The 72089-nt window shown below is 44.3% G+C and overlaps 2 protein-coding genes across 2 annotated transcripts; one reads left to right on the top strand and one right to left on the bottom strand.

The window, feature by feature from the left end:
* Positions 1-9997: 9997 nt before the first annotated feature.
* On the top strand, positions 9998-17574 carry LOC126530036 (uncharacterized). Its single transcript, XM_050177498.3, has 3 exons — positions 9998-10288; positions 12208-12382; positions 16961-17574. Exons 1-3 carry the CDS (start codon positions 10173-10175, stop codon positions 17390-17392), a joined length of 723 nt encoding a protein of 240 aa, XP_050033455.3. The 5' UTR covers positions 9998-10172; the 3' UTR covers positions 17393-17574.
* Positions 17575-41624: 24050 nt separating this feature from the next.
* Positions 41625-49202, bottom strand: LOC126530037 (uncharacterized). The gene is made up of 3 exons (XM_050177499.3): positions 48913-49202; positions 46807-46981; positions 41625-42238 (listed from the first exon to the last, which is right to left on the bottom strand). Exons 1-3 carry the CDS (start codon positions 49026-49028, stop codon positions 41807-41809), a joined length of 723 nt encoding a protein of 240 aa, XP_050033456.3. The 5' UTR covers positions 49029-49202; the 3' UTR covers positions 41625-41806.
* Between the last annotated feature and the right edge of the window lie 22887 nt (positions 49203-72089).

The following is a 72089-nucleotide window of genomic DNA, read 5'->3' as shown; positions in this document are numbered from 1 at the left end:
CGAGCCACAACCACGCAGGCCCTCCTTGTCGTTCATAAGCGTTACTGAGCTATTTCAATTTGTCAATGTAAAATGCGTCAGGAAAATCGTAAAGCGTGACCTGAAAACAGCCTTCAGGTGTGATAGCGTCGGTTTGTAATTTGAATTTATCAGAAAACACAATTCTGTTATGCGTAAACTCCAAGAGAAACCCTTTTTCCAGCGTTTCTACCATTCCTAGAGTGGCGTGGCCCGCTCGGTTCCAGACGGAGTGCGCCGCCGCGCATCCGCAAGAAAGCTGCAGTTGCCGGGAAGCGTTACAAACAGTTAGGGATCTTTCAATGCTATCACGTTCCACTCTTAAACGTAAAGCTTAAACGTCATCCAATTTTTTTTCAAAAGCAGGCTTAGTCTAAGCAACTGGCAATTTGTTCTTGCATACTTACATTTGCTTTAATTTTTTGCTTACTTATAACATATATATAAACATAATGCCAACTGGACTGGGTATATATTGATGGCCGTGTGTAATGCCTCCTATTTCTCGAACGTGATGTGGAACTCTTTCTTTAGATATAGGGGTGTTGGGCACATTTTGTTGTCTGCAATTCATCTTTTTATTGCGATAGCAATAATGAGGACACTGCAGGCGAATTTCAACCGTCGCATCAGCGTTGCCTTGAGGGTTCCCTATAAAGTCCAGTTACAATAATACCAAATCGCACCCTGCGCTATGTGTGCTGTACGTGCAAGTGAAGGCGTGCCTGTATGAGCAGAAAGGTATGGTTACTTCTCAGTATGGTTTTTTGAAAAATAAATCTTCTGAGCAAGCATTACTCGCCGTTAAAGAAAAGATCATTGACAACATTGAATCCAGAGCATACACTCTCGGTCTGTTCTTAGACCTCCGGAAAGCTTTTGACTGCGTACAGCATGAAATTCTTTTGAGTAAGCTGAACAGTTACGGTATACGCGGAATAGCTCTAAACCTGCTGAAAAGTTACTTAAATAACAGAATACAATACGTTAAATGGAATACTTTTGTTTCGGACCGTTTGCGCATTACCCAAGGGGTTCCACAGGGGTCTATATTAGGTCCACTTTTGTTTTTATTGTATATAAATGACATCTGTAACATACCTGATTCTCCAGATTTGGTTATGTATGCTGACAATACAAATATTTTTTTCACATCACGTACTCTGCCGGAATTAGAAACTATCGTGAACGCTTATTTGGTAAAATTATATACTTGGATGCAGGCGAATAAGTTTAGCTTAAACTTGTCAAAAACGAGGTACATAATTTTCAGACCCATTAATGCCTCTGTTCATTACACACTTAGCCTAATATACGCCAACACAAAACTGCAACAGGTAACAACTCAGAAATTTCTTGGTGTCTGGTTTAATGAGCACTTATCATGGAACACACATATTTCAAAACTTATTACGAACCTTAGTAAAACTGTAGGTTGTCTTTACCGGATCAGCGATCTCTTGCCAGTTTCCCTAAAGGTGTCCATATACTATGCACTATTTTTTTCCAAATTGTCCTATTGTGCACTGGTCTGGGGCACTACAACAATAAGTAATTTACAGAAGTTATTGCTTTTACAAAAGAAGGCATTGCGGGCTATTGAGGCTTACCATGGTAGGCCCGAAAACCTACCAACATTACCACTCTATCATAAGGATAATTTACTTAAAGCAAACCATGTTTACATATATCGCCTGTTACAGTACATCCATCGTAATCGTTTGTATTCCATTGTTCCAAACCGCCCTCCTTCTAAATATCCCCTTCGGCAACACAGAAACTTGGTCCCTAAAACGAGGACAAATTACGGCAAACAAAAGCTCGATTACCAAATTACAGTTGTTCTCAATAACCCATCTTTAAGCGTCATGTTTGATCTCTCTAAGAACAAATTTAAAAAAGACATAAAAAAGTTACTAATTAGCACTGACTCAATATGATTTCAGTTTCTTACTTAGCGAAGCATCTCTTGTTTTCGTACCAAGTTGTTTATGTGAGGGTTTTCTTTATCGACCTCATGCCATGTTTATACACTGCCTTTGATTTATGGTGCACTGTCTTTGTATTAAAAGTAATATTTTTCACGGTAATATTGTCGTTTCATGAAATGTAGTTTGTTCTCTATCATACTATGATGCAATGTATTTGATGCAATGTTGTTTTGATGCAATGTATTTTTCACTATCATACTATGTTAATATTTATTTCTTTGTTGCTCACTGCTGTATCGGCTGTTTTGGGGAACTGTGACCTCGTCAGGCTTTACCGCCTTTTGTCGCAGTTCCCTCTTTCATCTTTGAAGGAAAATAAACTTCAACTTCAACTACTTGAGTCGCGCAGTGTCCTTACTCACCCAGCGTTGTTTGCCTAAAGAGGGTAGTAATCCAAGTGGGTGGTGGTGGTGGTGGAAAGCATTTATTAAACAAGAAACAGAGGTGCGGACTCATGCAGGAGCCCTATATATTGGTGGAGTCTTTAGTACGGGCCCCACTGGTCGAAGCCGCCAGTCTGGCCCTCTTGACCAAGGCCTTTTGGGCCTGAAGGTCTGAGCAGCCAAGCAGGGCCGTCTCTAAGTCCTCTCGGGTAGGGTTGGGGGGGGGAAGGAGGGGAGAGCTGAATTTTGCTGGCAGGCCACCTCTCCATAGCGTTGGCACCTGCCAGTGATCGCCGGATCAAAATGTTTTATTACTGCCCGGCAGAGCGTTGTGTTAGTCTATATAAGCGAAGTAGGCCGCGTTCGTTCGCTTTCCCCAGTCCCTTAGCCAGGGCTGGGTGCCGGCGATGGCTATCCTTATATGAGGTAGCAATGTGTTCGAAACTCAAAAGACTTCGGCGTTCTTGTTCCAGGGCCTCAGAGGCCAAAGGGGCACCCGGTAAGTGAGTGCACGGGCTGCCGCATCAGCAGCTACATTCCCTCGAAGGCCCCCATGGTCAGAACTCCAAATTATACAGCGGGGGTGTGATCAACATCCCTGCAGCATTTTTGCAGTATTCATTCCGCCAGTAGGGTGAACCCAGCGAGCCACGTGGTTAAGGCACGCCCCACGCCAATCCGAAATGATATATTGAGAATTAGTCCGAGGCACCTAGGGGATCGCTACCTCCTCTGCTTCTGTTTTACCTGGTGCACAAAATGTGGGACGATCTACCTGTGTTCCCTGATGTATGACTGCTGCCGTATACCATCACCAATGGTTTGGCCCAACGACATCTACGTAGTAAACTGCATGTATGTTGCCATAGTAAAGCTTACACCCCCGCTTGGCGGCATCCACTACGGTCTTCTCTATCAATCTTATTTGGAAGAGGTCGAACTCTGATGGTGCGTCTCCGTAGTTCTGGCACTTTGAATCTTTCTTTTATATGGAAATCGTGTTGGATGCGTAGTCGAGCCAGGAGTAGTTGACCCGATTGTGTTTGGGCTAACTTTGTCTATTCATTTGTTAGATTGGCTTCTTTTAGCTTCTGGAAGGTGATGACCATTGCAAGGTCGAGAAGTCGCCCGTTAGAAGTTTATACCGGGAGATCGAGAGCCTTTTCCATCATTTTGCAGAGGATAACCTCTACCCCGCTTTCATCGCGCTTCCGCAAGTGGAAGTAGGGTACTGAATACAGGATGCCGCTAGTTATGAAAGCGTGAGAAAGCCGCACCGCGTCCTAGCTTCGTAACCCTGCTATCAGGTGTAGGTGAGCGGGCCTCCATAAGCGAAACCGTGGCTGCGCTTGGCGTGGCTCGCGTCCTGTCTTAGAGATAATCTGCGTTGGCTTGAAATGCATCGCGAGCCGAGATGGCTGGTCGGTTCATATACGTTGTCTTGCCGTGCGCCCCCTAGTTTTGGAAGTCACGTACGCTCCCCTCTACACGCACTCTATCATGCTGGCGTCGTGACTGCGAGTTTCCGGGGTTATATAGTGGGCGCTTTTCATGTTTGCCTCTGCGCGCGTGTGAGCACACTTGCCAATTATTAGAGTAAGCGAATGTTTGCTCCACATTTCTGCATCCGATAAATCTACAAACCTTACTTCGTGTAGTTTTCTGATACATTGCTATCGATATCTATGTTTGGCCTTTTGCGCAAACCTGCAACTTTCTTGCTCGCCTTCATGGGCATCCATACAGAAAATGCTTCAGCAGTATTGTAGCCTATTGCATGGCCTAAATTTAGAGACTTTTATTCTTTATCTAAGTGGAAAATAAACGAAGCAGAATATTTTAAGCCTGAAAGCTCTCCTCTTTCTTTCGCCTCTCACCTGCCTAAAGCACACGTCATTGTAAAAGAGAGGCATAAAAATAATACAAGATGTTGGTTTACTACAACGAAGGCGAAAATCTTTATAGAAAACGGAACAAAATTCGAGCATGACGTTCGTTTAAGCAGAGAAAGCTATTGAGCTCTGTCGTGCTAATAATTATTGTGTTAATGTACTTTCTGAGATAGCTGTTTGTTACAATTATGTTGTAGCTCCTGCGCGTATTTCGTAGCGTGATTTATAAACAAAAATGGCCCATCAACTCGATTCAGCGCCGCGAATACACAATGCTAGACAACTTCCAAAGAAATTTTGAACAGTGAAGCACGAGATCCGCAAAATGATTGGTACCTCGTTGTGTTAACAGAGATTGAAAAGAATATGTAAATATGAAATAAGCCGTAAATAGCAAATCCAGCTTTTCGGTACATCGGGGTTTATTTGGTGTGAGTGCCACCACGTGGCGTATTTACCTGCGGTGTTCTTCAATGTCTTTACTACGTCACTATATACATATATATATATATATATATATATATATATATATATATATATATATATCCTATCACGGCGGCAAACGGCCCTGGAAAAACACACACACACCATTTACTCAGTAGCATATATCAGCCTATATTGTTAGATTGCAATATGGACTGGATCTGCCCACGAATAATGCTACACACATACCTGATGCGGGAAGGGAGAGAGCGAACGTTTAATGAGCGTTTCAAGGAAGAAAAACGCTTTCTTCACCAAATACGGCTGGTCTCCTCAGTCCAGGTAGCTCTTTGCCTTTGCTGCTTCCCTGGCCTGGTTCACCAGCTTGCGTTTGTCCTCCAAGTCCGGAGCCCCTAGCATGGCTTCCCGTGACTCTTGGCGGTCTTCTGTGCTTTTGTCTTCGGTTATGCTAGATTGAGCTTCTTGATTGTTGGGTTCTGCAAGGTGAGTACACCCCATCACCATGTGACCAATGGTTTCCGGCACACCGCACCACTGGCCAACGTATCAGAATTGGGTTGGATGCATCCTATGCATTCTAATGCTGTGCACATATCTGTATGTTTGGAGACGCCGCAGAGCAACTGTCTCTTCTCTGGTTAAACTGGGGTGTGGTCTTTCTTTCGAATTTTCTTTTGAATTTGTAACACTGCGGCATATCCGTATATTTCTTGGAAATATCCTCGGTCATCGTCGCCTTCGGATCCGCTCTGGCACGAAAACCTGGCTTGCATATCTCGCGCTGCCGCTTTTACCACTGCGCGTGCCGCCATTAACTTGTGACAAGACCACCGGACTACGTTGTTCTCGGGAACTTGCGTGAAGTTTAGATATTTCCAGCAGGATTTTCAGAGCTATGGTGGATATCATGCATTTATTGTACGTTGGGACACGCTAGTTAGTCGCTTAGCATTACGGCATTTTCGGGTCACGTGTACATGGCCAGTGGTATTGTCACCTCTTCGGCCCTGTCCGAATTTCTTGCGACTATCACGACAGCGGCCTTTATCTCGCCTTGTGTATTACTTGCGGTTATTGCGAAAGCAGGTGTCCCTGGATACTTTGCCGCATCCGCCCATCTTGTGTAAGGGTGGTCTTGAACAAGTGCTCTTGCTCTTGCCCCTCTTCCTTGCTTATAAAATTTTGTATGCACATTAACAGTGGTAATTCAATAAGAAACAGCTTGTTCTGAAAAGATTCTTTTCTGATCATTATAAACCGGCACGTTACTAGCGGAAATCACCGAGTTAACAAAGACCTTCATTGAAGGGTGACACACACCTACCGGCGGCACACGCCAAGCGAGCCAACTTGGAAGCAAAGAGGTTCGTGATGAGCAGCATAGACCTAGTGGCACATGCTGTGCGCTCCAAATCAGCATTAAACAGACTCATTGAATAACGGTAATGCCCATACCACATACTCAAGGCGGCAACAGCAGTAAGTCATGTCGATGTGAAAGAGATTCGCCGAAGTGTGGCACAATGGTACACAGTGCCACATACCTAGAGACTTAAGTTGGTCTAACAGTTGGTTTCGAACACTGTTCCTTCAGCGCAGTAGCCCGACATGTTAATTATTCGGCCACGGCCTACTATGAGACCCAGGTTTATGCGAAAACGGTTAGTTAGATAGATATATGGATAGATAGATAGACAGGTGGAATGATAGATAAGTAGACAGACAGAACACAGACAGACAGACAGACAGACAGACAGACAGACAGACAGACAGACAGACAGACAGACAGACAGACAGACAGACAGACAGACAGACAGACAGACAGACAGACAGACAGACAGACAGACAGACAGACAGACAGACAGGCAGGCAGGCAGGCAGGCAGGCAGATAGATAGATAGATAGATAGATAGATAGATAGATAGATAGATAGATAGATAGATAGATAGATAGATAGATAGATAGATAGATAGATAGATAGATAGATAGATAGATAGATAGATAGATAGATAGATAGATAGATAGATAGATAGATAGATAGATAGATCATTAGCCCACTGAAAGTGCGCGAAGTACTCTAAGGATGATAATCGCATTAAAGGTGAAGAAGGCGGCCTCAGCTATTGCTTGATCTGGACTTCTACTCCCCACTGTTGACAAGGACCTGTCATACCCCACTCATACAAGACGCGTTTTGGTGGTTGTGACAAGGTGTGTGGATAGAGTGCTTCAACGCTGATTGCAGTAATGTCGACATTCATCGTGAGATGAGCGCTGTCAGATCTTTTTCCGCAGCAGCTGGTCACTGAATCAGGCATGACGCCGGTACTTTGCTGGTACTCACGATGAACACTGCGTAAATCCACACATGACGCGAACGCATAAGAATGAATACTATCCAAGACACAACAACGGGAAGTTTGATAAATCATACAGAAACAAACGAGCAGGGGAAATTCAATGCACTTGACCTAACGAGCACGAGCGGTATTCACCTAATGACATAATGCAAAGTGTACGAAAACAGGTAAAAATAAAAGAAACTACTGCGTGTGAACCCAAAGAGCACAGAATTCGCCCAGCCACGAATATGTTTCTCTCGCGTAAGCTACATAGGGTATGCTAGCTAACGTTAGCCAAATTGTTGTTTGTGTAATATCTTATTATTCTTTTTCATAATTAGCCCAGTAATTGGTACACAAAGATATTTTGGTAGTGGACGATTACAGCCCACCATATAGGGCTGGTAACCGTTTATTGTACCAGTTTATTTTGGAATATATATTTACTTGGCTAACGCTAGCTGGTGCGCACGGTATGATGCGCTAAGTGGTGCACATATTCCCCAGGAGAAGCAACAAAACCAAGCATAGACACATAAAAACAACTATAGCAGGTACCGCGTAACCGGCAAAACTAGAGATTCCGGGTAACCGCTGGATAACATTGGCTTTTTCCGAAAGAGATCTCGCATCAACTCTCAAGTGTTGGTCTCTCATACGCAAACTCTCCGTGCACGAAAGGGTACTGCTTACTTGTTCGTTGCATTCTTGATGTTTTGGTTTCGCCGCTCTTGCACAATCAACCGTTCACGTTATGAATAGAAACACATTTTCCTCGACGCGGACTTCCTCGTTTGGGCGTTCAGATTAATGGCGCTAGTTTTTCACGAAGCATAGATATAGTCAAGCATTGATTTTGACTTTCGTTTTCTACATTTGCTCTGACAAAATAAAGAAAGAAGAAATTGTTAGTTTTATTCCACTCCACGTTGGTTTTCTCTACATAAGGTACCGGTATGCATGACGTGCGATACCAGTGAATGGTACAACACCTTCATATACAAGTCCACATATATATCGGCCGAGCCACTCAGCGACCCAGCAGGCAGCAATGCCAAACCCCGGGGTTAGGCAAAGAAAGCTTCGCTTTAATAAAAATATTTGCCATTTACATTCCCTCATTATGTACTAACGCAAATAGAGCGTGTAAAAAAACCATTGGGAATAAAACCAGGATAACGTTCTTCCTGAGATGGTCCCGCAGTGCCCTACTCTTGATAGTAGCAGGCATTGAGTGTACGCACCTGTATGTACGAAGCTGACAAAGCTTTATCGTTGTACATGTAAGGGCCACTTACCAAGCGGTAGTTGTGAAAGGAAAGTTGATGGAAATAGAAAACCGCGCAATTAGACTGCTTCCAGCACACCACTTGCCTCATCTGCGAATTTCCCTTAAATACGCAGAATTTCACTGGCGTGACCTGGCGTTTTCTATTCTCGAGGCTGTTGTGGTAATGAACAGTGCATCCATACTGTGCACGTGGCTTGCGCGATGACGACACTTCGTTTGTCGTCGTCGAAACGCAACCATCAATATCACACCTTTAACAGCAAACACGGGCGAGCGGTCGTACCGACGAGGCAGGTCTTGGCCATTGACCTTCGAATCTGCCTTCTATGGGCGCGAACGGCCTGGTGTCCAACCAGGAACTCGCGCTGGACTCGTTTAGTGCACAACTAAGTGTCGAACACATGCGTGTGCCAAAACATCCCTCGATGCTGGCAATGACAGCCTTGCTAAATAACTCAGTTTAAAACAAAGCCAACAAAAGAACGTTGTATTACAAAAATACACATATAGCTGCATCAACATACATGATGTTATTAAGGTAACAGAGTCACAGGTAGTCGGAATCAAGTTTGGTTTAAAAATGATTTTTTTTTTTACAATAGCAAGGAGGTTAAATATTTCATATTCGTGTTTAAGCGATTCAAAATTGATACAGAGAGAAAAAGGTGAGGTGGATTTTCCTGAATGACTACGCATACTAGGAACGAGAGACTACTTTGCTTGTGGAGGGAGCGGAATTAGCATTAGAGAGAAATGTAGCAATATATACCGATATGCTACTTGTGCATGCATAAGGAATTTTTCGTATCCTTAACATAAACACACCCGCTGCTATGATACCTCAGGCTCTCTATTTCTTTTTGCATAGGCCACACACATATATTCCTGCAACATCTCAAATCATATCGGACATGAAAAGCAAATAAATTAACCTACAAACACGAGCAGAAGAAATTTGATAACGTAGCCGTCGCCACCATGCTGTCACCACTCGTGTGTGCAAAAGCCGTACAACGTTCGCCGCTTGGAACTTTATAGTTCCACGTAGTTCTTCAATCAAGAATTGTGCTATCAAAAAACTGCTTACTCAGCTTGATAGGATGTGCATTACGGTGATGCGTTTTGGAAATAGAAGTTACGTACTTGGTTAGTTGTTTAAGCCGGCTCGCGGAGGCTCGAAATGTTTGTATCCTGAGCAACGAGAATATTTGCTTCCCGAACTATCTGAACGTGCCTGCATTCACATGCGCAAATATTATGAAAAACAGGCCCGAGTTAGTAACAAACATGATACGCAAACAGGCTGAATGCGAGCAGCTTAACAAAAATGTAAACCTACAGAAGCACGCACACACACCTGCATTTGGTTGAGTGCGACCTGTTCTTCCGTGTTGCATCCGCAGACTCTTACAACCCTGACCTTTGAACCCATTTTCAGAATTCTATCTCCGCCTTATCGGGGCAACGTTTCTCGTAAATATTCGCGGCAATGTCCAAGGGCGCAATTCATTATCTACCACAGCTATCACGGGCTATTGTAGTAGGAACACTTGCGCCCTCCCGAGAAATGCTGAAGAGAAACAACGATTTCAGCACGTGTTCCATAGCATATATTGAGCATCGGTATCACCTGTGACATAGAGCCTTCGAGTTTATCTACTGTGACTTTAGCACAGGGAAAGCCTTAAATGCCTTCTTCTTGCAGCGCATTTCTAAGCAGTGGATCTATATTGCTCCTGATTGCAGCCTCCGAGCCCACCGACTTGTCGCACAATGCCTTTTATTAGGTCTCTGGCGCAACGGTTGGGTTCATGACCGATGTCTCTCTCGCGTCGCAGAATAAAACGCGCCCAATACTGAAGCTCCAGCTGCATAAAAGCAGGAGCTTTTCCTCAACGGATAGCAGTCGCAGCGATATCGCACTCAGGTGAGTGTAAATAATTTTGCTTACTAATCTTGATGGGAACTGACACACGGCGTGCGCTGCAATGGTGCATGCGGTGCACAGGTTTTTCTCAACCCGCAAGCGCCTTCCCAGTAATCCGCTGAAGATATGTGCGATGTAGTATATTATGTAGTGGTTCGATGTAGTAGTTCTCTAACGTGCAGCTAAAGATAAGGTGATGAAGCGAGTAGGCCCTTACAGCGTACTAGAACTACTTCTCAGTGCAAAATGGTGCTGTAAATAACAGTATGCGTTCAGTACTATTTTCCAGTTTTTCCCACGTGCCTGCAACTGGCTTATGTCATCTCGCTAAACCCGGGGATCACATCCCAGATGTGGCGGCCGCATTTCGGTAGAAGCGAAATGCAAGAACTTTCGTATACCATGCATCGGGTGCACGTGAAAGAACTTGAGGTGGTCAAAATAATTCAAGGGTCCCACTCCCTAGGGCATGGCGTGCCTCATAGAGATTTTCTCGCGTCAAACCCGGCAATTTATTATTTATTTCAAATATCAATAAATGCATGTTCATGAAAATTGAATGGAACAAATATAGTGCAGACATGAATAAAAAAAAAGCACAACTATATTCAATGGAACTCATCTTGCTTAGAAGCGCTTTGTCATCCCCTTCAGACGTCTGCAACTCGCTGCATTGGTGAATGCCTCAAGATCATTGCCTAGATAATCGCCCCTCGCACGTAACGCAACACTCTTAAGCTAAATTACAACCTTTAGGTCATATCTTGCTACATAAAATTAATCGTCATCTGTCTTGTCCGCATCTCATTTCTTAAACACTGAGAGCCCTGTACTTCCAAGTCATGAATGGCATGCGTGTTATAAGCACGACCGAACATTCTCGACAGGAAAGTAGCGCGCGCAGCGTTCTCAAGAAAGGAAACGCAAGCAAGCAAATGACAATTATTGTTGTGTGGCAAGATACGACATAAAGGTTGTACATTCGTACATATGTTTAAGAGTGTATATTCATATACTTAATAAAGATGTCCAGTGGCTGGGCTCGCCAACATTTCTGTTCGCAAAAACTGGTCGTCATCAACTGGCTACCTTCATTGTTGTGCCCGACGTTTCGTTTGGATGACGCCTGCTTAGCGTGCCCGTTACAGCATACAAAATTCCTCGTGAGTGGTAACCCCAATTTTTTTCAGGCGATATTCTAGTATTCGTTAAGAACGTTGCTCTTTTCATCTGCATTTTTTCACATTCTTAACAGCTTGTTTATTCCTCTTGATTCCTTTGCCCACCGTCGAGATGCGTACACTTCAATTTTAGGATATTTCTACGGTGCGAAATTTGACATTAAAAGGTACCTGCTGCTGTCGCATTCAAGTGAAGTAAGAGCGTCTCTCGTTTTTGTGGTTCGGTTAAAATTAATTAGTTCTGAAAGTTTTAGATACGTTATTCAATTACACCAGAGGAATGCACTTCTACCGACGGCGGCAGCTGTCATGTTATAGCTGCTCTCACTTAACGCGCGGCACCTTAACTCTAACGTAACGAGTGGTGTGCCTGTAATTCGCTCGAGCAAGTTTTGCTCTGAACTATAATGCCAAAGGAAGGATTCGGGAAGGGGAGGGAGGATATGTAACGCGTCCATCCCGTTCAGGATGTCACCATTATGTAATACAAAGAGCTCATGTTCGCATCTGAAGTGCGAAAACAAGCAGCTTTGAAATATTTGCTGTGCTTATCCAGCAATGCCTAGCATGAGAATGCTGGCTTACAATGAACGTAAAATAAACAATCCAGCATCGTCGGAAGGTAGTCACTCAGGGACTATTACCAGACTGTTTATATTCAGCTCAAAATAATTTGCCCTTCGCCGATTGTAAGACCCTAACCTAAACATGTATTTTTTTCCTTGCGCTTCTAAACAGCATGGTGGCACAGCGTGGTGTCGTGCTGTCCTCGGTAGCGCTGGTGGCCCTGTCCGTGGTATCGCTGGGCAGTGCAAGGGCGCTCTCGGGGTGCCCGCCCGCGGACGACAAGGACTCCGATGCCACTTTTATCGCCAACCCGCTGGACTGCTCCTCTTACTTCGTGTGCCAACAGGTATACGGCGGGTGCTCGGGGCAGACAATAATCTGCGTTTATAACACAGCATTTCCCTCGCTAGGTTGCGGTGAGCAGAGTTCTTTAATTCTCATATGCCTAAATTTTGGAAAAGCAGCTGTGCTGCACCGATACTGTCAGAGAACAGCAGTACTAACGGGCCTGTTGCTGGTGCTAGAAGCACTCACATGAAACTGGGTTAATAATAATAATAATAATAATAATAATAATAATAATAATAATAATAATAATAATAATAATAATATTAATAATAATAATAATAATAATATATTTTCATAGTACACATTTTCCCAAGGGAAGCACGATCATACGTAGCCATCCTCCATCGCAGAAGTTATATTCAGGTGCATAATTCCTCAATTCACCAACCGCTGTTCTACGCACTCTGAAACATCTGTACATGAGCCTTCTTGCGTACATTGCCCCCCGCCTCCACCGAACGTGGCAGGTTCAGCTAGCCTTGAATCAGATCTGAATCAGCACCTAGTGTTTATAAAATTTCCAACTCAACAAATTGACAAATAAATGGGAAATACAGTGTTGAGCAAAAGGAAATCACAAAATAGAGCGACTCTAGTAAAGAAATCACAAAAATGAATTCCGAGTCGAGAGTGCGAATATCCACGGCTCTAGCTACAATTCCACTCGACTGAAGTCCGCTTTTCATCCTGGGTCTGTTCTCTGGTTCTCTGTCCTCTTTTGTTTTTTGCTTTTCATAAATGGCATTGCTGAGAACATCTTTATGGAAATCCGGCTTTTCGCAGATGGAGTGCGTACTATATGAAGAAATTTCTTAGGGACGAGATAAGACATTATTGAACAATACATTGACCAAAATATAAAAGTGGTGCTACACGTGGCAAATGTCTCTGAATAATCGAAAGACTGTGGCGATGACAGTAACCCGACAAAAGAACCCTGAATTTGACGTACAACCTAGCCGGTCAATCCTTGAGTGTCGTACATAGCTATAAGTACTTAGGAGCAATTATCGCGCCTGATCTGCGATAGAATGAACATGTAGTGTATGTTGAAAATCCGCCGTGGTTGCTCAGTGGCTACCGTGTTGAGCTACTAAGCACGTGATCACGGGACTGAATCCCAGCAACGGTGGCCGCATTTTAATGGGAGCGAAATGTGACAACAGCCGGGTACTTAGATTTAGGTGCACGTTAAAGAGCCCCAGGTGGTCCACATTTCCGGAGTCTCCCACTAAGGCGTGCCTCAAAATCAGATCCTACTTTTGGCACGTAAAACCCCAGAATTTATTTTTAGCCTATGCTGAAAAAAGGGCATTGAAACAATTGGGCTTTCTTAAAATAGAATTGTGCAATTCTACGCTTGATATACAACTTATAGCATACAAAGCATTTCATAATCATCATCATCAGCCTGGTTACGCCCACTGCAGGGCAAAGGCCTCTCCCATACTCCTCCAACTGCCCCGGTCATGTACTAATTGTCGCCATGTTGACCCTCCAGACTTCCTGATCTCATCTGCTCACCTAACTTTCGGTCGCCCCCTGCTACGCTTCCCTTCCCTCGGAATCCCGTCCGTAACCCTTAATGACCATCGGTTATCTTCCCTCCTCATTACATGTCCTGCCCATGCCCATTTCTTTTTCTTGATTTCAACTAAGATGTCATTTACGCGTGTTTGTTCCCTCACCCAATCTGCTCACCCAAAGCATTTATCCGACCAATATTAGGATATACGGCATCTGTATGGGACTCTGGAGAGACTCTAACACTGCGTGATTGTAAAGTGTCCAAGCAGGTTTATTTTAGTTAGTTAGTTAGTTTGGGTTTAGTGGCACAAAGGCAACTAAGGCCATGCTGCGCCAGTCACAAGACAAAATCAAACGGAACGTTAGGGCAGGTAAACCTCCATTACATTATAGTTGGTGTAAATAACCGGTTTTTTCTAAAAAGTCGAAGAGGTTAGGAATTGGCACTAGGGGGTCATCTGCTAGTAATAGGGCAGGGTGTAATGGAATGTGCAATTTATACAGGCTGTGTAAAAACCTCCGTCTCAGTGTATTCATGTGTGGACATGTTATTAAGATGTGCATGACTGTAAGAGCTTCATTACATTTTTCGCAAGTTGGCGGGTTTTCTTTTCGAAGAAGGAAATTGTGCGTCAGATGTGTGTGTCCAATTCGAAGTCGACACAAGATCACTTCGTAGAATCGTTGCTGGTGACTGCATGATTTCCACTCGCCAATTACAGGTTTAATTAGATGAAGCTTGTTGCTTATACAAGTGTCCCAATCGCGTTGACATTTTGACGTCAAGGCCTTCCGAATCGCATTGACGCTGTCTTTATATGGAAGTGCTGTATTTTGAATGTTTTTGTACGCTGCCATTGATGGGCATCTATCCGCCGCTTCGTTACCCAATATTCCAACATGGCTTGGTACCCAGCAAAACTTAATTGATCTGCCATATTTGTTTGACGTTAATGCATTCAAAATATCGCTTAACAAGGGTTCACTTTGGGATTTCATGTGTAGAGCCTTCAGTACGCTTAATTAATCTGTGTATATGACAGTGTTTTCAAGTTTGTCAGCAATGATCTTTTGAACTACCGTCCATATCGCGTACACTTCGGCTGTGTAGACAGAGGCATGCTGAGGTAATCGAATACTTGTTTCCCAATTTTATGTTACGGCCCCTACACCCGCGTGTTTGTCCGTTTTAGAACCATCAGTACAAAATTCTATGTAGTTTATATACTTGTCTTGAAGAGAGCGGAATTCTTGTATAATGTGTTCATGTGGTGTGTCTCTTTTCTTTAGATGTGTTAGTGTCCAATCACATAACGCTATGAAATCACACCACGGGGGTAAACGTTCTGGCTTTCTGGCAACCTGGAGGACTTCCCGAGGGATGTCATGATCCCGACAGTATTCCTCGTATTTTTTCAATCACTACATTTGGCGCTTTTGCAAACTGCCCAGCTAGAGCAACTCAAAACGCCGCGGTATCACGAGAGGCTAAAATTTCTCTAGCAATCACACCACGACATGTTAGAAATCGAACAAAGAATGCTCATCAAACGTGTAGCATGCCGTATTATACGTTCTTACGACCCCGAAAAAATGGCCGAGGGCTCATGCAAAACAAAAACATTTAAAAACACATTCCTCCCTCGCACTACCTCCGACTTTAGTGTACTTCCTGCAGATGGGGTGACGAGTCCAACGATTGATGTATTTTTTAAAGCACTTTGAAATCTTGATCTGTGGAATATCTGCTAGTACTTTTTTCACATGGAATCTAGTAAGATCTATAACTAGACATTTTGGTGTTCTTCCAAATATGCTTGCGTTACTTCATTTGATCATTCCTGTAGTTATACTTATTTTCTTCATACCTGCAGTTTTTTATTTCAACTACATACTTTAATCAATATTACTACAGGAATTAGCGTTTTTCGTGGTTTGCGTTGTAAAAGTAACACTCAAATTTGTAATTAACGTTTTTCAAATATTCTATTTTAAAAATTTTTTTCTACTCTTTCTTGTAGTTGACATGTATAATCCTCACAGACTACGTGACCGCTAATTGTGTATTGATATGCTTGTATTGGATTTTCACGCATGTTATGTTACGGAACTCTGCTCATGTAGCGCCTATTGTGATACACTACTGTGAATTGCATTTAATAATCACTCCAAATTAAGGAAGGACTGAATTACTGGCTGGTGGAACATAAATCAAGAACATCAGCTCAGGATGTTCGCTATTAAGAAAACACTGCTTCTAAATAAAGTGAAAGCATTTGAAAAGTTTATCGTACATGCGCACTTTCTGCTAGTTAAGTAAATCAATTTCCTTTGTCTTTGTTTCCTAAGCCACAGTTTCTGTTCATGCCGATTATCAAGCAGTGTCATTATAAATTTTTACTGTTAGCGCAACTTTCGCACGCACAAAGCCATTTCGTTTCTACGCCTGTGTCTAAGCTCCATAATAGGATTATGCCCTAGTTTGGACAGTCGGCTAAAATCGCAACAGTTTGCGTTTTCTACCACGCGTTTCTTCAAATCATTAGTCGCGTTATGTGAAGACTTTCGCCATGTTCATTATTGTTCCATGACACGCGTTCGCGAGAATTTCTAAAGTTAAATTACCAGTTAAAATACTTGCACGTATGTGATGTGTGACATGTTGTAGTAAGGTCGTCTCTGTGGCATGTGTGACATCCACATATTAATTAGGCTTAATCTTCATTTCTTTTCAGCCCATAAGCTTTCCCTTACAAACACTTAATGGCCTGAGCTTGAAACACTTCACGACGCTTCGAGTTAGCCAGCACGAGTGCCTTACATTACACCAAAAACGCTCCTGTGAACACTCGTTCATGCTGTTGGGACCTGCAACTAGCTTTCGTGGGAGTGCATCTTAAAGCACTGTTCCTAAACCATTCCGTATTTCGAATCTGGTATCGCGTGTTTCTGTCGGAGCGCATCTCATTGTATCGCCTCAGACGGCACCACTTCCACGCCAAAATAACACTGTCTTCGTAAAATGTCCTATTTTCCCGCTTACCCCCAGGGACTTCCCGTGCTTATGCCATGTCCGGCAGGCCTGCTATTCAACGACGCTCTCAACGTTTGCGACCACGCTTATAATGTAAGCTGCGTGCCGCTCTACCCAACATTCACCACAAAGGCTCCACCACCAGCCGAAGCCACCACTAAAAAGATTGAGGTTGAGGAGAAGGTAGTCAAGGAGAAGGTCCCTCCACCAGCCGAAGACGATGCCCCCGCTACCAGCAAGAGCGATGGGACCAAAGTCGAAGAAGAAGCGCCCGCCTCCGTTGATGCTGGGACCGTCACGCAGGCAGCCGTTGTCAGCACCAAAGTCAACGATGACGTGAACTCGGTAGGAAAGCCCGTTGAAGGCACCAGGGCCGAGGCACCTGAGCAGAGGGATGCGGGCAACGTGGCTGGCGGAAACGACGATGTCAACCACGCCGTGTTGTGAACCTATCGGAGGAACTTCAGAGACTTTGGCTCTTGGTGGAAACATGCGTGGGACTCAGGAGGAAGGATTCGTTGGAATAATCAATTCTGCAGACTCATTCATTCAGGATTACACGCGATCACAGCACGTCTTCCAAATTACAGACTGACAGCACCGTGAAGAAATAAAGAAAGTGAATTGAATTTCAGCTTTCTGTTTTCGCGTCCACAGATTGGCTGTTTACACCTGGTTGTCTAAGAAGGTTCGCGGCAAGGTGACTCAAATAAATAGGCGCGCACCTTCACACAAAAAAGCATTTAAAATAGCTAGTGTGCAGCACAACGTAACTGGCGCGATGGCTGGCAGGGGTGACATGTAGAAGGTGAACTTTATGCGTAGGAACGCCAATAAGGGCTCCCGGACTTGCTTGTTACTGCATGCGCGACGAATTTTAAACCATAATACAAATTTAAAGAATAGCAATAAAATTTCGGAAATGTTCAATATATTCTTTCCGAACACCTCGCATTTTTGCTGTCGGCCCTGCTTTCCAGAACTGTTGAAGAAAATCATTTTGAGCACTTTAAATTTGTTTTATTGTACTTCGTTAATAGCTGCATGTTCGAATCAGATAGTGCCCGCTGATTTTAGGCAACGCTTGTAGAATGGCGGTCTGCAGCCAAAATGTAGCGCTGTGTGGATGGTCGATAATCTCGCTGACAGTGATGTCTCCCAAAGAGAGTGGCGTAGCGTAGCCGGTTTATACCGGGAACTAGGAACACCACACTCAAGAGTGACCTGGCTGCAACATGTCACAGCCTGGTCTTTCTTGGTAGCCAATGCAATGGTTCCACAATATCAGTCTTAAAACAAGCAGAACGCACTCTGTCTAAATTTTGAGAAAGCGTTTAATAAAGTCGCTAAACGAACGCCTTCTACTGAAACCCTCGCACTTAAACCTTAACCCCATTGTCGTACACTCGGTGCGTGACTTCCTTAGTAATCAAGAGTTTGTCTGGGCTAACAACTGTGGGTCTCTTAACACTGTAATGAAGTGATTTGCGCTTGTTGGTATGACATCGTGTTGTTTATAGCACGTGAAAATACAAGGACGGAAGGAAGATGTGACACACGCAGGCGCTATTTACAACAATCTTCATTTTGAGCAAACGACCCATACATATCTACAACTTTTTCGCATACGTCATCATACATGCGCTGTTTGCAAAAAAATGCCTTACCTTTACGCACTTGAGCTAACTCTTGGTGGGAAAGGGCAATTGATGGTTTTGAAACACAGTTATTTCCTAGCCTATCAATCACTTCTGCTTTGATAATTTTGCGAGTTAATCTTCCTCGGGCTCTTCCCATGATGGAGCAGTCTCTGCATGCTGGAGCACACATCGAGTGGTCACCATCATCCGCTCCGGCAACAGCGCACATGCAATGCCTGCAATGACCGTCCAGGAACTGACCCCGCTTTTCTGCTACATTATACCAGTGTTGCTGTAAACGTTCGTTGAGGCACCTTCCGCTTTGCCCCACGTAGTTTTTCTCACACTTTCAAGGAAGGTTGCAAGCAACTGCTCCTGCACTTTGAACACACAGTTCCTGGTGTTTCTTTTTGCACATGCGCTTGTCAGACAGGCCTGGTCTGGCTAGTCTTCACAGACATTGCAATTTTGTAAGAGATGAAAAGACAACCCTAACATTCGCACGTTGACCTAATTTCCCCAAACGGTGCAATACGCCGTGGATAAACGGAATGACAGCTACGCTCCTCTTATCTACACAAGGCAGGCTGGCGGAATTCTTTGATAACTTCGACTTCAGTAGACCCCAGCAACGCTAATAAATACAAATGTAGGGTAACCTGCCAAACGAAGACGGAGGATCTGGTTGTTGACGCTTTTGGTCATCAGCTCAGGGCATGACTTACATAATGCGTATAGAGTGCGCCGACTGATATGAGAGCAGTGGCTTGTTCGCACGAGACTCGTACTTCCCGCGTACATGGTCGTTGCAAAATAAAATCTTAATGTCAAGATGTCGAATACTTCCGTCAATCGGCAGTTCGTGCGTTACTTTTAGAGGAGATAAACCGTCGCATTTAAAAGAAATTGCATAAGTGGTTAAAAAATTAAAACAGTTAGGGCTGCAGTCGGGTGGAACTAAAAAACCATCGACGTATCTAAAAACTTTTAGAATCGCAAAATCTGGCAGCCGACCACTCATGCTCTTGTCTAGTTTTGCTAAGAATATATCTCTAAGGATGGGAGCTATACACGATCCGATACAAACTTTCCCCTTCTGTATACAAGGTTGCCCTTCCCACAGTATGAAAGTAGGAAGAAGATAAAACTAAGAAGTTCTAAGGCAACGTTTCCAAAGGTGTCAATAGAACACTGAACGCTGGAGAGCACACCTGAATGCGGTAAGAAATAAAACAGGTCTGTTATGTCTACAGAGAAGGACTTAATATTTTTATGTGTGGACGACCTGAAGTAATCCAGTACCACACCAGAGTTTTTTTTTTACGAAACACAGGTCCTGAATTGGCAGCGCCTAGAGCATTTTTGACGATACAATTCTGTACATTTTTGCCAGGTAAAGTTTTCCGACACAATGGCTCAAAAAGGTGCATCAATGTTTTGTGTCTCTACACTAAAGAACACATCAACGCAATCAAGCTTGCCTGGCAACTACACCCTTCGCAACACCATCTAAAGGCAGGCATTTACAAAGCTTCTTTGCTTTCGCTTTCACTTTTGACAAGCACGAATTTGTACATGGATAAAAATTCGTTTACTGCACCTGAACCTTTTTCGTTGAAGGCCTCATGAGACAATACCGCGAAACCTCCTTTCCTTATCTGCGGGTTATACGAACAGCTTTTTGTCCTTCAAGACAGAGGCTACGCGTTTTACAGATACCTTTGGAACCGCTGGTTTGCTATGGATCAAGGCACCGACACCGTCAGACACACACCGCACAGCGTCGTCTCCGGCGGTGCACTGGGAAACATGTCTGACGAGCGACAGCAGCTCCGGAGGAGTCCTTTTTTCGACGGCGAACTTTGGCCCTAGGGTGAGCACGCGTTGCACATTGTTAGGAACACTTTCCCGTTGAAGAAAATTAACTTTCCCTTTTGGCGCAAGCAACTTGTCGGGGAAGAGCCAACGCAATTTCTTGAGTTGAACCGGCGACAAGGATTCCGTTGTTTGGTTGATCAGCCTTGACCACTCGAGGCGGCGCCTCGTGACCATGGATCGATTCCCTGTGGCACTTACCTGTGCATTCCGTTGTGTTCTATGCAGACGAGCCAGGCGAAGCCATCCTGACATCTAAATCTTGCAGACCGGAACGCCTTCATTAGGTGAAGCTAGAAAGCCTCAAAATAAAGCTCGTACATCTTTCAGGAAAATCTTGTTTCCAAGACAAAATGAAAGGGACCGACATTTGCAAACTGTGCTGGCAATGAAAGCGACAGTTGCTGCTGGGTTCCGCGGAACATGTAGAAAGGAGCCCGGTGTACTAGAACTGGAATGCTGTAATGCAGTGATTTGGGCATGTTCGTATGACATCGTGAGGCTTATAGCGCGTGAAAAGACAAAGACGAAAGGAAGACGTGACGAAAGGAAGACCTGTGTCTGTCACGTCTTTTATTCGTCCTTGTCTTTTCACCCGCTATAAGTCTGACGGTCACTTAACGCACCGGTTAACCCACGACTGTCTTATTTACCGCAGCATCAGCGACAACCTTGGCTCTACCAAAGTCGAAAATGATCTGCATCACGTCGAAAAATGGTGAGACATGTGGTCGATGTACCTCACCACAAAGGAAACTGCGCTCATTCTCTTCCACCGTCGGTCCTCGAATTTCACCACAAGTTACACATCTTACGGTTTCCGAATATTTTCCTTACACTCACATGAATATCTTGGCGTCGGCATGTTTCGTGATCTTACATGATCGTTTCACGCAATTAACATCAGAAGTTATGCTTACCGCACTCTCGCTTACTTACGGCGGAACTTGCGTCACACCCCCTCCTCTGTGAATATACCTGCTTACTAAATACTGGTGCCTCCTAAACTCGAGTACGCCAGCGGAGTTTGGGCCCCAGTCAGATTAACCTTTCAAACATGTTGGAATCAGTCCAAAATCGCGCTGCCAGCTATAATTTATTCAGAATACTCTTCTCTAACTAGCGTCACAGCACTAAAATCCCGGGTCAACCTTGTTAGTCTTGAATGCCGCCGCATCATTTGGAGGCTTTCTCCGTTTCACAAGTTGATCACTCGTCGTTTAATCCCACTCTCATCACTCCCGCTCAGCGGCTATCGCTTCGCAACAGTCACCAAAAAGCCGTTTACCCCTCCTATTCCCACACCTCTGCGCAAAGGACTTCAATTTTCGTTACAAAAGATTGAAACAAGTTACCCGCAGATGCGGTAAACAACACCAGCCCTGATAAATATAAAGCGGGGCTGGCAAATATTATTAAATGGTGTTATGATTTGCTCACCCTTCCTGCTTGTAAGACGCTGCCTTGAAATCTTCATACTTATACATCGAGTGAAGAAACTTTTTTTATTAAGCTAAGTATTACACATGTCCCCGTTTATTATATTAGAGGTTGGATTGCGCCATATTTGACGAGGCACGCAGAAGAGAACCATACATCACAGAGTGCTCGTTAGCCCGTTTACTTGTTTTTATGCTATGCGTGTTGTACTTACTATTTGTTTCTATTCGTTATTCATAGTTATTTTCGGTTCTTGTACTTAGTGTTTCTTTCCTGTTGTTTAATTTTTCCTACGTAAAATTCCGCATGTAAATCATTCTTCATCTAAAACCGCCCAACAGGTGTATTTCAAGGTAAGTAAATAAAAAGGAAATTTAGACTATGTGGATAAGTGATAGTCTCGCGGACAGTGACGTCCTCCAAACAGAGCAGAGTAGCTTGGCCGGTTTATAGCGGGAACTACGAGCCACACTCAGAGCGACGTGACCGCAGAATTTCTCAGGCGCTGCAGGAGTTAAGTACATCCCTTACTCAGCAGTTGCGTCTAATTCATTCGCGCACAGAAAGCTTGACTGGCGACTATAACCCCTGGTGTTGCTGGGAAACGGTGATATTGATCTGTTCAAACATCCCGATTTCTGATGACCACCACCTCGCACAAAAACGCAACCGCTCGCAGCGCTGATTTCGATTGGTCTCAGACGCCAAGTGCCCATGAGCCCTTGTTTCATCTTGAAAACAATGAAGTGTGCTGCATTCGAGAAAGCGGTGGTGTGCATGACGCTGTAGTCGCCACGTACTCAACTCAAAAGCCGAAACGCACTCAAGAAGCAACTATCTAGCGATTTGTATAAGACAGTATACGGGTTTCATCTGCTTTGTCAGACTCGAAGCTGCAACTCTGCAATAACGCGACACAGGCGATGATGAACACGAAGTGCCTAGAAGTTCATAGAATGAATAGGTCTATTGGAATTCGAAGCCCTGTATAATTAAATACCCCATGTTCCAGGCAGACTGACTGATTGGTTCATTAGCTGATTGATTGACTCTTTCAGAGAAAGCAAAAGAAAGCTTTTAATGGAGCTAGTGAGTGAGTATTGAGTGAGTGAGTGAGTGAGTGAGTGAGTGAGTGAGTGAGTGAGTGAGTGAGTGAGTGAGTGAGCGAGCGAGCGAGTGAGTGAGTGAGTGAGTGAGTGAGTGAGTGAGTGAGTGAGTGAGTGAGTGAGTGAGTGAGTGAGTGAGTGAGTGAGTGAGTGAGTGAGTGAGGATAATTATTATCCCAATGAAACAGCCGGGCTACGCGAGACGCTGCAGGGAAAAACTCCGGATTTTTTATAACCACTTGGGGTTCACAAGCATACAAGAGCTATTGAATTTTGGGTGCATCGAAACGCCAACGCCAATCAACCTCAAGGGCTAGTGTTTACCAGGAGAACGCCTTAACACATCTACCGCAGTGGCTGGATTCACGGTCTTGCAAAACTTCGAAAATTGCTACATTGCTTAAAATGAGCTTTAGACCCAGGCCAACTTCAATTTCTTCACTCAAACTTCCAATCGCTCTCAAGAAACAACCTTTAAAGTCGTCTGAATAAACTTTTGTCCCGTTGAGGAGGAAGATGTAAATGTAGAAAGGAAAGTTTTATCTTAGGGTCGTATACTCTTGATAAAGACAATGAAAAATTGGTAACTTAAAAGGTGAAGCAGGAATTTTCCAGGCGCTGCTCGGTACAGAAACAAATATCGCAACTCCGTAATGTTTTTCAAACGTCCTGCCCAAAAGCTAGTGCTAGATTTCAAAGAAATGTGTAATACGCGGTAATCAATTTCTTTCGGTTTTATGACATCGCTGCTGGGTTGTAAGCTTGATGGCTCAGTTTTATTTGTGTTTGTAATTATCAGCGAATTTCTGTGGAAATATTGACGCTGTAATACAAGAACATGCTTCCCACAGTCGGAAGATTTTAAGGTTTGATTTTTAAATGTAACAAATATCATGAAGTTCGGTACAGTGGAAGGTGACAATGACTTGTATTAAGATAGCAGATGTATTAAGATAGCATGTATTAAGATAGCAGATCGTGGAAAAAAGTGTGTTCTTAAAGGCGGCAAGACATAAAATTTTCAAAATAAAATTAAATTATGGGGTTTTACGTGCCACAACAACGATCTGATTCTGAAGCATGCCGTAGTGGGGGACTCCGGTTCTTTAGCGTGCACATAAATATAAGTACAGGGCTGTTTGGGCAATTCGCCCCATCGAAATGCGGCTGCCGTGGCCGGGATTCAATCCTGCGACCTCGATTCTGCGAACTAGCCACTAAGCACTGCGGCGGTTACAAAATTTTCAAGCTTGAATTATGCATCGCATGCTTAACTGTACGCGTACCACATCGCGTTGGCAAACTTTCAGCGCATTCAGTGCGGTAAAAAATTCCTATATTTTTTTTTTGACGTCACAATTTAAGTGTATAGTCGTCGAGTGGTACTGAGGAGTGATGAAAGGCATCAGCATTTACAAAAGCTGCTCTGTCGCGTAACAGAAACCGCTTTTGAATGTCGTGTTTGCGATGGTCCCAGTATTGAAATCATCTTGAAAGTCACGATCTTGAAAGTCAGAGTCAGCGTTTCTGGATACAGCGGTGGTCCCTGATTTCGCGATGTCACCCAGCCAATAATATAATGCCAGTCGGTGTTACCGGTATTAAAGTTTGACTTAAGGGAGTAAGAATTGCGTGTTAAAATTTGCCCACTGAGCTCAGTTTTTTGTGTGTATTACCCTATTGGGCCTTCTACTCTCACTTAAAATGGTAAATTCAAAATAGGCGTACAAGTATCTTATGGCATTTTGAAAGTAAAACCTTATTACATTGCATTGCATGGGAATACATGGTGCATTGGATGAAAGCCAGAAAAAATTTTCACTTCATATCTCAGGAAAACAGACGAAAACACCTTGGTTTGTGCGGGGAGCAGGCGCCCTTAAATTTGTTGATAAAAATGCGTAACCCTTACCTTCGGAAAGTAGACAAGTGTTTACAACTTTGATTCATGCGTTTCATATCAGCTTCCTGTTTTATTTTTGTTTTTGTTTTTACCATTTACTTTCGGAGGCTCTTTCTTTAAAATTTCACGTGCGAGTTCGACCGGTGAACAAACAGGCGAGAGTTTGCTGACTGGTTCGTTCATGTCCTTTACAGCGTCTTTTGTCTGAAATACCACCACACTACACCGAGGGATATGGAAGCTGTTAAAATAGCAGAACTTCAAAGTCGCGTCTTTCTGCGAGCTAGTAGCTGCCTCTCACTCGTTCTAACCAAAGATGGCGCCCATTTTGCTGGCGCTCATGTCCCACACTGTGGAATGCTGAGTACTGGGGCACCATAACCTAAAGCTATTCAAAGCATCTCTATTTCAATTGTGCAGTCAGCCCTCCACGACTAGCCGAAATTTTTTCGGCTCACCCGCACATCGCCTGTCTCTCACGCGATTACCCCGAAAACCGCGATAAGTGTATACATGTCACCTGCTTTGACGTGTATACACCGATTAGGCATTATTAGACCGTACAAGCGAAAACTAATCATTTCCGATTCCACATCTCTTCCGCGATTAGCCCTCCTGCATTGATTAAAGTTTTCGGGCTGCTTCCACATAGCCAGTCTGCCTCGCAACGTCGCAAAACCGCAAAAGCTCAGCACGTCAAAATGACCTGTACGCATTAAGGATGAGTCATTAGGCCGAATAAAATTGCTATTTTTTTTCGCAATAGCCTAGGACTATCTCGTTTTGAAATAAATATAACACCGTGACCCGACTATCACTCTGGTACTCAGCGCTTCAAGAGAGAATAAATTTTTTTACGCATAATAAAAAAAACATTGCATGGCAGTACAACGTTTTCAAGCCTTTTCGACGCATATACAGCATCACTCAGCCATCTCTTCTTCGCTGAGGGTGCATTTCAGCGTAGTTTTAGGAGTCCCGCTGCACGACGCGATTTTCCAGAAGCGGCCGCAAGCTAAGTATGGAGAAGCCGGTCAACTGCAGACGTCGGCAGCACCCTCTGTGTCTACTTTCACTGTATGCGCTAGGTCTGCCTACCAAGACCCTTTCACTTCTACGTAGTCCTCGCCTCTTCACAGCCAATTGAATACGAAGAACCCGTCAAGGTACGCAATGGTATTGGCTTAAAAAGCAAGCAAATGTGACCGCCTATAAAAGAGCAGAGCGTTCGATTGGGCTGTTCAAACTGTGCTGCGGGCCACCGCCCAATACTTGCGTTGCTGGTTACATAAGTTTGACATCCGGGGATAGGAATAAACAGATTGGAATACGTTTATGTTATAGGACCACTGCTCTTCTAAAGCTTGCGTTAGTGGGGCTCACAGACGGCTAAAACTAAAGCCTTAGGCCGACGGTATTGGCACTTGATCTTCTGGCATGACATGGCCTTCAGAACAAGGTCCACAATGCGCAGAAATCCAGAAACCAGAAACCCTGACATTGACACTTCCTGGCCAACATGTTGCTTTGAAACCTTTGATGCCAAAAAAAAAAAAACAACTTACAAATGGTGTTCACATATTGTAAACTGCACGAAGCAAATGTGCCGTGAAGTGTTTATTAAATGCCAGCAAACAAAATGAGATGCACGGTATAGTTTTTATCCTGATTTATGCTACCTGTCATTTCAGGCAATGCTAATGTTTATCCACCTTACCGCCCACTGCTTTAATTTCATGCAATGTTTGTGTGTATGCGCCCCACACCGTTCTCAATCCAAGCAAAAGGAGCACAGAACTTTGTATTCGTGCGCACTTTGAGACATAGGCGACGACTACGGGTAGTCTTAGGGGCTCAAGCCCTCTCCGAAGTTTTTTTCTCAGAAGAGAGCCGCTTCCTCTGGCGATGCCGATGCCTACACTCTGGCTCCTCTTTGCGCATCAATTTTCCATCCCCAGGACTGTCGCGCACATCCGAGGTTTCTTTTAGGCTTTTCCTAATTTGTCACTTGCTCATTTTTTCATTTGACTAAAATATCATTAATCAATAGTTTGTGTGGGTGTGATCCGCTTTTTATTATATAATATTTTCGCCTTATTTGTGCAAATGCTCATAATCGATGGGAAAGCATATTAAAGAGTAATTTCGCAACAAACTAATCTTCACTTCGAATGGTATACGGGCAGCTTCTACGTAGCGAGTACATATTTCACCGAATGTTCACGTTGCTATCGACATTGATCTGCAAGTTTCCCACCGAAAAAATAGACTAGAGCACATTGATACGCTCGGAACAGGTTATATGCTCGCTTAAAGGTATCCTTGGAGAATTACATCATTTATAGAAGTTTGATTTAGAGCTTAAAACATCCTGATAAGCTAGTTCGTAATTCATGACTTAATTATAGAAGCGCATTTGGAGTTCAAAATAGACACAATAAATGAGGACACAAAAGTCGCTGCATTTTTTCAACACGTAATTTCTTGGTGTGGGTGCTTTGTCAAGTGCACTGTCTATGGAACTAAGCTGTATAGAAGGGATGTGCGGAATATTAGCGGTAATACCATCATCATCAGCCTATTTTATGTCCATTGTAGAACGAAGGCCTCTCCCTGCGATCTCCAATTATCCCTGTCCTACGCCAACCGATTCCAACTAGCACCCGTCAACATTTTCAAGTCTGTCTGTTTATTAATAACAAAAAAGCAGTTACTCAACTTTTCTTAATTTTATTTTGGCTCTGTAAGAGACGTTATTAAAACGCTGAGAAGCTTTCCCCGCCGGCCTAAAATTTCCAAAGGTGGTAGCGAATCTATATTTGCAGAGAATGGATTCCATGTTATGAGTGACGTGCACCGAAAGATTTAGAAGCACATTTTGCAAACCACCGTGGAAGCTTCCCCAATATGTTGAAACAACTGAACGTCCCAGGAAACTGACATTCTGAAGGAATAGGGGACATGCTATGCCTGATATACGGGAAACTTTTCAAAGAGCGTAAAGGAATTACACTCTTTGCAAACAATAATTAAGCTAGTGCCCGAAACCATTACATGGCCATTTTTACCTGTGTTCTCCACTGCCCTTTGCGTTACGCCGCTAATCACAAGGTCGCGGGATCAAATCACGGCCCCAGCGGCCTCGTTTTCATGGGGACGAACTACAAGAACGCTCCTTTACCGTGCATTAAAAAAATTCAGGCAATTTAAATTAGCGCGGGCTCCCTCATACGGTAAGCCTCATAATGTAATCTTGGATATGGGACGTAAAACCCCAGAAATTATCATTTTATCTTGCAGTGTCGTGAGACAAATGAACATCACTCATAACTTACATTCGGTGACAACAGTTGGCAATGTTCAGGGTACTGTGCGGCGAGACGATCATTTCAAGCCTCATAATGTAATCTTGGATATGGGACGTAAAACCCCAGAAATTATCATTTTATCTTGCAGTGTCGTGAGACAAATGAACATCACTCATAACTTACATTCGGTGACAACAGTTGGCAATGTTCAGGGTACTGTGCGGCGAGACGATCATTTCAAGCCTCATAATGTAATCTTGGATATGGGACGTAAAACCCCAGAAATTATCATTTTATCTTGCAGTGTCGTGAGACAATTCAACGTCACTCATAACTTACATTCGGTGACAACAGTTGGCAATGTTCAGGGTACTGTGCGGCGAGACGATCGTTTCCGGCTTGAAAATGAGTTCTGCAAATAAATATTTACCGCTGTTTTCTTCTTTATTTTCGTGCCTTATACGACCTTCGTAGTCGGTTTCGCCGATATCTTCGGTGAAATAATTGATTTACTTCGTTTATACTCTGTGAAAACAAGGGGAATGTTATGGGAATATGTAGGGGAATTACGAAGTTGGGAATGTGCCAAACACTTCTCCAAAATTCTGCCTTTCAAGGTCTTCGTTCTTTCAACAAATGCTCGAATGTGTTATACGGCTGTTATTCGCTGTGCTTTGGAATGTCTCGAAACAACTCTACGTCACAGCCTCTTCAAATTTGGTAAACATTGTGGCCGTTTTGAGTGGAACGTGTGGTGAAACGTTAAGATCTCCAAAATAGTGAGGCGCCTTGCAAATAATTGCTGAACCGTCGTTTTCTCACTATTTTCATGCGTTGTCTAAAAAACCTGTGGCGTCCTCGATGAATAAAGGAGTCACCTTGTTAATATAACGCGGACAAGCAGGAAGGTTATGGGTCATGTGTACAAAAAGTTGAAAGTGTGTCGTTCAATTACAAAAGGGAATTACGGAACGTTACGGCCGATATTCATGCGAAGTTAAAAACACGTCGGTGAAGTACAGCCTCGGACGAAAATTTCCTCAATTAAGAGTGAGATGACCTGGGGGATTTGGTGCGGTAACACGTTGACACATCTGTAAAGACGAAGGCAAACAGAAGAAACAAGTAGCAACTAAGTGCTAGGCAAGTAAGCGTTATTGTCGGCGGGGAACAGTCCCAACGCGTGAATCACATTCAAGGAACAATTTAGTGTGGAGCTGTCTTGCGATAGCAAATATATAGACACTCGTTCCACTATTTTTGCCGTGACGTTTCCTACAAAGTCTAAGTGCGATAACACCGTCGCCACGCGCCGTATAGTGTATGTGCTAGCAAAAGCGCGTGAGGGGGAGGAGGACGAATGAAGAACTATTTAAGGCCAACACGAAGGCCCAGTAGAGCGTTTGCTCCGCTAGGGCCCGTTGTTCCCCCGCCGAGTCCTAGTAGCCGACGATCGCGCCCTAATCTGGCGCGCGAATGGCCGTAAGGGGGATGGGAGGGAGGGGGACCACGACCGCGTTCTCGAGAAGAAAGCGGGGAGCAAGTTCGCCGTCTTTCGTTGCGCGAAAAGAACCGGGGGGAGGGGAGGTAGGTGAGACGTTGTACTTCGACAGAAGCGCACGGCCGCGCGTGATTTATCTGCGATCTGCTCTGGAATCAGAGCCTAGGTGGGCCGACGACTCGTAGCTTTTTTTGTGCCGTGTTATCGCCGATAGACAGCACCAAGGTCACTTCGCTAGCTGCTGCTGCTGTGCTTCCTCCCGCCAGCGTGTGGGCAGCTAGCGTCAGTGGTCATCGAGTGTGATGCGTTCGTGTTTGCCTGTGCGCGCTGACACCATACTTGTTAATTTATTTAGTAAGCGAATGTTGCCATCTTTATAGAGCAGATAGAACTACTATCCTTACTTCGCACAACTCTCTGTTTATTTGATATCGCTAGCGATGCTTCGCCTTTCGGGCGAAACTGCGACTTTTTTTCAAAAACAACTGAAGTTTGTAATGCGACTGCTAAAAAAAATTGCTTGTCTGGAAACCGGGCCCAGATTTCACATGGTCGGATAAGTCTGAAGTCGTTTTTTTTTTACTTGTAGAAAAATTTACGAACCGATTTAGCGATTCCTATGGTACGTGGAGTCGTTTCCAACGACGCGTTAATTTTACGCGTCAGAATATTATTGCTTCCCTTTCGAGTAGGTAGTGCTAACGCCTCACGAAGGAACTGTTAATATTTACATTTAACCGTAATGAAAACGTCGCCACGTACTTACAAAGGTATATGGGATTTAGGCGAGTTGTTTTATGCTCCCGGCTGTGAACATAACGTGAGGAAGTGATTCTGCTCATTAAGCACGTAATTAAGTAAATCTTACTGATTAGGCTTCCGATATAAATTTTGGAACATGCTGTAATGCAAAATTGAAGATATTTAGTGCGCAACTCGTACGCATTCGCCAGCAATTTCTCGGCTTCCACATCTTTCGAGAAATGCGCCTTGAAAATATGCAATATGCAAGATTGGTGTTTTATTGAACGTTTATCGTTAGTGCATTTTTCGACAGTCTTAAGTGATAAGTAATAAATATTAATGGAGCTAGAACATATCTAAAGTTCTGCCAGTGCCGTGGAATATGCTAGTGGTTTTGTATACGCAACATGTTCCGAAGCCTGCACGTCATTTCACAGCCTTTTTTTTTTTTTGAAATAGTAAGGTAGATTAAGAATTAGTTCACACGTTCTGCATTAAAGTACACGCAACGCAACAATATAGCGCATTTAACCGAACGCTTTCGACCATTTTTAAAGGTTGCTGTGGCAGATAGCACAATTCTAGTTCATCAGCTAGTCTTCTCTAAGAGGCGGATATTTCGTGCCGGAAAAATTGAAATGCGTAATCTACTAAATAAAACATAACTAATCAAGATTTTAACTAATTACGCTATGGCTTATATTACAATGTACAATATCTAGTTGTGAATTTCACAAGGCGGATCCAATTGTAACGAATTCCCAGGGTGACACCAGTTTCGAGCTAATAATTCCAGAAGTTTGCGAAGAAATGCATTGACTTTTCAGTTATTTTGTGCTTCAATCCATAAAACAGCGTTTTGTTAAGAAAGTGACTGGAACTGTAATGCATTTCTCCGCAAATTTTGGGAAGGAATAGCTAGAGATTGGTGTCATCCTGTGAATTGTTCCAAATGGATCCGCCTTGTGAACTTCACTGCTAGAATTTGTAAATTGTAATATGGGCCATAAGGTACTTAGCTAAAAACTGAATTATTGAATTTTTATTACTTATTCGATTATGCATTTAATTTTTTTTGTGCAAGAAATGTCCGCTTGTGTGAGTAGAGCAGCTCATGAACTATGATCGTGCTACCTGCCAGAGGCAAACTTGAAAAGCTTTTGCAAATGTTCGCTTAAGGAAATCGGTATTAAACGTATATATATATATATATATACATATATATATATATATATATATATATATATATATATATATATATATATATATATATATATATATATATATATATATATATATATATATATATATATATAATATGTGTGTGTGTGTTTGTGTGTGTGTGTGTGTGTGTCTGTGGTGAGCACAACATTCGCGTCTCATCTTCCTCATCGACTCATATCTTCATCAGGGACCTGACTTCTTTGTAGTCGGGGGGCGAAAGCTTCCAGTATAAAGAAGTTCCACAGAAGTGGTGCAGCTGTCTCATTATATATATTGTAACGGAAGTCAGGAGCCTTGAATTAAGTCATGAATTACGAACTAGCTTATCAGGATGTTTTAAGCTCTAAATCAAACTTCTATAAATGATGTAATTCTCCAAGGATACCTTTAAGCGAGCATATAACCTGTTCCGAGCGTATCAATGTGCTCTAGTCTATTTTTTCGGTGCGAAACTTGCAGATCAATGTCGATAGCAACGTGAACATTCGGTGAAATATGTACTCGCTACGTAGAAGCTGCCCGTATACCATTCGAAGTGAAGATTAGTTTGTTGCGAAATTACTCTTTAATATGCTTTCCCATCGATTATGAGCATTTGCACAAATAAGGCGAAAATATTATATAATAAAAAGCGGATCACACCCACACAAACTATTGATTAATGATATTTTAGTCAAATGAAAAAATGAGCAAGTGACAAATTAGGAAAAGCCTAAAAGAAACCTCGGATGTGCGCGACAGTCCTGGCGATGGAAAATTGATGCGCAAAGAGGAGCCAGAGTGTAGGCATCGGCATCGCCAGAGGAAGCGGCTCTCTTCTGAGAAAAAAACTTCGGAGAGGGCTTGAGCCCCTAAGACTACCCGTAGTCGTCGCCTATGTCTCAAAGTGCGCACGAATACAAAGTTCTGTGCTCCTTTTGCTTGGATTGAGAACGGTGTGGGGCGCATACACACAAACATTGCATGAAATTAAAGCAGTGGGCGGTAAGGTGGATAAACATTAGCATTGCCTGAAATGACAGGTAGCATAAATCAGGATAAAAACTATACCGTGCATCTCATTTTGTTTGCTGGCATTTAATAAACACTTCACGGCACATTTGCTTCGTGCAGTTTACAATATGTGAACACCATTTGTAAGTTGTTTTTTTTTTTTTGGCATCAAAGGTTTCAAAGCAACATGTTGGCCAGGAAGTGTCAATGTCAGGGTTTCTGGTTTCTGGATTTCTGCGCATTGTGGACCTTGTTCTGAAGGCCATGTCATGCCAGAAGATCAAGTGCCAATACCGTCGGCCTAAGGCTTTAGTTTTAGCCGTCTGTGAGCCCCACTAACGCAAGCTTCAGAAGAGCAGTGGTCCTATAACATGAACGTATTACAATCTGTTTATTCCTATCCCCGAATGTCAAACTTATGTAACCAGCCACGCAGGCATTGGGCGGTGGCCCGCACAACAGTTTGAACAGCGCAATCGAACACTCTGCTCGTTTATAGGCGGTCATATTTGCTTGCTTTTTAAGCGAATACCATTGCGTGCCTTGACGGGTTCTTCTTATTCAATTGGCTGCGAAGAGGCGAGGAACACGTAGAAGTGAAAGGGTGAAAGGGTGAAGCGAAATCGCGTCGTGCAGCGGGACGCCTAAAACTACGCTGAAATGCACCCTCAGCGAAGAAGAGATCGCTGAGTGATCCTGTATATGCGTCGAAAAGGTTTGAAAACCTTGTACTGCCATGCAATGTTTTTTTTATTATGCGTAAAAAAATTTATTCTCTCTTGAAGCGCTGAGTGCCAGAGTGATAGTCGGGTCACGGTGTTATATTTATTTCATAACGAGATAGTCCTAGGCTGTTCCGAAAAAAAATAGCAGTTTTATTCGGCCTAATGACTCATCCTTAATGCGTACAGGTCATTTTGACGTGCTGAGCTTTTGCGGTTTTGCGACGTTGCGAGGCAGACTGGCTATGTGGAAGCAGCCCGAAAACTTTAATCAATGCAGGAGGGCTAATCGCGGAAGAGATGTGGAATCGGAAATGATTAGTTTTCGCTTGTACGGTCTAATAATGCATAATCGGTGTATACACGTCAAAGCAGGTGACATGCATACACTTATCGCGGTTTTCGGGGTAATCGCGTGAGAGACAGGCGATGTGCGGGTGAGCCGAAAAATTTTCGGCTAGTCGTGGAGGGCTGACTGCATAATTGAAATAGAGATGCTTTGAATAGCTTTAGGTTATGGTGCCCCAGTACTCAGCATTCCACAGTGTGGGACATGAGCGCCAGCAAAATGGGCGCCATCTTTGGTTAGAACGAGTGAGAGGCAGCTACTAGCTCGCAGAAAGACGCGACTTTGAAATTCTGCTATTTTAACAGCTTCCATATCCCTCGGTGTAGTGTGGTGGTATTTCAGACAAAAGACGCTGTAAAGGACATGAACGAACCAGTCAGCAAACTCTCGCCTGTTTGTTCATCGGTCGAACTCGCACGTGAAATTTTAAAGAAAGAGCCTCCGAAAGTAAATGGTAAAAACAAAGACAAAAATAAAACAGGAAGCTGATATGAAACGCATGAATCAAAGTTGTAAACACTTGTCTACTTTCCGAAGGTAAGGGTTACGCATTTTTATCAACAAATTTAAGGGCGCCTGCTCCCCGCACAAACCAAGGTGTTTTCGTCTGTTTTCCTGAGATATGAAGTGAAAATTTTTTGTGGCTTTCATCCAATGCACCATGTATTCCCATGCAATGCAATGTAATAAGGTTTTACTTTCAAAATGCCATAAGATACCTGTACGCATATTTTGATTTTACCATTTTAAGTGAGAGTAGAAGGCCCAATAGGGTAATACACACAAAAAACTGAGCTCAGTGGGCAAATTTTAACACGCAATTCTTACTCCCTTAAGTCAAACTTTAATACCGGTAACACCGACTGGCATTATATTATTGGCTGGGTGACATCGCGAAATCAGGGACCACCGCTGTATCCAGAAACGCTGACTCTGACTTTCAAGATCGTGACTTTCAAGATGACTTCAATACTGGGACCATCGCAAACACGACATTCAAAAGCGGTTTCTGTTACGCGACAGAGCAGCTTTTGTAAATGCTGATGCCTTTCATCACTCCTCAGTACCACTCGACGACTATACACTTAAATTGTGACGTCAAAAAAAAAAAATATAGGAATTTTTTACCGCACTGAATGCGCTGAAAGTTTGCCAACGCGATGTGGTACGCGTACAGTTAAGCATGCGATGCATAATTCAAGCTTGGAAATTTTGTAACCGCCGCAGTGCTTAGTGGCTAGTTCGCAGAATCGAGGTCGCAGGATTGAATCCCGGCCACGGCAGCCGCATTTCGATGGGGCGAATTGCCCAAACAGCCCTGTACTTATATTTATGTGCATGCTAAAGAACCGGAGTCCCCCACTACGGCATGCTTCATAATCAGATCGTTGTTGTGGCACGTAAAACCCCATAATTTCTTTTAATTTTGAAAATTTTATGTATTGCCGCCTTTAAGAACACACTTTTTTCCACGATCTGCTATCTTAATACATGCTATCTTAATACATCTGCTATCTTAATACAAGTCATTGTCACCTTCCACTGTACCGAACTTCATGATATTTGTTACATTTAAAAATCAAACCTTAAAATCTTCCGACTGTGGGAAGCATGTTCTTGTATTACAGCGTCAATATTTCCACACAAATTCGCTGATAATTACAAACACAAAGAAAACTGAGCCATCAAGCTTACAACCCAGCAGCGATGTCATAAAACCGAAAGAAATTGATTACCGCGTATTATACATTTCTTTGAAATCTAGCACTAGCTTTTGGGCAGGACGTTTGAAAAACATTACGGAGTTGCGATATTTGTTTCTGTACCGAGCAGCGCCTGGAAAATTCCTGCTTCACCTTTTAAGTTACCAATTTTTCATTGTCTTTATCAAGAGTATACGACCCTAAGATAAAACTTTCCTTTCTACATTTACATCTTCCTCCTCAACGGGACAAAAGTTTATTCAGACGACTTTAAAGGTTGTTTCTTGAGAGCGATTGGAAGTTTGAGTGAAGAAATTGAAGTTGGCCTGGGTCTAAAGCTCATTTTAAGCAATGTAGCAATTTTCGAAGTTTTGCAAGACCGTGAATCCAGCCACTGCGGTAGATGTGTTAAGGCGTTCTCCTGGTAAACACTAGCCCTTGAGGTTGATTGGCGTTGGCGTTTCGATGCACCCAAAATTCAATAGCTCTTGTATGCTTGTGAACCCCAAGTGGTTATAAAAAATCCGGAGTTTTTCCCTGCAGCGTCTCGCGTAGCCCGGCTGTTTCATTGGGATAATAATTATCCTCACTCACTCACTCACTCACTCACTCACTCACTCACTCACTCACTCACTCACTCACTCACTCACTCACTCACTCACTCACTCACTCACTCACTCACTCGCTCGCTCGCTCGCTCACTCACTCACTCACTCACTCACTCACTCACTCACTCACTCACTCACTCACTCACTCACTCACTCACTCACTCACTCACTCGCTCACTCACTCACTCAATACTCACTCACTAGCTCCATTAAAAGCTTTCTTTTGCTTTCTCTGAAAGAGTCAATCAATCAGCTAATGAACCAATCAGTCAGTCTGCCTGGAACATGGGGTATTTAATTATACAGGGCTTCGAATTCCAATAGACCTATTCATTCTATGAACTTCTAGGCACTTCGTGTTCATCATCGCCTGTGTCGCGTTATTGCAGAGTTGCAGCTTCGAGTCTGACAAAGCAGATGAAACCCGTATACTGTCTTATACAAATCGCTAGATAGTTGCTTCTTGAGTGCGTTTCGGCTTTTGAGTTGAGTACGTGGCGACTACAGCGTCATGCACACCACCGCTTTCTCGAATGCAGCACACTTCATTGTTTTCAAGATGAAACAAGGGTTCATGGGCACTTAGCGTCTGTGACCAATCGAAATCAGCGCTGCGAGCGGTTGCGTTTTTGTGCGAGGTGGTGGTCATCAGAAATCGGGATGTTTGAACAGATCAATATCACCGTTTCCCAGCAACACCAGGGGTTATAGTCGCCAGTCAAGCTTTCTGTGCGCGAATGAATTAGACGCAACTGCTGAGTAAGGGATGTACTTAACTCCTGCAGCGCCTGAGAAATTCTGCGGTCACGTCGCTCTGAGTGTGGCTCGTAGTTCCCGCTATAAACCGGCCAAGCTACTCTGCTCTGTTTGGAGGACGTCACTGTTCGCGAGACTATCACTTATCCACATAGTCTAAATTTCTTTTTTTATTTACTTACCTTGAAATACACCTGTTGGGCGGTTTTAGATGAAGAATGATTTACATGCGGAATTTTACGTAGGAAAAATTAAACAACAGGAAAGAAACACTAAGTACAAGAACCGAAAATAACTATGAATAACAAATAGAAACAAATAGTAAGTACAACACGCATAGCATAAAAACAAGTAAACGGGCTAACGAGCACTCTGTGATGTATGGTTCTCTTCTGCGTGCCTCGTCAAATATGGCGCAATCCAACCTCTAATATAATAAACGGGGACATGTGTAATACTTAGCTTAATAAAAAAAGTTTCTTCACTCGATGTATAAGTATGAAGATTTCAAGGCAGCGTCTTACAAGCAGGAAAGAGTGAGCAAATCATAACTCCATTTAATAATATTTGCCAGCCCCGCTTTATATTTATCAGGGCTGGTGTTGTTTACCGCATCTGCGGGTAACTTGTTTCAATCTTTTGTAACGAAAATTGAAGTCCTTTGCGCAGAGGTGTGGGAATAGGAGGGGTAAACGGCTTTTTGGTGACTGTTGCGAAGCGATAGCCGCTGAGCGGGAGTGATGAGAGTGGGATTAAACGACGAGTGATCAACTTGTGAAACGGAGAAAGCCTCCAAATGATGCGGCGGCATTCAAGACTAACAAGGTTGACCCGGGATTTTAGTGCTGTGACGCTAGTTAGAGAAGAGTATTCTGAATAAATTATAGCTGGCAGCGCGATTTTGGACTGATTCCAACATGTTTGAAAGGTTAATCTGACTGGGGCCCAAACTCCGCTGGCGTACTCGAGTTTAGGAGGCACCAGTATTTGGTAAGCAGGTATATTCACAGAGGAGGGGGTGTGACGCAAGTTCCGCCGTAAGTAAGCGAGAGTGCGGTAAGCATAACTTCTGATGTTAATTGCGTGAAACGATCATGTAAGATCACGAAACATGCCGACGCCAAGATATTCATGTGAGTGTAAGGAAAATATTCGGAAACCGTAAGATGTGAAACTTGTGGTGAAATTCGAGGACCGACGGTGGAAGAGAATGAGCGCAGTTTCCTTTGTGGTGAGGTACATCGACCACATGTCTCACCATTTTTCGACGTGATGCAGATCATTTTCGACTTTGGTAGAGCCAAGGTTGTCGCTGATGCTGCGGTAAATAAGACAGTCGTGGGTTAACCGGTGCGTTAAGTGACCGTCAGACTTATAGCGGGTGAAAAGACAAGGACGAATGAAAGACGTGACAGACACAGGTCTTCCTTTCGTCACGTCTTCCTTTCGTCTTTGTCTTTTCACGCGCTATAAGCCTCACGATGTCATACGAACATGCCCAAATCACTGCATTACAGCATTCCAGTTCTAGTACACCGGGCTCCTTTCTACTTGTTCCGCGGAACCCAGCAGCAACTGTCGCTTTCATTGCCAGCACAGTTTGCAAATGTCGGTCCCTTTCATTTTGTCTTGGAAACAAGATTTTCCTGCAAGATGTACGAGCTTTATTTTGAGGCTTTCTAGCTTCACCTAATGAAGGCGTTCCGGTCTGCAAGATTTAGATGTCAGAATGGCTTCGCCTGGCTCGTCTGCATAGAACACAACGGAATGCACAGGTAAGTGCCACAGGGAATCGATCCATGGTCACGAGGCGCCGCCTCGAGTGGTCAAGGCTGATCAACCAAACAACGGAATCCTTGTCGCAGGTTCAACTCAAGAAATTGCGTTGGCTCTTCCCCGACAAGTTGCTTGCGCCAAAAGGGAAAGTTAATTTTCTTCAACGGGAAAGTGTTCCTAACAATGTGCAACGCGTGCTCACCCTAGGGCCAAAGTTCGCCGTCGAAAAAAGGACTCCTCCGGAGCTGCTTTCGCTCGTCAGACATGTTTCCCAGTGCACCGCCGGAGACGACGCTGTGCGGTGTGTGTCTGACGGTGTCGGTGCCTTGATCCATAGCAAACCAGCGGTTCCAAAGGTATCTGTAAAACGCGTAGCCTCTGTCTTGAAGGACAAAAAGCTGTTCGTATAACCCGCAGATAAGGAAAGGAGGTTTCGCGGTATTGTCTCATGAGGCCTTCAACGAAAAAGGTTCAGGTGCAGTAAACGAATTTTTATCCATGTACAAATTCGTGCTTGTCAAAAGTGAAAGCGAAAGCAAAGAAGCTTTGTAAATGCCTGCCTTTAGATGGTGTTACGAAGGGTGTAGTTGCCAGGCAAGCTTGATTGCGTTGATGTGTTCTTTAGTGTAGAGACACAAAACATTGATGCACCTTTTTGAGCCATTGTGTCGGAAAACTTTACCTGGCAAAAATGTACAGAATTGTATCGTCAAAAAATGCTCTAGACGCTGCCAATTCAGGACCTGTGTTTCGTAAAAAAAAACTCTGGTGTGGTACTGGATTACTTCAGGTCGTCCACACATAAAAATATTAAGTCCTTCTCTGTAGACATAACAGACCTGTTTTATTCCTTACCGCATTCAGGTGTGCTCTCCAGCGTTCAGTGTTCTATTGACACCTTTGGAAACGTTGCCTTAGAACTTCTTAGTTTTATCTTCTTCCTACTTTCATACTGTGGGAAGGGCAACCTTGTATACAGAAGGGGAAAGTTTGTATCGGATCGTGTATAGCTCCCATCCTTAGAGATATATTCTTAGCAAAACTAGACAAGAACATGAGTGGTCGGCTGCCAGATTTTACGATTCTAAAAGTTTTTAGATACGTCGATGGTTTTTTAGTTCCACCCGACTGCAGCCCTAACTGTTTTAATTTTTTAACCACTTATGCAATTTCTTTTAAATGCGACGGTTTATCTCCTCTAAAAGTAACGCACGAACTGCCGATTGACGGAAGTATTCGACATCTTGACATTAAGATTTTATTTTGCAACGACCATGTACGCGGGAAGTACGAGTCTCGTGCGAACAAGCCACTGCTCTCATATCAGTCGGCGCACTCTATACGCATTATGTAAGTCATGCCCTGAGCTGATGACCAAAAGCGTCAACAACCAGATCCTCCGTCTTCGTTTGGCAGGTTACCCTGCATTTGTATTTATTAGCGTTGCTGGGGTCTACTGAAGTCGAAGTTATCAAAGAATTCCGCCAGCCTGCCTTGTGTAGATAAGAGGAGCGTAGCTGTCATTCCGTTTATCCACGGCGTATTGCACCGTTTGGGGAAATTAGGTCAACGTGCGAATGTTAGGGTTGTCTTTTCATCTCTTACAAAATTGCAATGTCTGTGAAGACTAGCCAGACCAGGCCTGTCTGACAAGCGCATGTGCAAAAAGAAACACCAGGAACTGTGTGTTCAAAGTGCAGGAGCAGTTGCTTACAACCTTCCTTGAAAGTGTGAGAAAAACTACGTGGGGCAAAGCGGAAGGTGCCTCAACGAGCGTTTACAGGAACACTGGTATAATGTAGCAGAAAAGCGGGGTCAGTTCCTGGACGGTCATTGCAGGCATTGCATGTGCGCTGTTGCCGGAGCGGATGATGGTGACCACTCGATGTGTGCTCCAGCATGCAGAGACTGCTCCATCATGGGAAGAGCCCGAGGAAGATTAACTCGCAAAATTATCAAAGCAGAAGTGATTGATAGGCTAGGAAATAACTGTGTTTCAAAACCATCAATTGCCCTTTCCCACCAAGAGTTAGCTCAAGTGCGTAAAGGTAAGGCATTTTTTTGCAAACAGCGCATGTATGATGACGTATGCGAAAAAGTTGTAGATATGTATGGGTCGTTTGCTCAAAATGAAGATTGTTGTAAATAGCGCCTGCGTGTGTCACATCTTCCTTCCGTCCTTGTATTTTCACGTGCTATAAACAACACGATGTCATACCAACAAGCGCAAATCACTTCATTACAGTGTTAAGAGACCCACAGTTGTTAGCCCAGACAAACTCTTGATTACTAAGGAAGTCACGCACCGAGTGTACGACAATGGGGTTAAGGTTTAAGTGCGAGGGTTTCAGTAGAAGGCGTTCGTTTAGCGACTTTAATAAACGCTTTCTCAAAATTTAGACAGAGTGCGTTCTGCTTGTTTTAAGACTGATATTGTGGAACCATTGCATTGGCTACCAAGAAAGACCAGGCTGTGACACTACGCTACGCCACTCTCTTTGGGAGACATCACTGTCAGCGAGATTATCGACCATCCACACAGCGCTACATTTTGGCTGCAGACCGCCATTCTACAAGCGTTGCCTAAAATCAACGGGCACTATCTGATTCGAACATGCAGCTATTAACGAAGTACAATAAAACAAATTTAAAGTGCTCAAAATGATTTTCTTCAACAGTTCTGGAAAGCAGGGCCGACAGCAAAAATGCGAGGTGTTCGGAAAGAATATATTGAACATTTCCGAAATTTTATTGCTATTCTTTAAATTTGTATTATGGTTTAAAATTCGTCGCGCATGCAGTAACAAGCAAGTCCGGGAGCCCTTATTGGCGTTCCTACGCATAAAGTTCACCTTCTACATGTCACCCCTGCCAGCCATCGCGCCAGTTACGTTGTGCTGCACACTAGCTATTTTAAATGCTTTTTTGTGTGAAGGTGCGCGCCTATTTATTTGAGTCACCTTGCCGCGAACCTTCTTAGACAACCAGGTGTAAACAGCCAATCTGTGGACGCGAAAACAGAAAGCTGAAATTCAATTCACTTTCTTTATTTCTTCACGGTGCTGTCAGTCTGTAATTTGGAAGACGTGCTGTGATCGCGTGTAATCCTGAATGAATGAGTCTGCAGAATTGATTATTCCAACGAATCCTTCCTCCTGAGTCCCACGCATGTTTCCACCAAGAGCCAAAGTCTCTGAAGTTCCTCCGATAGGTTCACAACACGGCGTGGTTGACATCGTCGTTTCCGCCAGCCACGTTGCCCGCATCCCTCTGCTCAGGTGCCTCGGCCCTGGTGCCTTCAACGGGCTTTCCTACCGAGTTCACGTCATCGTTGACTTTGGTGCTGACAACGGCTGCCTGCGTGACGGTCCCAGCATCAACGGAGGCGGGCGCTTCTTCTTCGACTTTGGTCCCATCGCTCTTGCTGGTAGCGGGGGCATCGTCTTCGGCTGGTGGAGGGACCTTCTCCTTGACTACCTTCTCCTCAACCTCAATCTTTTTAGTGGTGGCTTCGGCTGGTGGTGGAGCCTTTGTGGTGAATGTTGGGTAGAGCGGCACGCAGCTTACATTATAAGCGTGGTCGCAAACGTTGAGAGCGTCGTTGAATAGCAGGCCTGCCGGACATGGCATAAGCACGGGAAGTCCCTGGGGGTAAGCGGGAAAATAGGACATTTTACGAAGACAGTGTTATTTTGGCGTGGAAGTGGTGCCGTCTGAGGCGATACAATGAGATGCGCTCCGACAGAAACACGCGATACCAGATTCGAAATATGGAATGGTTTAGGAACAGTGCTTTAAGATGCACTCCCACGAAAGCTAGTTGCAGGTCCCAACAGCATGAACGAGTGTTCACAGGAGCGTTTTTGGTGTAATGTAAGGCACTCGTGCTGGCTAACTCGAAGCGTCGTGAAGTGTTTCAAGCTCAGGCCATTAAGTGTTTGTAAGGGAAAGCTTATGGGCTGAAAAGAAATGAAGATTAAGCCTAATTAATATGTGGATGTCACACATGCCACAGAGACGACCTTACTACAAAATGTCACACATCACATACGTGCAAGTATTTTAACTGGTAATTTAACTTTAGAAATTCTCGCGAACGCGTGTCATGGAACAATAATGAACATGGCGAAAGTCTTCACATAACGCGACTAATGATTTGAAGAAACGCGTGGTAGAAAACGCAAACTGTTGCGATTTTAGCCGACTGTCCAAACTAGGGCATAATCCTATTATGGAGCTTAGACACAGGCGTAGAAACGAAATGGCTTTGTGCGTGCGAAAGTTGCGCTAACAGTAAAAATTTATAATGACACTGCTTGATAATCGGCATGAACAGAAACTGTGGCTTAGGAAACAAAGACAAAGGAAATTGATTTACTTAACTAGCAGAAAGTGCGCATGTACGATAAACTTTTCAAATGCTTTCACTTTATTTAGAAGCAGTGTTTTCTTAATAGCGAACATCCTGAGCTGATGTTCTTGATTTATGTTCCACCAGCCAGTAATTCAGTCCTTCCTTAATTTGGAGTGATTATTAAATGCAATTCACAGTAGTGTATCACAATAGGCGCTACATGAGCAGAGTTCCGTAACATAACATGCGTGAAAATCCAATACAAGCATATCAATACACAATTAGCGGTCACGTAGTCTGTGAGGATTATACATGTCAACTACAAGAAAGAGTAGAAAAAAATTTTTAAAATAGAATATTTGAAAAACGTTAATTACAAATTTGAGTGTTACTTTTACAACGCAAACCACGAAAAACGCTAATTCCTGTAGTAATATTGATTAAAGTATGTAGTTGAAATAAAAAACTGCAGGTATGAAGAAAATAAGTATAACTACAGGAATGATCAAATGAAGTAACGCAAGCATATTTGGAAGAACACCAAAATGTCTAGTTATAGATCTTACTAGATTCCATGTGAAAAAAGTACTAGCAGATATTCCACAGATCAAGATTTCAAAGTGCTTTAAAAAATACATCAATCGTTGGACTCGTCACCCCATCTGCAGGAAGTACACTAAAGTCGGAGGTAGTGCGAGGGAGGAATGTGTTTTTAAATGTTTTTGTTTTGCATGAGCCCTCGGCCATTTTTTCGGGGTCGTAAGAACGTATAATACGGCATGCTACACGTTTGATGAGCATTCTTTGTTCGATTTCTAACATGTCGTGGTGTGATTGCTAGAGAAATTTTAGCCTCTCGTGATACCGCGGCGTTTTGAGTTGCTCTAGCTGGGCAGTTTGCAAAAGCGCCAAATGTAGTGATTGAAAAAATACGAGGAATACTGTCGGGATCATGACATCCCTCGGGAAGTCCTCCAGGTTGCCAGAAAGCCAGAACGTTTACCCCCGTGGTGTGATTTCATAGCGTTATGTGATTGGACACTAACACATCTAAAGAAAAGAGACACACCACATGAACACATTATACAAGAATTCCGCTCTCTTCAAGACAAGTATATAAACTACATAGAATTTTATACTGATGGTTCTAAAACGGACAAACACGCGGGTGTAGGGGCCGTAACATAAAATTGGGAAACAAGTATTCGATTACCTCAGCATGCCTCTGTCTACACAGCCGAAGTGTACGCGATATGGACGGTAGTTCAAAAGATCATTGCTGACAAACTTGAAAACACTGTCATATACACAGATTAATTAAGCGTACTGAAGGCTCTACACATGAAATCCCAAAGTGAACCCTTGTTAAGCGATATTTTGAATGCATTAACGTCAAACAAATATGGCAGATCAATTAAGTTTTGCTGGGTACCAAGCCATGTTGGAATATTGGGTAACGAAGCGGCGGATAGATGCCCATCAATGGCAGCGTACAAAAACATTCAAAATACAGCACTTCCATATAAAGACAGCGTCAATGCGATTCGGAAGGCCTTGACGTCAAAATGTCAACGCGATTGGGACACTTGTATAAGCAACAAGCTTCATCTAATTAAACCTGTAATTGGCGAGTGGAAATCATGCAGTCACCAGCAACGATTCTACGAGGTGATCTTGTGTCGACTTCGAATTGGACACACACATCTGACGCACAATTTCCTTCTTCGAAAAGAAAACCCGCCAACTTGCGAAAAATGTAATGAAGCTCTTACAGTCATGCACATCTTAATAACATGTCCACACATGAATACACTGAGACGGAGGTTTTTACACAGCCTGTATAAATTGCACATTCCATTACACCCTGCCCTATTACTAGCAGATGACCCCCTAGTGCCAATTCCTAACCTCTTCGACTTTTTAGAAAAAACCGGTTATTTACACCAACTATAATGTAATGGAGGTTCACCTGCCCTAACGTTCCGTTTGATTTTGTCTTGTGACTGGCGCAGCATGGCCTTAGTTGCCTTTGTGCCACTAAACCCAAACTAACTAACTAACTAAAATAAACCTGCTTGGACACTTTACAATCACGCAGTGTTAGAGTCTCTCCAGAGTCCCATACAGATGCCGTATATCCTAATATTGGTCGGATAAATGCTTTGGGTGAGCAGATTGGGTGAGGGAACAAACACGCGTAAATGACATCTTAGTTGAAATCAAGAAAAAGAAATGGGCATGGGCAGGACATGTAATGAGGAGGGAAGATAACCGATGGTCATTAAGGGTTACGGACGGGATTCCGAGGGAAGGGAAGCGTAGCAGGGGGCGACCGAAAGTTAGGTGGGCAGATGAGATCAGGAAGTCTGGAGGGTCAACATGGCGACAATTAGTACATGACCGGGGCAGTTGGAGGAGTATGGGAGAGGCCTTTGCCCTGCAGTGGGCGTAACCAGGCTGATGACGATGATTATGAAATGCTTTGTATGCTATAAGTTGTATATCAAGCGTAGAATTGCACAATTCTATTTTAAGAAAGCCCAATTGTTTCAATGCCCTTTTTTCAGCATAGGCTAAAAATAAATTCTGGGGTTTTACGTGCCAAAAGTAGGATCTGATTTTGAGGCACGCCTTAGTGGGAGACTCCGGAAATGTGGACCACCTGGGGCTCTTTAACGTGCACCTAAATCTAAGTACCCGGCTGCTGTCACATTTCGCTCCCATTAAAATGCGGCCACCGTTGCTGGGATTCAGTCCCGTGATCACGTGCTTAGTAGCTCAACACGGTAGCCACTGAGCAACCACGGCGGATTTTCAACATACACTACATGTTCATTCTATCGCAGATCAGGCGCGATAATTGCTCCTAAGTACTTATAGCTATGTACGACACTCAAGGATTGACCGGTTAGGTTGTACGTCAAATTCAGGGTTCTTTTGTCGGGTTACTGTCATCGCCACAGTCTTTCGATTATTCAGAGACATTTGCCACGTGTAGCACCACTTTTATATTTTGGTCAATGTATTGTTCAATAATGCCTTATCTCGTCCCTAAGAAATTTCTTCATATAGTACGCACTCCATCTGCGAAAAGCCGGATTTCCATAAAGATGTTCTCAGCAATGCCATTTATGAAAAGCAAAAAACAAAAGAGGACAGAGAACCAGAGAACAGACCCAGGATGAAAAGCGGACTTCAGTCGAGTGGAATTGTAGCTAGAGCCGTGGATATTCGCACTCTCGACTCGGAATTCATTTTTGTGATTTCTTTCCTTTTGCTCAACACTGTATTTCCCATTTATTTGTCAATTTGTTGAGTTGGAAATTTTATAAACACTAGGTGCTGATTCAGATCTGATTCAAGGCTAGCTGAACCTGCCACGTTCGGTGGAGGCGGGGGGCAATGTACGCAAGAAGGCTCATGTACAGATGTTTCAGAGTGCGTAGAACAGCGGTTGGTGAATTGAGGAATTATGCACCTGAAAATAACTTCTGCGATGGAGGATGGCTACGTATGATCGTGCTTCACTTGGGAAAATGTGTACTATGAAAATATGTTATTATTATTATTCTTATTATTATTAATAATATTTATATTTATTATTATTATTATTATTATTATTATTATTATTATTATTATTATTATTATTATTATTATTAACCCAGTTTCATGTGAGTGCTTCTAGCACCAGCAACAGGCCCGTTAGTACTGCTGTTCTCTGACAGTATCGGTGCAGCACAGCTGCTTTTCCAAAATTTAGGCATATGAGAATTAAAGAACTCCCCTCACCACAACCTAGCGAGGGAAATGCTGTGTTATAAACGCAGATTATTGTCTGCCCCGAGCACCCGCCGTATACCTGTTGGCACACGAAGTAAGAGGAGCAGTCCAGCGGGTTGGCGATAAAAGTGGCATCGGAGTCCTTGTCGTCCGCGGGCGGGCACCCCGAGAGCGCCCTTGCACTGCCCAGCGATACCAGGGACAGGGCCGCCAGGGCTACCGAGGACAGCACGACACCACGCTGTGCCACCATGCTGTTTAGAAGCGCAAGGAAAAAAATACATGTTTAGGTTAGGGTCTTACAATCGGCGAAGGGCAAATTATTTTGAGCTGAATATAAACAGTCTGGTAATAGTCCCTGAGTGACTACCTTCCGACGATGCTGGATTGTTTATTTTACGTTCATTGTAAGCCAGCATTCTCATGCTAGGCATTGCTGGATAAGCACAGCAAATATTTCAAAGCTGCTTGTTTTCGCACTTCAGATGCGAACATGAGCTCTTTGTATCACATAATGGTGACATCCTGAACGGGACGGACGCGTTACATATCCTCCCTCCCCTTCCCGAATCCTTCATTTGGCATTATAGTTCAGAGCAAAACTTGCTCGAGCGATTTACAGGCACACCACTCGTTACGTTAGAGTTAAGGTGCCGCGCGTTAAGTGAGAGCCGCTATAACATGACAGCTGCCGCCGTCGGTAGAAGTGCATTCCTCTGGTGTAATTGAATAACGTATCTAAAACCTTCAGAACTAATTAATTTTAACCGAACCACAAAAACGAGAGACGCTCTTACTTCACTTGAATGCGACAGCAGCAGGTACCTTTTAATGTCAAATTTCGCACCGTAGAAATATCCTAAAATTGAAGTGTACGCATCTCGACGGTGGGCAAAGGAATCAAGAGGAATAAACAAGCTGTCAAGAATGTGAGAAAATGCAGATGAAAAGAGCAACGTTCTTAACGAATACTAGAATATCGCCTGAAAAAAATTGGGGTTACCACTCACGAGGAATTTTGTATGCTGTAACGGGCACGCTAAGCAGGCGTCATCCAAACGAAACGTCGGGCACAACAATGAAGGTAGCCAGTTGGTGACGACCAGTTTTTGCGAACAGAAATGTTGGCGAGCCCAGCCACTGGACATATGCTGACGCATCTTTATTAAGTATATGAATATACACTCTTAAACATATGTACGAATGTACAACCTTTATGTCGTATCTTGCCACACAACAATAATTGTCATTTGCTTGCTTGCGTTTCCTTTCTTGAGAACGCTGCGCGCGCTACTTTCCTGTCGAGAATGTTCGGTCGTGCTTATAACACGCATGCCATTCATGACTTGGAAGTACAGGGCTCTCAGTGTTTAAGAAATGAAATGCGGACAAGACAGATGACGATTAATTTTATGTAGCAAGATATGACCTAAAGGTTGTAATTTTGCTTAAGAGTGTTGCGTTACGTGCGAGGGGCGATTATCTAGGCAATGATCTTGAGGCATTCACCAATGCAGCGAGTTGCAGACGTCTGAAGGGGATGACAAAGCGCTTCTAAGCAAGATGAGTTGCATTGAATATAGTTGTGCTTTTTTTTTATTCATGTCTGCACTATATTTGTTCCATTCAATTTTCATGAACATGCATTTATTGATATTTGAAATAAATAATAAATTGCCGGGTTTGACGCGAGAAAATCTCTATGGGGCACGCCATGCCCTAGGGAGTGGGACCCTTGAATTATTTTGACCACCTCAAGTTCTTTCACGTGCACCCGATGCATGGTATACGAAAGTTCTTGCATTTCGCTTCTACCGAAATGCGGCCGCCATATCTGGGATGTGATCCCCGGGTTTAGCGAGATGACATAAGCCAGTTGCAGGCACGTGGGAAAAACTGGAAAATTGTACTGAACGCATACTGTTATTTACAGCACGATTTTGCACTGAGAAGTAGTTCTAGTACGCTGTAAGGGCCTACTCGCTTCATCACCTTATCTTTAGCTGCACGTTAGAGAACTACTACATCGAACTACTACATAATATACTACATCGCACATATCTTCAGCGGATTACTGGGAAGGCGCTTGCGGGTTGAGAAAAACCTGTGCACCGCATGCACCATTGCAGCGCACGCCGTGTGTCAGTTCCCATCAAGATTAGTAAGCAAAATTATTTACACTCACCTGAGTGCGATATCGCTGCGACTGCTATCCGTTGAGGAAAAGCTCCTGCTTTTATGCAGCTGGAGCTTCAGTATTGGGCGCGTTTTATTCTGCGACGCGAGAGAGACATCGGTCATGAACCCAACCGTTGCACCAGAGACCTAATAAAAGGCATTGTGCGACAAGTCGGTGGGCTCGGAGGCTGCAATCAGGAGCAATATAGATCCACTGCTTAGAAATGCGCTGCAAGAAGAAGGCATTTAAGGCTTTCGCTGTGCTAAAGTCACAGTAGATAAACTCGAAGGCTCTGTGTCACAGGTGATACCGATGCTCAATATATGCTATGGAACACGTGCTGAAATCGTTGTTTCTCTTCAGCATTTCTCGGGAGGGCGCAAGTGTTCCTACTACAATAGCCCGTGATAGCTGTGGTAGATAATGAATTGCGCCCTTGGACATTGCCGCGAATATTTACGAGAAACGTTGCCCCGATAAGGCGGAGATAGAATTCTGAAAATGGGTTCAAAGGTCAGGGTTGTAAGAGTCTGCGGATGCAACACGCAAGAACAGGTCGCACTCAACCAAATGCAGGTGTGTGTGCGTGCTTCTGTAGGTTTACATTTTTGTTAAGCTGCTCGCATTCAGCCTGTTTGCGTATCATGTTTGTTACTAACTCGGGCCTGTTTTTCATAATATTTGCGCATGTGAATGCAGGCACGTTCAGATAGTTCGGGATGCAAATATTCTCGTTGCTCAGGATACAAACATTTCGAGCCTCCGCGAGCCGGCTTAAACAACTAACCAAGTACGTAACTTCTATTTCCAAAACGCATCACCGTAATGCACATCCTATCAAGCTGAGTAAGCAGTTTTTTGATAGCACAATTCTTGATTGAAGAACTACGTGGAACTATAAAGTTCCAAGCGGCGAACGTTGTACGGCTTTTGCACACACGAGTGGTGACAGCATGGTGGCGACGGCTACGTTATCAAATTTCTTCTGCTCGTGTTTGTAGGTTAATTTATTTGCTTTTCATGTCCGATATGATTTGAGATGTTGCAGGAATATATGTGTGTGGCCTATGCAAAAAGAAATAGAGAGCCTGAGGTATCATAGTAGCGGGTGTGTTTATGTTAAGGATACGAAAAATTCCTTATGCATGCACAAGTAGCATATCGGTATATATTGCTACATTTCTCTCTAATGCTAATTGCGCTCCCTCCACAAGCAAAGTAGTCTCTCGTTCCTAGTATGCGTAGTCATTCAGGAAAATCCACCTCACCTTTTTCTCTCTGTATCAATTTTGAATCGCTTAAACACGAATATGAAATATTTAACCTCCTTGCTATTGTAAAAAAAAATCATTTTTAAACCAAACTTGATTCCGACTACCTGTGACTCTGTTACCTTAATAACATCATGTATGTTGATGCAGCTATATGTGTATTTTTGTAATACAACGTTCTTTTGTTGGCTTTGTTTTAAACTGAGTTATTTAGCAAGGCTGTCATTGCCAGCATCGAGGGATGTTTTGGCACACGGATGTGTTCGACACTTAGTTGTGCACTAAACGAGTCCAGCGCGAGTTCCTGGTTGGACACCAGGCCGTTCGCGCCCATAGAAGGCAGATTCGAAGGTCAATGGCCAAGACCTGCCTCGTCGGTACGACCGCTCGCCCGTGTTTGCTGTTAAAGGTGTGATATTGATGGTTGCGTTTCGACGACGACAAACGAAGTGTCGTCATCGCGCAAGCCACGTGCACAGTATGGATGCACTGTTCATTACCACAACAGCCTCGAGAATAGAAAACGCCAGGTCACGCCAGTGAAATTCTGCGTATTTAAGGGAAATTCGCAGATGAGGCAAGTGGTGTGCTGGAAGCAGTCTAATTGCGCGGTTTTCTATTTCCATCAACTTTCCTTTCACAACTACCGCTTGGTAAGTGGCCCTTACATGTACAACGATAAAGCTTTGTCAGCTTCGTACATACAGGTGCGTACACTCAATGCCTGCTACTATCAAGAGTAGGGCACTGCGGGACCATCTCAGGAAGAACGTTATCCTGGTTTTATTCCCAATGGTTTTTTTACACGCTCTATTTGCGTTAGTACATAATGAGGGAATGTAAATGGCAAATATTTTTATTAAAGCGAAGCTTTCTTTGCCTAACCCCGGGGTTTGGCATTGCTGCCTGCTGGGTCGCTGAGTGGCTCGGCCGATATATATGTGGACTTGTATATGAAGGTGTTGTACCATTCACTGGTATCGCACGTCATGCATACCGGTACCTTATGTAGAGAAAACCAACGTGGAGTGGAATAAAACTAACAATTTCTTCTTTCTTTATTTTGTCAGAGCAAATGTAGAAAACGAAAGTCAAAATCAATGCTTGACTATATCTATGCTTCGTGAAAAACTAGCGCCATTAATCTGAACGCCCAAACGAGGAAGTCCGCGTCGAGGAAAATGTGTTTCTATTCATAACGTGAACGGTTGATTGTGCAAGAGCGGCGAAACCAAAACATCAAGAATGCAACGAACAAGTAAGCAGTACCCTTTCGTGCACGGAGAGTTTGCGTATGAGAGACCAACACTTGAGAGTTGATGCGAGATCTCTTTCGGAAAAAGCCAATGTTATCCAGCGGTTACCCGGAATCTCTAGTTTTGCCGGTTACGCGGTACCTGCTATAGTTGTTTTTATGTGTCTATGCTTGGTTTTGTTGCTTCTCCTGGGGAATATGTGCACCACTTAGCGCATCATACCGTGCGCACCAGCTAGCGTTAGCCAAGTAAATATATATTCCAAAATAAACTGGTACAATAAACGGTTACCAGCCCTATATGGTGGGCTGTAATCGTCCACTACCAAAATATCTTTGTGTACCAATTACTGGGCTAATTATGAAAAAGAATAATAAGATATTACACAAACAACAATTTGGCTAACGTTAGCTAGCATACCCTATGTAGCTTACGCGAGAGAAACATATTCGTGGCTGGGCGAATTCTGTGCTCTTTGGGTTCACACGCAGTAGTTTCTTTTATTTTTACCTGTTTTCGTACACTTTGCATTATGTCATTAGGTGAATACCGCTCGTGCTCGTTAGGTCAAGTGCATTGAATTTCCCCTGCTCGTTTGTTTCTGTATGATTTATCAAACTTCCCGTTGTTGTGTCTTGGATAGTATTCATTCTTATGCGTTCGCGTCATGTGTGGATTTACGCAGTGTTCATCGTGAGTACCAGCAAAGTACCGGCGTCATGCCTGATTCAGTGACCAGCTGCTGCGGAAAAAGATCTGACAGCGCTCATCTCACGATGAATGTCGACATTACTGCAATCAGCGTTGAAGCACTCTATCCACACACCTTGTCACAACCACCAAAACGCGTCTTGTATGAGTGGGGTATGACAGGTCCTTGTCAACAGTGGGGAGTAGAAGTCCAGATCAAGCAATAGCTGAGGCCGCCTTCTTCACCTTTAATGCGATTATCATCCTTAGAGTACTTCGCGCACTTTCAGTGGGCTAATGATCTATCTATCTATCTATCTATCTATCTATCTATCTATCTATCTATCTATCTATCTATCTATCTATCTATCTATCTATCTATCTATCTATCTATCTATCTATCTATCTATCTATCTATCTATCTATCTATCTATCTATCTATCTATCTATCTATCTATCTATCTGCCTGCCTGCCTGCCTGCCTGCCTGTCTGTCTGTCTGTCTGTCTGTCTGTCTGTCTGTCTGTCTGTCTGTCTGTCTGTCTGTCTGTCTGTCTGTCTGTCTGTCTGTCTGTCTGTCTGTCTGTCTGTCTGTCTGTCTGTCTACTTATCTATCATTCCACCTGTCTATCTATCTATCCATATATCTATCTAACTAACCGTTTTCGCATAAACCTGGGTCTCATAGTAGGCCGTGGCCGAATAATTAACATGTCGGGCTACTGCGCTGAAGGAACAGTGTTCGAAACCAACTGTTAGACCAACTTAAGTCTCTAGGTATGTGGCACTGTGTACCATTGTGCCACACTTCGGCGAATCTCTTTCACATCGACATGACTTACTGCTGTTGCCGCCTTGAGTATGTGGTATGGGCATTACCGTTATTCAATGAGTCTGTTTAATGCTGATTTGGAGCGCACAGCATGTGCCACTAGGTCTATGCTGCTCATCACGAACCTCTTTGCTTCCAGGTTGGCTCGCTTGGCGTGTGCCGCCGGTAGGTGTGTGTCACCCTTCAATGAAGGTCTTTGTTAACTCGGTGATTTCCGCTAGTAACGTGCCGGTTTATAATGATCAGAAAAGAATCTTTTCAGAACAAGCTGTTTCTTATTGAATTACCACTGTTAATGTGCATACAAAATTTTATAAGCAAGGAAGAGGGGCAAGAGCAAGAGCACTTGTTCAAGACCACCCTTACACAAGATGGACGGATGCGGCAAAGTATCCAGGGACACCTGCTTTCGCAATAACCGCAGGTAATACACAAGGCGAGATAAAGGCCGCTGTCGTGATAGTCGCAAGAAATTCGGACAGGGCCGAAGAGGTGACAATACCACTGGCCATGTACACGTGACCCGAAAATGCCGTAATGCTAAGCGACTAACTAGCGTGTCCCAACGTACAATAAATGCATGATATCCACCATAGCTCTGAAAATCCTGCTGGAAATATCTAAACTTCACGCAAGTTCCCGAGAACAACGTAGTCCGGTGGTCTTGTCACAAGTTAATGGCGGCACGCGCAGTGGTAAAAGCGGCAGCGCGAGATATGCAAGCCAGGTTTTCGTGCCAGAGCGGATCCGAAGGCGACGATGACCGAGGATATTCCCAAGAAATATACGGATATGCCGCAGTGTTACAAATTCAAAAGAAAATTCGAAAGAAAGACCACACCCCAGTTTAACCAGAGAAGAGACAGTTGCTCTGCGGCGTCTCCAAACATACAGATATGTGCACAGCATTAGAATGCATAGGATGCATCCAACCCAATTCTGATACGTTGGCCAGTGGTGCGGTGTGCCGGAAACCATTGGTCACATGGTGATGGGGTGTACTCACCTTGCAGAACCCAACAATCAAGAAGCTCAATCTAGCATAACCGAAGACAAAAGCACAGAAGACCGCCAAGAGTCACGGGAAGCCATGCTAGGGGCTCCGGACTTGGAGGACAAACGCAAGCTGGTGAACCAGGCCAGGGAAGCAGCAAAGGCAAAGAGCTACCTGGACTGAGGAGACCAGCCGTATTTGGTGAAGAAAGCGTTTTTCTTCCTTGAAACGCTCATTAAACGTTCGCTCTCTCCCTTCCCGCATCAGGTATGTGTGTAGCATTATTCGTGGGCAGATCCAGTCCATATTGCAATCTAACAATATAGGCTGATATGTGCTACTGAGTAAATGGTGTGTGTGTGTTTTTCCAGGGTCGTTTGCCGCCGTGATAGGATATATATATATATATGTATATAGTGACGTAGTAAAGACATTGAAGAACACCGCAGGTAAATACGCCACGTGGTGGCACTCACACCAAATAAACCCCGATGTACCGAAAAGCTGGATATGCTATTTACGGCTTATTTCATATTTACATATTCTTTTCAATCTCATTTAACACAACGAGGTACCAATCATTTTGCGGATCTCGTGCTTCACTGTTCAAAATTTCTTTGGAAGTTGTCTAGCATTGTGTATTCGCGGCGCTGAATCGAGTTGATGGGCCATTTTTGTTTATAAATCACGCTACGAAATACGCGCAGGAGCTACAACATAATTGTAACAAACAGCTATCTCAGAAAGTACATTAACACAATAATTATTAGCACGACAGAGCTCAATAGCTTTCTCTGCTTAAACGAACGTCATGCTCGAATTTTGTTCCGTTTTCTATAAGGATTTTCGCCTTCGTTGTAGTAAACCAACATCTTGTATTATTTTTATGCCTCTCTTTTACAATGACGTGTGCTTTAGGCAGGTGAGAGGCGAAAGAAAGAGGAGAGCTTTCAGGCTTAAAATATTCTGCTTCGTTTATTTTCCACTTAGATAAAGAATAAAAGTCTCTAAATTTAGGCCATGCAATAGGCTACAATACTGCTGAAGCATTTTCTGTATGGATGCCCATGAAGGCGAGCAAGAAAGTTGCAGGTTTGCGCAAAAGGCCAAACATAGATATCGATAGCAATGTATCAGAAAACTACACGAAGTAAGGTTTGTAGATTTATCGGATGCAGAAATGTGGAGCAAACATTCGCTTACTCTAATAATTGGCAAGTGTGCTCACACGCGCTCAGAGGCAAACATGAAAAGCGCCCACTATATAACCCCGGAAACTCGCAGTCACGACGCCAGCATGATAGAGTGCGTGTAGAGGGGAGCGTACGTGACTTCCAAAACTAGGGGGCGCACGGCAAGACAACGCATATGAACCGACCAGCCATCTCGGCTCGCAATGCATTTCAAGCCAACGCAGATTATCTCTAAGACAGGACGCGAGCCACGCCAAGCGCAGCCACGGTTTCGCTTATGGAGGCCCGCTCACCTACACCTGATAGCAGGGTTACGAAGCTAGGACGCAGTGCGGCTTTCTCACGCTTTCATAACTAGCGGCATCCTGTATTCAGTACCCTACTTCCACTTGCGGAAGCGCGATGAAAGCGGGGTAGAGGTTATCCTCTGCAAAATGATGGAAAAGGCTCTCGATCTCCCGGTATACACTTCTAACGGGCGACTTCTCGACCTTGCAATGGTCATCACCTTCCAGAAGCTAAAAGAAGCCAATCTAACAAATGAATAGACAAAGTTAGCCCAAACACAATCGGGTCAACTACTCCTGGCTCGACTACGCATCCAACACGATTTCCATATAAAAGAAAGATTCAAAGTGCCAGAACTACGGAGACGCACCATCAGAGTTCGACCTCTTCCAAATAAGATGGATAGAGAAGACCGTAGTGGATGCCGCCAAGCGGGGGTGTAAGCTTTACTATGGCAACATACATGCAGTTTACTACGTAGATGTCGTTGGGCCAAACCATTGGTGATGGTATATGGCAGCAGTCATACATCAGGGAACACAGGTAGATCGTCCCACATTTTGTGCACCAGGTAAAACAGAAGCAGAGGAGGTAGCGATCCCCTAGGTGCCTCGGACTAATTCTCAATATATCATTTCGGATTGGCGTGGGGCGTGCCTTAACCACGTGGCTCGCTGGGTTCACCCTACTGGCGGAATGAATACTGCAAAAATGCTGCAGGGATGTTGATCACACCCCCGCTGTATAATTTGGAGTTCTGACCATGGGGGCCTTCGAGGGAATGTAGCTGCTGATGCGGCAGCCCGTGCACTCACTTACCGGGTGCCCCTTTGGCCTCTGAGGCCCTGGAACAAGAACGCCGAAGTCTTTTGAGTTCCGAACACATTGCTACCTCATATAAGGATAGCCATCGCCGGCACCCAGCCCTGGCTAAGGGACTGGGGAAAGCGAACGAACGCGGCCTACTTCGCTTATATAGACTAACACAACGCTCTGCCGGGCAGTAATAAAACATTTTGATCCGGCGATCCCTGGCAGGTGCCAACGCTATGGAGAGGTGGCCTGCCAGCAAAATTCAGCTCTCCCCTCCTTCCCCCCCCCCCCCCAACCCTACCCGAGAGGACTTAGAGACGGCCCTGCTTGGCTGCTCAGACCTTCAGGCCCAAAAGGCCTTGGTCAAGAGGGCCAGACTGGCGGCTTCGACCAGTGGGGCCCGTACTAAAGACTCCACCAATATGTAGGGCTCCTGCATGAGTCCGCACCTCTGTTTCTTGTTTAATAAATGCTTTCCACCACCACCACCACCCACTTGGATTACTACCCTCTTTAGGCAAACAACGCTGGGTGAGTAAGGACACTGCGCGACTCAAGTAGTTGAAGTTGAAGTTGAAGTTTATTTTCCTTCAAAGATGAAAGAGGGAACTGCGACAAAAGGCGGTAAAGCCTGACGAGGTCACAGTTCCCCAAAACAGCCGATACAGCAGTGAGCAACAAAGAAATAAATATTAACATAGTATGATAGTGAAAAATACATTGCATCAAAACAACATTGCATCAAATACATTGCATCATAGTATGATAGAGAACAAACTACATTTCATGAAACGACAATATTACCGTGAAAAATATTACTTTTAATACAAAGACAGTGCACCATAAATCAAAGGCAGTGTATAAACATGGCATGAGGTCGATAAAGAAAACCCTCACATAAACAACTTGATACGAAAACAAGAGATGCTTCGCTAAGTAAGAAACTGAAATCATATTGAGTCAGTGCTAATTAGTAACTTTTTTATGTCTTTTTTAAATTTGTTCTTAGAGAGATCAAACATGACGCTTAAAGATGGGTTATTGAGAACAACTGTAATTTGGTAATCGAGCTTTTGTTTGCCGTAATTTGTCCTCGTTTTAGGGACCAAGTTTCTGTGTTGCCGAAGGGGATATCTAGAAGGAGGGCGGTTTGGAATAATGGAATACAAACGATTACGATGGATGTACTGTAACAGGCGATATATGTAAACATGGTTTGCTTTAAGTAAATTATCCTTATGATAGAGTGGTAATGTTGGTAGGTTTTCGGGCCTACCATGGTAAGCCTCAATAGCCCGCAATGCCTTCTTTTGTAAAAGCAATAACTTCTGTAAATTACTTATTGTTGCAGTGCCCCAGACCAGTGCACAATAGGACAATTTGGAAAAAAATAGTGCATAGTATATGGACACCTTTAGGGAAACTGGCAAGAGATCGCTGATCCGGTAAAGACAACCTACAGTTTTACTAAGGTTCGTAATAAGTTTTGAAATATGTGTGTTCCATGATAAGTGCTCATTAAACCAGACACCAAGAAATTTCTGAGTTGTTACCTGTTGCAGTTTTGTGTTGGCGTATATTAGGCTAAGTGTGTAATGAACAGAGGCATTAATGGGTCTGAAAATTATGTACCTCGTTTTTGACAAGTTTAAGCTAAACTTATTCGCCTGCATCCAAGTATATAATTTTACCAAATAAGCGTTCACGATAGTTTCTAATTCCGGCAGAGTACGTGATGTGAAAAAAATATTTGTATCGTCAGCATACATAACCAAATCTGGAGAATCAGGTATGTTACAGATGTCATTTATATACAATAAAAACAAAAGTGGACCTAATATAGACCCCTGTGGAACCCCTTGGGTAATGCGCAAACGGTCCGAAACAAAATTATTCCATTTAACGTATTGTATTCTGTTATTTAAGTAACTTTTCAGCAGGTTTAGAGCTATTCCGCGTATACCGTAACTGTTCAGCTTACTCAAAAGAATTTCATGCTGTACGCAGTCAAAAGCTTTCCGGAGGTCTAAGAACAGACCGAGAGTGTATGCTCTGGATTCAATGTTGTCAATGATCTTTTCTTTAACGGCGAGTAATGCTTGCTCAGAAGATTTATTTTTCAAAAAACCATACTGAGAAGTAACCATACCTTTCGGCTCATACAGGCACGCCTTCACTTGCACGTACAGCACACATAGCGCAGGGTGCGATTTGGTATTATTGTAACTGGACTTTATAGGGAACCCTCAAGGCAACGCTGATGCGACGGTTGAAATTCGCCTGCAGTGTCCTCATTATTGCTATCGCAATAAAAAGATGAATTACAGACAACAAAATGTGCCCAACACCCCTATATCTAAAGAAAGAGTTCCACATCACGTTCGAGAAATAGGAGGCATTACACACGGCCATCAATATATACCCAGTCCAGTTGGCATTATGTTTATATATATGTTATAAGTAAGCAAAAAATTAAAGCAAATGTAAGTATGCAAGAACAAATTGCCAGTTGCTTAGACTAAGCCTGCTTTTGAAAAAAAATTGGATGACGTTTAAGCTTCACGTTTAAGAGTGGAACGTGATAGCATTGAAAGATCCCTAACTGTTTGTAACGCTTCCCGGCAACTGCAGCTTTCTTGCGGATGCGCGGCGGCGCACTCCGTCTGGAACCGAGCGGGCCACGCCACTCTAGGAATGGTAGAAACGCTGGAAAAAGGGTTTCTCTTGGAGTTTACGCATAACAGAATTGTGTTTTCTGATAAATTCAAATTACAAACCGACGCTATCACACCTAAAGGCTGTTTTCAGGTCACGCTTTACGATTTTCCTGACGCATTTTACATTGACAAATTGAAATAGCTCAGTAACGCTTATGAACGACAAGGAGGGCCTGCGTGGTTGTGGCTCGGAAGAAGTTTTCGCGAAACGACGTCCGACCCTGACACCGGATGCTTTGCGACGCGAGGCCGTTTACGCTATCTTGTTAATGACAAATACATGGTGCAGGGTGTGGCAGAAGATGGGTAGTGTCTCCCACTTCCCTTCAGTGACAATATTCCGTTCACCTCCTCTTCTCCACGATAAAGCTGTCCCAGAGAACAAAGAAAACTACATTTACGGTGGCACCATAAATAAATGTTTCTTCAACACTGTAACTAAGATAGCATTAAAAAAATGTGAGCGGTCTTACTTCTGCAACCGTGCTACTTCTTCATGCCTTTTTTCCTCTGCCCTATATTGATGCAGGGTTCGCAAATTCAGTACTTGGGTCACTGTAGTGCGAATGTTTCTCTTGATAGCGTCAACCATGTAGGGGGGTGGGGGGATGTCTTGCGCAACCATGACGAAGAATCTATGCGCAATAACTCACTTGGAACAAGGGAAGAGCCAGCACGGCTGAGGGCTGGCTTTTCTAGTGAAATATGCGTTTGCAAGTGTACCTGTAGGCCTGCAATTTCTTATGAATTAGATTAGAGTAAATTGTACGTAAAGTGAACCCAAATTCGCTTCCGAAAACATGGAAATCAAAAATCCGAGGTCACCTAAGCACTTTTTGTGAGTTGAGAATGTGAAAGCAATAATGTCCAGTTGAACACGGCTGAGTGGTCCTTTGAGTTGCGAGCCCTGGCGGGCAACCGAGCCCGTTGCGACATTTGGCGCGTTTTGGCCTGACCTTGACCGTTTTGGCCTGACCTGGCGCAATTGGAACGTAGGCGAGAACTGGTGCGGACAAGAAACACGCGGTCAACATAACCTTCCGAGGGCGACCGCGAGGGTGCCCTGTGTTCGACACCTACATCAAACTTTTCTGTCTTCTTTTTACCCCCGTGCAGCAGAGCGGAGAGAAAGCGAGAAAAAGCAAGAAATGCGGATGCGATTTTTGTATCAAGCTTACGCATCCTATATTGTGAAGTGAATTGCACCATTATGGGTGTTCTTTTTTGGGTACATAACTCACCTCTTTAACCCAGGCAAAACAGTGTTTTAGCTAACCAATACACCAATATAAATGGGTGATTTTTGGGAATATCACCTTTTGCACCCATCGGTTTTTTTTCCCAAAACGAGCACTCAACTTTTTTTTCAGCGATGTATTTTATTCTATCCAACAATAGTATGCGGAATGTCCGCTCAAGAAATTTCGAAGTGCTTTCCGAGACGTTTATAAAAGAATTCAGCGAAGAAAAAATTCACCGACGATTAGGATACCGCCAAGTGCGAAATTTCAGCTTAGCTGTATACGTGTTTCGTTTTCGCGATGTATCGAGGCATCCCACCGATCCCCGCACTCACTGGAAGAGACGCGACGCGCAGCGCTGTAGATAGACCGGCCATACAGTTAGCGCTTCCCTGCAACTGCCGATTATGCGAGCGGAATATTCACCAAGGAAGGCTTGTGCGGGAAACGGTATGCGCGAATGCGAACTTTCTGGTTCTTCCTTTCCCCCCGCACGGCCGGTGCTTCCGTAGCCACGGACGTGAGTGCCATCTGGTAGTGGTTCAAGTGGTTTCCTCCGCTTTCCCTCTCATGCTGCTGATGCCCCCTGCTTCTTCACTTTCCTCCTTGCGCTATCCTTGCTCTCGCAGTCCTTCATTCGCTGCTGCGCCCTGCGTTCACTCTATCATCGTTCACTGTGTTCGTTCGCTCGGCAACGCCTAGGGAGGACGAGGCACGCCGACGCTTAACGCAGGAACCCGCGCCGCACTTCACATGCCGCACTTCACTGGGATGCGAATTTCGGACCTAGAAATTACCATTCGAAAGTGTTGCCCTCGGCCACTCCGCCAACAGAACCACAAAAGATAACACGGTAACTAAAAAGTATGCTGGCATCCCTAGCAGCTGTAGTATGGTGATGCCACGCTCTTCAGTTTATCGATGTCTTCACTATGCTAAAACAATTTAAGCCAATCTAGCAGTAAGATCTGTAAAGCATAAGTAGACAAGCGGAAAAGAATCATTACGTCTCCCCACTTTGCGGCCGGAGTGCGCCATACCTGCGAAACATTCCGTGTGCTTATCCATTACAGATTGCTTCATGTGTACCTGCGCACGCCGATTTCAGCAAATACCGCATAAGCCAGAGAAAGACTTACTGTACATCATATTGCGTGGGCGGCGATGCTTTACCAGAAAGAGCATGCGCCTGAATTGCTAGGATTGGCTGAGCCACTATGATTTGCGAAAGCTTGGCAGCAATGAATAATAATAATAATAATAATAATAATAATAATAATAATAATGTAATGAAGAAAAGAAGATAATGACATCCCGATCATCATCATGAATTGACGATGCCCTTGATTGCCTACAAGGTGCCAAGTTTCTTTCATCGTTAGATTTGCGTTCCGGGTATTGGCAGGTGCCTTTAGCAGAGGCCGACCGTTCAAATTTTGTGCGCAACTTCGCCTCTATTATTGCGCCTTTGACCCAACTTTTATGCAGCGCCTCCAATCTTTCGTCATGGTCTTCTGAGTGTGACCAAGCATTCTCCACCCTTCGCCGTCTCCTGACGTCACCACCTATACTGCGCCACTACGATCCCACGGCCGCAACTGAGGTGCACACAGGCGCCAGTGGTGTCGGCCTCGGTGCTGTTCTCGCACAACAAAAGCCTGGGTTTGCAGAGTATGTCGTCGCATACGCCAGCAGAGCGCTCACCAAGGCTGAGTCAAACTATAGCGTCACCGAGAAAGAAAGCTTGGCAATAGTCTGGGCGCTTGCCAAGTTCCGCCCTTACTTATATGGCTGCACGTTTGATGTAGTTACGGACCTTCATGCATTATGTTGGTTGTCTTCGTTGAAGGGTCCGTCAGGTCGCCTTGCCCGCTGGGCTCTTCGACTTCAAGAGTTTGACATCCGCATTATATATCGTTCCGGACGCAAGCATGCCGATGCTGATGCACTGTCGCGGTCACCACTATCCACTGAAATCGCGTCCATGTCCATTATAGACCACCCATTGTCAGCTCTTGACGTCGCCACCATCTGCACTGCACAGCGCCACGATCCCTGGATCGCTTCACTTCTCGACGTTTTATGCGAGTTACCCACCCTTTCGACCACTCGAAGACTGCGACGCCAATCTTCGCACTTCAGCATCCGTGATGGCCTCTTGTACCGGCGTAACTACTCGCCACATGGTAGGAAGTGGCTCCTAGTTATCCCCAGAACGCTGCGCTCTACAATCTGAGCGTCCTTTCACTCCGACCCGCAGTGTGCTCACGGCGGTGTCTTCAAGACCTATGAACGTTTACGCAAAAGGTACTACTGGCGCGGAATGTTTCGCTTTGACCGCAAATTCATTCGCGGCTGCCACGAGTGTCAGCGACGAAAAAAACCACCGCATCCTGCCGCAGGTTCATTACAGCCCCTTCCGTGCCCAGACCGCCAATTCTACCGCGTTGGAATTGACCTTTATGGACATTTACCTTTGACTACGGCGGGAAACGGATGCGCTATCATTGCTGTCGACCACCTTACACGATACGCCGAAACCGCTGCTCTTTCCACGGCGACATCACAGTATGTCGCCTTTTTCATCCTCCAGCGTTTTGTGCTTCGACACGGTCCTCCTCGCGAACTCCTCAGTGACCATGGCCGCGTATTTCTCTCTGATGTAATCCCAGCACTTCTCCACCAGTGCAACATTGTACATCGGACGTGTACTGCCTACCACCCTCAGACGAACGGTCTCACTGAGCGGTTTAATCGGACACTGGGTGAAATGCTTGCGACACATGTTGCATCTGATCAGTCAAACTGGGACCTGGTTATTCCATTTGCGACATACGCGTACAACACCGCTACGCAAGTCACAACCGGGTACTCCCCCTTTTTCCTTCTGTATGGTCGCCAGCCGACGCACACTATCGACAGGTTGCCATACGCACCAGATGCCTCAGAGTGCACGCCCGTGTCGGAAGCCGCCCGTTACGCTGAAGATTGCCGAGAACTAGCCAAGCGCTTTACTACAGCCGACCAACAACGCCAGAAAAACGCTCGCGATGATGACCACTCTCCTGCCGCAACATTCGCTCCTGGAGCACTTGTGTGGCTGCTTGTACCATCATGCGCCCCTGGCTTGTCGTCCAAACTACTCCCAAATTATCGTGGTCCCTACCGCGTCGTCGAGGGTACTTCGCCCGTAAACTACGTCATTGAACCTCTTACGCTGCACGGCGACCGTCGTCGACGTGGACGTGATGTTCACGTAGACCGTCTCAAGCCGTACTTCGACCATCTTGTCCCCACCTGTTAGATCGCCAGGATGGCTCCACCTTTCTCGACGGGGGCAATTGTAATGAAGAAAGCAAGATAATGACATCCCGATCATCATAAATAGCGGAGGGCACGAGATCGGCGCTCGAACACCACCATCTTGTTCTCCCGACCTACTGTTCAGACCTACCGCCTGTTTGTTGCACTCGTCCAATGAACCTCCTTACAATAATAATAATAATAATAATAATAATAATAATAATAATAATAATAATAATAATAATAATAATAATAATAATAATAATAATATAACAGCCCCGAGCTGAAAGAACATAAGCGAAGCCAGTGGCAAAAAGCGAGTAGGAGGTTCGCAAATCAAGAAAAAAAAAACAAGCCCTATATCTCTCGATTCCACCACCGCGAAGTACATGAAGCACCAGGATGAAATTTCACTTACAGGGACCATACGACATGCTAAAACAATGACTTGGCACAGACCACTGGAAAATGAACGTATCGCTTTTTATTTGCTTGAAATGTTGGAGTGCCTGAGCACGCTTAAATTCCGTGAGCTGTATGTTTCGTGTAACAAACCCTTCTAGTACCCTGAAATAATTGGAAGGCTGACGATTTTGACGATTCTCAGTAAACTTAATGGTAATAAAACTTCAGTTGGCAGTCTAAAATGGAAAACCAACTAGCCCAAACCATCACCCTTCTAGGACCAAGAAGGATGTTTGGACATCCAATCAACCCCCGAGTATGTTTTCTTTTGTGTGTAGCGTAGCAAGAGGAGGTTTTATCGTGACGCTAACAGGAAGCAGTGCGCAGCTGCTGAACATGTAAGGTTAAGTAGCTTAAAACTGTATAGCTTTCTACCGCAATATTTCGTTGTATTTTCGCGTTTCGAAATGTCTGTTTTGCGCATTGTGTACAATCTACGCTAGCCGTTTGTCCAAAACGTATTTAGCACATAAAACCTCTAATAGACGCCACTTTCCCAAAAGAAGTGAACTCCCCAACCGCACTGGCTCTGACTGACAGTGAAGTGAGCTTCTAAACTAGATTCTTCCTGCTATTAGCGTACAATCCCACCTCGCACATGTGATGACGGCCAGGTATGTGCGTATGACGGACAGCTTGGGACGTATTCTAACCGCCGTTGCTACGGTTGGCGTGTACCACCCCGATGAAGAGGATGCTCGAAAGACCCTGCTCAACCAAAACGGAAGATGACTACCTAATTTGCTATGGTTGTCTCGTGGGGATGCCGGTCTGGCAGGCGCCCAGAAGTGATGGCAGGCCCCTTTGTGTGTGCGACCAAGGGGATCACCGACACACGTATAGCCGCCAGCGGAGAGAAGCACGTGCGAGCGTCAGCTGGGACAGGGATCAGCAGCCCATCCACAACCAGACTCAGTGCCAGTCACGTGACGTCGACGGGAGCAAGATCCCGCATACGATTTTTGAGGGCCTATTTAAGCGGCCCCGCAATGTGCTTTTTCAATTCCTTGTCTACTTATCCTTCACGAGCCATTGAATAAACAGTGCAAGTTTCGCACTAGAAATCGTCTCGTCCCTGCCTGGTCGCCATAGTTTACTGGACGCCTGCAGCCCACCGACAACGCCACGCTACCCAAAAGTAACGCCGGTTAAGCGGCGAGAAATAGGCGTCGCAGCAACTGTCGGCAGCGGTGGGGTACGCTACCATGGAGGACGCAACAACTGGTGGCAGTGGTGGGATACGCTACCCTGGAGGACGCAACACCGTACACTGAAGCCAGGTGAACCTTCGCGGGATGCGGGTTTTGAGGAAAAGCTTCCTGCTTACGGATCCAACGTATCTTTCAGATGCACTGAATTCATCGGTAGTAACCGGAAAAAAATATTAGGCGATCATTTGAACTTTCACCTAAATGTTCGCGCGCCCTTAAGGCGTGCTGTGACACTCCTCCAGGCTTTTTACCAGCAAGAGGAGCACGCTTGTCTAATCTACAGGAAGCCTGTAATACTGGATGTGCTAGTGTTCCTGCAGAAGAAGGTTTACATCAGCCGCGTTTGGCTCTATACCTTTGGAGACGCTGCATTCGGGGGACGACTGCACGTGTTAAGTGTCTGCGGAGCCATGGATATTGCGTTTTCGTTTAGAGGTTTATAGCACGCAACATTGTGGCGTCCATAAGTTCACGTGCACCAAACATGTATTGTTCTAAAAATTATAATTAGACGTTCAAATATCGGAACTCGTGATACAGTTTCTGCGAACGCTGCTTTCTCCAATGCAAAGCCAAAACTACGCTACTATAGCATTAGAAAGTCTTGGCTGAGCGTTTAACACCACACGGCCATGCATCTCAACAAATTGTACCCAGCTACACAGTGGTAACGCCAATGGGGGTTTCCTATCGTACTCGTACTGGCGCCAGTGCAGGTTTACAATACTTGCACATGTGCTTTTGCGCTGTATTAACAAATTCACTAGCATGACGATTCAGTATCTCTTAACGTTTGCTGTTTTCGTGAATTTCGTCATATACAGAACTGAATAACTAATAAAATATCACGGCCATGAGTGAGTGGAGGACTTGTTTTTTAATGCCATCAATAGTAAAGTGGTTTCACTCCTCGATTTGTTTCATCTAATGTGCTTTTAAGTAGAAAATAGGAGTTCCGCTCGATCACGAGCAAGAAACATTCAATTCTCAATTGGCTTTCCTTATTAGCTGTAAAATATGGGGAGCCTCGCTTGCTAAAGACCTGGTTATGCCAAAAGCTTAACAAAACAAAACAATGGCAAGCACTATTGAAACTAAACTGTTATTATAATTACCAACTCTCCCGATTCCCTGTGTTGTTTGTGCGATCGTTCTGACTAAGCGGCTCTAGAACAGTGTGTTCAAAACAGAGTAAATACTAGCAGGTACCATTTGCCCGCTGCGCTCTTGTTTTTCTCTACTCTGTTGCCTTTTAATTTTTTTGTGGGCGAAATGATTTTCCATGTAATGTCGATTGATGTGGTGGTATTCATTGTTTTGTAGTAAGCGAAAACATCGTGCGCTCCCGCTGATTAGACAGCTGTGATAGCTTCAGCATTTGCCGCCCGCAACATGTTGCTTGTTCGATCAGCCTTAGTCGACGTGAGGAATGGAAAATTCTTTTTTGTACGTTTAATAAGCGCTGTGTTGTAGTAAATTAACCTGTCGTATCAAGAGATAAAGAAAATGTTTTGTCGTATTATAGTCTGCAATGTGCGAATAATTACTTTGTAAGTTTGCCATCTTATGTGATTAGTACAATAAAAATAACCTGTTGTTACTCTTAATAACTTGTTGCCTTTCCAGTGGCTTTGAATTCTGCCCTCCAATGCTCCAAGAACCAGGACTCATCCCCTGCTGCCACCAGCCATTGCTCATCCATTCCCTTGCACGAAATAAATTTGATCAGCTCTTGCATCTTGAATCTTTTTCTACTTGCAGATAACGAAGCTGCTGTTAAGTTTGCGGTATGAATCGTAAAAATAAACCATGCATAAAATGTGCGCAAGTGAACATTTAAAGTGCATTTAAATCTACCTGTCTGCACCGCATATATCGAAAACGTACAGCTGCTGGGAACAACGGTGAGTGAGGAACGACGGTCACGGTTAACGGTCCCTGACATAATTGCAGACCCGATAATTCTCTTGGCGACGATCATTATTCGTCTGGTTTCGGCAGCCAAAATGGGTTCACATAATTGTGCACAACGCGTGTGTGAAGTTTTCTTTGAACACCCTTTAAAAGATTTATTGCCTTCCGGCCTCCGCGAGAAAACTTCATATGCATGCTGGAAAACATCGCACCGCTATTTGTTACAAGCTAATGCGCGTTTGCACGCGAACATTCGAGCTCTTCGAGCCACGGGCGTAGTCTGGATATTATTTTGAGGAATTGAGGGGGATCCTACTCCTTATATGTACGTTCGTGCGTGTGTTACTATATGTGCGTTTGTATATGTACATACAAACTAAAAATTTTAGGGGGTTGGCACCCCGTCGGCTACGCCAATCATTCGAGCGTAGCCTGTGTTAAAAAGTGTCATCTCGCTCAGTGCTTGCGAACAATGGCACGTAGCTCGCGACCAGCAGACAAAAAAGCAAATGGAACACCGCGCGGCATTTGCCTCATGCGCGCGCGAGGGGTGGCTTCACTGCAGAGCTGGAACATAACGGCGGACCTATGGGCATCTTTGCTCCCTGCGGGAGCATATAGACACAAGAGCGCGCGGCAAGGTAACTCCATCTAGAGGAGATCGTACGTAACAGTGTTTCAAGGGGACAATGACAGAAGAGGGGAAGCGTCGCGGAAGACGAAGGTAAGCAGAGTGTACTCTAGTAGACAGGCAGTGGCAAGCTTGGGTTGACCTCCTCTGGCAGTTAGCACAGGTTTTGTTTGTGATACAGACGTATACTGAGATAATATTGTCCTCGCGCACCGCACACTATGTGGGCGACTGCAAGCGTGCGACGGTGAGCCGGAGATGGCGCCTCAATCGCGCATGCGCAAACAACGAATCGCACGGTTTTCCGTCGCGCGCATGGCACCGGGGGAAAGGAAGGAAACGGCGCGTTGTACTCGGGCCGCGCGCGTTCGCACAGGCTTTATCGTGAAAGCGATTTGATTTGGGTGGGCAGATGGCTCATAGCTTTGCCTGCGCTGTTTTTTCATCCCTCCATTTCCATTGAAGGGTCACTTCAGTGGCTGCTGCCCCAATTCCTCAGGCCAGTCTTCTGACAGCGAATGTCCGCGGTTATCGAGTGTCAAGTTTGCCTGTGCGTGATGACACCGTGCTAGTTAATTTGCTTAGTACGAGTAACCGAATCTTACTAGGAGGCGTTATACTCTTGCGGCTGCTGCGTGTGGCGTGGCCACGTGAGCCCTGTCTTGAATACGATTTGCCATGCGGACAGTGTAGGCGTTCAGGCGCACAGAAGTCCGATTGCGAAGTGTGCACTTAGAGTACCAATACGCTTGCGCGGCACCCGCGTTCACGAAGTGAAGCGTCACTAAATTTTTATTTGTAAGTTTCTAACTCGTCGATTTCATGCGAACTGAAGTCCACACTTGCGCACAATTGTCGTTCCGTATTTAGTGACTCCTTGAAAGCATGCTGTTAATGATTTGAATAATAATACGGGTAAGATCTGAACAGGTTGTTCTTTGAGTTTCATGCCATTGAGCAATATTCTTATCGGACATTTGATGGGCACCTTCTTTTACTAAAAGACAGTCCCCTAGGTGCAACACGAGCTGCTAAGTATGCATTAAGAGAAGATGCATGCAGCTCGTTCAGGACGCGCTTTTCCTTTACTTTGCTAAGCTTCACCACTTTTTTAAGCTTCGTTGTATATTTGTCGTCGTGCATACCGATCGGGTACACAGTATGGTTCATTTGGGTGTAGGCTGTAGGGTGTAGGCTGTAGGCTTGAAGACTCCGTGTTGCACGAGAGAGAGACGGAAACCGATGGCTGCACTGTCGGGGCCTGGTCCATGGGACGTTGTCCGGTAGGTGGGAAGCTTGGGCAGTTGGGCGGCTGGCTCGTTGAAAGATGAGTTCTGGACGAAAATGACGCTGGTGGTTGTTCCTCTACCATTCGCCCACTGATTGCGGGGAATTTGCTTGGAAACGGGAAGTTTGGTACATTGGAAAGCTGTCACGCAGACAGCCGAGAGTGGTTTCACTAGATCGGCAGCAAGAAGTGTTTTTCCAAAAGGAAGAAAGAAGGTAGTTTCTACTAAAGCACAGTGTTTGGAAATGGGTAACCATTAACGCGACGCCTTCAAGAGAGAGAACGCGAGTAGAAGGCAACCATTCAAAGCCGTGGTCGATCAAGTTCGCACACCTAGAATGTCGGCAAAAGTTCAGCACCGGGCTGTTGAAAGCACAGGCCTCACGAATGCAGTGGCGAATGACGACATCATTTCGCTTCCCACGATGTCGATCCGAAGTTCTCGCAGGATAAGGCTCGCGTAGATATGGCGGATATCTGGTCGTTCTTTGGCTGTGATCCCCAGCAAGTCACCCACATTGAGGACCAGGGTTGTTGTAGAAACTGGTACGAGCTCTAGGAGTGCACGCGCATCAATAATGCGTGCTCCAGCCTGCCAAACAATGGCCGCAGTAGCAGTGCGGTTAGGGTCGAAGCGATAGAATAGGAATTTAATTTGGGGGAAGCCCAAAACTGTAGTAGAAATTTGGTTCGTTGGGTACCTCCAATTGATGTTTTTTCTCGCGCTTTCGCCGTGACCCGTGGTAAATAAATCAGTGAAAAATAGCGTCGCAGGATCCGGCACAGAAATAGCTTCAAGAATAGAAGCACGTAGTAAAAATAACCAGATAACATTATTGCATTCGCAATCACTATCACCATTACGGCATCATAACTGTCATTTCCATCCAAATTACCGTTGTTGTCGCCATCATATTCATCACAATTATCATCATCAGCGTGGCTCTCAATAAATTATATGATTCACCATCCTCATCCTTTGTCTCACACTGTAGACCACTGTATTATCTGGATCGCTCCACGGAGATGCAAGAGACTATAAACAGACATACCCAATAGGAGAAAGTGGCGGCAACTCATAAAGAAAGACACTGTCTTCAAATGACACTGACATTGTTGCTTTCTCGCCATCCGACGAAAAGCCTCTCAATTGCGACTGGGAATGCAAGTTATACCAGGCGACAAGGTTGGATCAACGTGCGAAGTTGTCTTCATTATATAGCGTTGAACTTTCGCCTCGATTCCCTGTAAAGCTCAAGATCGACCACATGCTAGACGCGCTCGCACATCAACAGCAAAAGTTTACGGGATACGGATTCTCTACAAATGTGAATTGCGGCACTGTAAGGGCACGCCATTTCTAATTTAATGAATCATGGTGTAGATGGCGAAGGCTACCACATGGTGGAACGCTTAAATCGAGGCTGTGGGACAGCGCTTCGCCAGAATTCAGCTCCTTGGCAGATCCTGCGTCCCGTACATTCACTACTGCTGTATGTGTCCCGTACGCACTGCTTCCTGCATAGCGCAAGGAAAAGCTCACTTTAGTGCGCGAGCTTTGGCACCACGGAAGTTTATGTTGAGTAACGTTTTATTCAGTGTCCGCGACGCGAACAGCAGTGAAAGATCCGTCACAGTCGCCTGAACGCTTGAGTTCAGCGTAGTTTCTGTATACAAAAAGGGCTCCCTAAATGGTTGTATCCAAAGAAATCTCCCGTAAAGCTTTAGGAAACTTTGTGCGCACAATGACTAAAATCATTTTTTGGGGTAGAGAGTTAGGCATGATTTATTTCCTCTGTTACTATGACCCGTTCGTGATAGTTTGGCTCTTGCGCCTTCAAAAATCCACATTGCACTATTTTTCTGAATGCTTCAAGTTTAGTTTCAATAGTGCTTGCCATTGTTTTGTTTTGTTAAGCTTTTGGCATAACCAGGTCTTTAGCAAGCGAGGCTCCCCATATTTTACAGCTAATAAGGAAAGCCAATTGAGAATTGAATGTTTCTTGCTCGTGATCGAGCGGAACTCCTATTTTCTACTTAAAAGCACATTAAATGAAACAAATCGAGGAGTGAAACCACTTTACTATTGATGGCATTAAAAAACAAGTCCTCCACTCACTCATGGCCGTGATATTTTATTAGTTATTCAGTTCTGTATATGACGAAATTCACGAAAACAGCAAACGTTAAGAGATACTGAATCGTCATGCTAGTGAATTTGTTAATACAGCGCAAAAGCACATGTGCAAGTATTGTAAACCTGCACTGGCGCCAGTACGAGTACGATAGGAAACCCCCATTGGCGTTACCACTGTGTAGCTGGGTACAATTTGTTGAGATGCATGGCCGTGTGGTGTTAAACGCTCAGCCAAGACTTTCTAATGCTATAGTAGCGTAGTTTTGGCTTGGCATTGGAGAAAGCAGCGTTCGCAGAAACTGTATCACGAGTTCCGATATTTGAACGTCTAATTATAATTTTTAGAACAATACATGTTTGGTGCACGTGAACTTATGGACGCCACAATGTTGCGTGCTATAAACCTCTAAACGAAAACGCAATATCCATGGCTCCGCAGACACTTAACACGTGCAGTCGTCCCCCGAATGCAGCGTCTCCAAAGGTATAGAGCCAAACGCGGCTGATGTAAACCTTCTTCTGCAGGAACACTAGCACATCGAGTATTACAGGCTTCCTGTAGATTAGACAAGCGTGCTCCTCTTGCTGGTAAAAAGCCTGGAGGAGTGTCACAGCACGCCTTAAGGGCGCGCGAACATTTAGGTGAAAGTTCAAATGATCGCCTAATATTTTTTTCCGGTTACTACCGATGAATTCAGTGCATCTGAAAGATACGTTGGATCCGTAAGCAGGAAGCTTTTCCTCAAAACCCGCATCCCGCGAAGGTTCACCTGGCTTCAGTGTACGGTGTTGCGTCCTCCAGGGTAGCGTATCCCACCACTGCCACCAGTTGTTGCGTCCTCCATGGTAGCGTACCCCACCGCTGCCGACAGTTGCTGCGACGCCTATTTCTCGCCGCTTAACCGGCGTTACTTTTGGGTAGCGTGGCGTTGTCGGTGGG

Source organism: Dermacentor andersoni, chromosome 5 (assembly GCF_023375885.2).
Source record: "Dermacentor andersoni chromosome 5, qqDerAnde1_hic_scaffold, whole genome shotgun sequence".
Classification (NCBI taxonomy): Eukaryota; Metazoa; Arthropoda; class Arachnida; order Ixodida; family Ixodidae; genus Dermacentor; species Dermacentor andersoni.
This window is presented reverse-complemented; position numbering and strand designations above follow the sequence as displayed.

Coding starts and splice junctions, on each gene's coding strand:
- LOC126530036 (XM_050177498.3), top strand. CDS start 10,173: ATGACCGATGTCTCTCTCGCGTCGCAGAATAAAACGCGCCCAATACTG. Junction 10,289..12,207: donor CGCAGCGATATCGCACTCAG/GTGAGTGTAAAT, acceptor GCTTCTAAACAG/CATGGTGGCACAGCGTGGTG. Junction 12,383..16,960: donor CTTACTTCGTGTGCCAACAG/GTATACGGCGGG, acceptor GCTTACCCCCAG/GGACTTCCCGTGCTTATGCC.
- LOC126530037 (XM_050177499.3), bottom strand. CDS start 49,028: ATGACCGATGTCTCTCTCGCGTCGCAGAATAAAACGCGCCCAATACTG. Junction 46,982..48,912: donor CGCAGCGATATCGCACTCAG/GTGAGTGTAAAT, acceptor GCTTCTAAACAG/CATGGTGGCACAGCGTGGTG. Junction 42,239..46,806: donor CTTACTTCGTGTGCCAACAG/GTATACGGCGGG, acceptor GCTTACCCCCAG/GGACTTCCCGTGCTTATGCC.